General features: G+C 39.0%; 1 protein-coding gene across 2 annotated transcripts; it reads left to right on the plus strand.

Moving 5' to 3' along the window:
* Positions 1-24,011: 24,011 nt before the first annotated feature.
* LOC308690191 (uncharacterized protein) lies at positions 24,012-34,974 on the plus strand. 2 transcript variants are annotated; one of them, XM_081364527.1, is made up of 3 exons: positions 24,012-24,074; positions 27,599-27,748; positions 32,628-34,974. In XM_081364527.1, the coding sequence occupies exons 2-3, from the start codon at positions 27,664-27,666 to the stop codon at positions 34,298-34,300; spliced, it is 1,758 nt and encodes a 585-aa protein (XP_081220653.1). In that variant the 5' UTR covers positions 24,012-24,074; positions 27,599-27,663; the 3' UTR covers positions 34,301-34,974. The 2 variants fall into 2 exon arrangements, with proteins under 2 accessions (XP_081220653.1, XP_081220654.1); XM_081364528.1 differs by lacking the exon at positions 24,012-24,074 and adding an exon at positions 26,750-26,815.
* The last annotated feature ends 37,115 nt before the right edge of the window (positions 34,975-72,089 follow it).

The raw sequence follows: 72,089 nt of genomic DNA on the forward strand, positions 1-72,089 counted from the left end.
TCTGAAGCCCAGGTACATGCACTGCTCTCAGCGAGCGTAAGTTGTGCTGAGCCCATAGTAGGAGGCGTTTCGCCAGCCTGTACAGGGATATGGATTTCAGACCGCCCTGGCGATTTATGTAGGACACCACAGCCATGTTGTCCGAACGGACTATGACGTGTTCGTCCTTGATGCGGGGACAAAAACGTGTCATCGCGTTGTGCACTGCCAGCATTTCTAGGCAGTTTATGTGTAGGAGCTTTTCTCGTTCCGACCACAGGCCGAAGAACGGTCTGCCCTCGAGCAGAGCTCCCCATCCCGAGGTGGATGCATCTGTCGACACCATCCTCACTCTCGAGGAAGTCCCCAGGCTTACACCTGATTGGTACCAGTCGTCCGCCGTCCAAGGCGCCAGGGCTGAAACACAGCTCTGATCGACCTTGAGGCGTAATCGACCGGTCGCCCACGCTCTGCGCGGTACCCGCGTTTTCAACCAGAACTGCAGCGGGCGCATGCGGAGCAAGCCCAGCCGGAGAACTGACGATGCTGAAGCCATGAGACCCAGCATCTTTTGAAACTTCCTGAGCGGGGTGACAGCGCCGCGGCGGAAAGACCTCGCCGCGCGCTGAATGATCAACACGCGCTGTGGTGACAGCCGCGCTGTCATAGACTGTGAGTCCAGAACGACGCCCAGAAACAAAATCGTTTGACTGGGGTTCAATGAACTCTTTGTCCAGTTGACTGTGATACCAAGATTCTCGAGGTGATCGAGTAAAATGGTTCTGTGCTCCACGAGCTGTGATCGTGATTGAGCTAGGATCAACCAGTCGTCCAAATAGTTCAGCACTCGCATGCCTCTGAGTCTGAGAGGAGCGAGCGCTGCGTCCATGCATTTCGTAAATGTACGGGGTGCTAGGGACAAGCCGAATGGCAGGACTGTATACTGGTATGTCTGACCCTCGAAGGCGAATCTCAAGTATCGCCTGTGGTGTGACGCTATTTGTATTTGAAAATACGCGTCCTTCAGATCTATTGACATGAACCAGTCTTCTCGGCGAACATGCGCGAGAATTTTGCTGGTTGTGAGCATTTTGAAACTGCGTTTCACCAATACTCTGTTCAACCGTCTTAGATCCAGTATGGGTCTGATACCGCCGTCCTTTTTGGGGACTAGAAAGTATCTGCTGTATAGCCCCCCTTCGCTTAGAGCTGGGGGAACGCGCTCTATCGCCCCTTTGCTTATCAGTTTTGATATTTCGGCTCGAAGTAGGTGAGCTACTTCCAACGAGACCGTAGTTTCGACGCGCGCTATGAAGCGGGGAGGGCGTCGACAAAACTGTAGCGAGAAGCCTCTCTTTATAATGCCTAGCACCCAGTCCGAAACCCCTGGGAGCGCTGCCCATGCTTCTGCATGGCTGGCTAGGGGCTGGATACGGAGCGCACTCTGATCGCCGTGCGACAGAGGTGCTTCGGGGGATACAAACATAGGCGTTATGCCTGTGGCATTTGAGGCGGGGCGCGCGCTTAATACAGCGGGCGAGACGCTCGTCCTCGACCTTACCACAGTGCTTAGCTGAGTGAGGGAGGACTGAGAAAGTCTCATAGGACCCATGTGAGCGAGTAGATGTGGGCTGGGAGCGGGCACATTTACTGCTTTGGGCGCGGCGTCTGCCTGAGCAGAGCGCGCGCTCACAGTTCTCGTTTTTACAGAGAGCCTGTGATGTGTTAGACATAGTGTTCGTGGGCACTGGGAAGTGGGCACTCTCACTATGCTGGAAGCGCAACCGACCTGAGTCGATTTTATGTGCGCGGGCCCTACGTGTAGGGCTGTGCTTATGTGTAGTGATGGGCACTGAGGAGTGGGCATCGAGACTACATTTATAGCACCATCGGCCGTGGCCGGGACACCAGAAAATACACTCTTTTCGAGATTTATCTGGGTAGCCGTGAGAACGGCTTTTGTGTGCAGGCAAGCGGGCGGCAGTGCAGGCTTGCTCTCTGCAGAAAACACTGGAACAGTCGCAAACCTTGGGACTGAAACAGCGGGGCGCTTGGGTGGGAGGCCGGCCGCAACGGGACTCACACACCTGCGCTTTCCCAGGCTTGCTAGGACTTCTTCGGCACTTCCGGTTTTACCACAACACTCGATCGCGGCCCGCGCGAAGAGGGGCGCCGGGCGCTGGACCGAGAGCGGGGCCTCGAGCTGCGCTGTTGTGGCTGCTGCGAAGAGGCGGCCGAAGGCGGGGGCTGAGGCTGAGAGCTCCGCGGGGTCCGTTTGTCACGAACCGCTGCAGAACCGGAGCGCTTCGGTAGGAAGTGCTTGAAGGCTTGAGACGCTTTCTGGGCCTCGGTAAATCTCTCCACGAACTCGGAGAGAGAAGAACCAAAAAGGCCGGTGGAAGACAGCGGGGCATCGAGAAACGCAGTGCGCTCGGAATCGGCCATCTCCGTGAGCGTCAGCCATAAGTGCCTCTCAGCGACAGTGGCGGAAGCCATACACCGTCCCATGGCTTTGTGCGGCGGCTTTAGTAGCTCGGAGCGTGAGATCTGAAGCGCTCCTTAAATCCGCGATGCAGATAGCGTCAGGTCCCATCTCGTCCAGCTTACGGAGGAGATCACCCTGGTAAATCTGCAGCGTAGCCATGGTGTGTAGCGATGACGCGGCCTGCCCAGCGGCGGAGAAGATTCGCGCGAGCAGCGTCGACGTCATGCGGCAGGCTCTGGAAGGCAACACCGGTTTAGTCCGCCGTCCAGCAGAGGGCGGGCAAGGGTGGGTCGCTATCGCCTGTTCCACCGGCGGAAGAGAGAGGTAGCCTCGGTCACTGGCATTATCCAGAGAGGAAAATGCGGGTGACACAGATGAGCGCGTCCGCGCAGAGTAGGGCGCGTTCCAAGCCTTCGCAACTTCTTCGTGTAACTCAGGAAGAAAAGGAGCGGGCTTAGATTCCGGAGAAGTGCGCTCACCAGGGAGGAAACTACCATCCAGCCGGGTTCGAGAGGGGGGCTCCGGTGCAGACCACTCGAGGCCGAGGCTCGCCGCGGCCAGTGCGAGTACCCGCATGAGCTCAGTCTCAATGTTGGCTCTCGTTGAGGGCTTGCGGGCAGGAGGCGCGAGATCCTCAAAGCTCGCCCAATCCTCGCTGCCTGAAGCTAGCAGAGAGCAGGAATCCTTCTCCCCCGACGCGGCCTCTGAACCGACTTCCTCTGATGAAGCGGCGGCAGACTGCGGGCGCTGAGCATCAGGAAGTGATTCGAGAGAGGCCGGTGAAGCTGGCGGGCGAACCGGCGAGCTTGGTCGGGCTGGAGCGGGTTCCGGGACCCGCTGCGAGCGGCGCTTTTTACGGCGCGGCATTGCGGCGGTGAATGCAGGCTTGGAAAAGGATGCCAGGCGAGTCCTCAGAGTCACCATCGGCAAAAGCTCGCAGTGAGGGCATCCGGCGTCAGCGAGCGCGAGCGCTGCATGGTCCTCACCCAGGCAGGAAACACAGATGACGTGCTTGTCTCCCTCGGTGAGTGGGGCTCGGCACGAGCCGCAGGAAGGCATCTTGAAAAAGACGCAGCTCTTTTAGGGGTGAGTGTTGCGAAGAACACACACACACACACACACACAGAAAAGCAATAATATGAAAAGGATATAGGCGTCGGAAAGCGCAGCAGGTACGGCTGTAGAAGGCGGCGTTGGCCAGCGGCTTCGAGGGCTCGTCCCGCTGATGTGCTTGCTTCAACGACGCTGCTTCCGTGATCCAGCGATGCGTGCGCTTCGCTGAAGAGATTAAAATCAAGTGAGTCAGCCTTCTCGAGCTCGTTTTATAGAGGTAAGCCACGCCCGTTTCGGCGGGAAGTGGCGAGGAGGGCGCGAAGCGCCCTCATTGGCCTGATGTCATCCCAGGCCTCGCTCGATAGGCTTAAGCAGTTGCCGCAGAGCAGCCAATGAGCGAGCAAGCCGTCTCGCCATAGCTGTCTGCTGCTGCCGCAACGCGTTTTACATATATGAAAATTAAAGGATAATTTTTTGCTTCAGTGTTTCGTGAAAAGAGACTTTTCCCGTAGCGTTTTGATAAAACGCAGTACGAGAGGACTCTCGTAAGAGAACCACATGACCAGCTTTTGTAATAATTGTACAGGAGATCCTCAAATGTCTTCATTGTTAAAATGTCTCTTGAATGCACACAGTCACAATCACCAATGTGTATGATTTCTAGGACCTGAAGGAATATTCTGAACAGAGGGCAGTTTAACTGGAGTTTAATGCTATCCTTTAGTTTATGTAAACTTTTGAACATAACAGTGCCTCTTTATTATATGCCCACAGCATATTAAACATGCTTTTAATTTCCCACAGCATTTACGTAGGCTCAGATAACCCCACTGCTTAAGAAACCCAATCTAAATCCAGCACATCTGGAAAATTACAGACCAGTATCTCTTCTTCCATTTGTCACGAAAACACTTAAACGAGTTGTTTTTAACCAGATCTCTTCCTTCCTTACACAGCACAACCTCTTGGACAACAATCAGTCTGGTTTCAAAAGTGGACACTCAACTGATACTGCTCTGCTCTCAGTAATTGAAGCTCTGAGACTGGCAAGAGCAGCTTCCAAATCCTCAGTTCTCATCCTACTGGATCTGTCTGCTGCCTTTGACACAGTTGACCACCAGATCCTCCTGTCAATCCTAAAGATGAAGGGCATCTCGGGAACCGCACTCCAATGGTTCAAGTCTCACCACTAAGGTAGGTCCTTTAGGGTGTCGTGGAGGGGTGTGGTGTCTAAGACCCAACATCTAGCTACTGGAGTGCCTCAGGGCTCAGTGCTTGGACCACTTCTCTTCTCCATCTACATGACATCACTAGGATCTGTGATTCAGAAACATGTTTTTTTCTTATCACTGCTACGCTTATGACACTCAACTCTACCTCTCATTCCAGCCTGACGATCCAGTGGTAGCTGATTGTATCTCAGCCTGCCTGACATACATTTCTGGCTGGATGAAGGACCACCACCTTCAACTAAACCTTGCAAAGACAGAGCTACTTGTGGTCCTGGCCAACCCAACACTTCATCACAACTTGGGGGAATGTGGGGTTAATAATTAATAATTAATAATAATAAATACAACTGAAAATGGAAATACATAAAATTTGCTCACCTGTAAAAATCCTCATACATTAAAAGATGGTTCTTTATTGGCATAGATGAAAAAGAAACAATTTTGCTGCTAAATCCATCTATTACCAGGACATGTGTTGCTCCAAACATTGCCAGTTTTTCATTCTGGTCAATGTGCAATTTATGGCCCATGCATTCAGCTGTATAAGGGACTGGATTCAGGTTACGTGCACCCTGATCACACAGTTAAGAATGGGTTAATGTTGGTATACCATCCATATTACATTAAGGACATGGGGCCTCATTTATAAAATGGTGCATAAAAGCACATATTTGAACGTAGAGTGTGCATACGCTAAAATCCACGGCAACGTTTTTATAAAAATGGGTCTTTGATGTGGAAAAGTGCTTAGCAAGGTATGCTTAGAAAAGGTCTGAGCAAACGTTTTCTGTGCGTACACTTGTTCTATGAATTACTTCTACCAACGCACATTTGTGAAATAATCGTAAGATCAAATTTAGGATGATTTCTACACGTTATAAATGAGGACCCAGGACCTGACACTAGAAGCAGAGGTGTCTCAGCCTAAACGGATTTATTGTCCGATAATAAATCGCTAAAAAAATCTACCAAATAAATAAGTAGCCTACATTAACTATTTTAGTCATTTTGTGATAAAAGACCACAAAGCAGTTGATAATAAACTGGTGGTACAAGAAAACTCACTGTAGCCTATTTAAACACACGCACACACAGAGAGAGAGAAAGCCACTTACATGACATCACGCTTCATGGTATGTATGTTGTATGGTCCTCAAAAGTCGACCCACTGTGCCCTCACCCCGCTCTTATCCCATTTGCTGACAGGTACCCTGTCATAAGTTTTCTGCCAAATGTTGGCCCAGTCTTAAGACACAAATAAAAGTAGGCCTATGTTTAATAAAAATATGTCCGCTGCAGTAATTAGCTACCAAAACAATAAAAAAAAAATTAGTAGTAATAGTAATTGTCCTTACCTCACTTATGGCATAACTACTGCCAGCTCTAAATGGGAGTCCGACACTTGTCCTCTTCTTACAGTGTTGTGCAGCGCACAGAATCTTCGGACACTCATTGCAGAAAAACCCCGTCCAGCACCATGTTGAACTAGATTGTTTTACTTCCTTTAAATTACTTTTAGAATGGAAATATTGTGCATTTTAGGGCATTCATCATATGGTATTATGAGATTTTAATTACTACATTTCTAATGATTAAACTAATAGAGAAAAAAATAACAAACAAGTAATTTTCTCTTTTTTGTGTGTGTTCAGAAACAAAATGGTGTTTCCTATTTTTTTCTGCTTTCAATAGTAAAATGAAAAACGAATGAATGCAATGTACACGGACCATGTAGCCAACCTTGACTTCTTTTGAAAAAAAAAATGTTTATTGTACGTTAGCAAGTTTAATTTTTATTCATATATTCCATTAAAGCTAATTGCTGAGAAATAATTTAGGTTAACTCATTTAATCAAAAGCCTATACAAATAGGCTACATTTAACAAAATCATTGAAGTAGTTGGCATAATACCACAGCTTTTTAACTAACTTTAAATTTGCTGCCTCTTAAGTTACGACAAATGTTTTAAATTATTAATCTAACCCCTGCCTAATTAAACTGAGAGGCTATAGGCTACTACAGAACAATAATAATAAAAACTATTTACATCAGATACATCAGAAGATAGACATCAGAACTCATTTATTAACAACTTAGCAAACAACTAATTGGCAACTTCACAGAAAAAAAAAAAAAATTAATGACAGATCGAAAGACTAGTACCAGTGACAACCATTAATCACAAAAACCACGAACACTTAATGTTGTTTTAAATGTTAGATGCAGATTAAAATAAAGAAGAAAAAAATAGAACATATCATAAAAAGTGCAGAAAACATACATAGACTAGGCTAAATTACAATACAACAATAGACTATGCAATATAACAATAGACTTTACCAGAAACAGGCCTATGCATTGTTGAGCTAGTCATAACTTTTTTGTAACATATTAACTACTCAACTCAATTATTAGCTACTGCCGTCCTGAACGCACTTCCACACCTTCGGCACCTTCGCCAGCCTACCAACCTTCAGCAGCCTCACAAGCCTCCCCACCTTCACCATTCATCGCAATGAATGCAAGATCATCTTTCCATAATTCTTCATTCTGCTCATTCCTAGTAGTTGGGTGGATTATGCAAGTGATGAGGGAGTCATCGTTGATGGAATACATTGAGGAACATTTCCTTAATGGGTCTGAATTTGAAATGACCAAGTCGTTGGGTGAATAGTGTAAAAGCAATTTTTATCTCACTTGGAAAAACAGCATCACAGGTGTAAGACAACACTCAAAAGGCAAAATTGTAATATAGAAGAAAAGGCTTTATTCTTTGAGGAATCTTTTCGCAACCGCAGCCACCCAGATGTGAAACAGAAAGCCTACTGACATAATAAAACTGAGACATTTTATACAGGTTTCTGACATTCTTGACTCCTCCTTTCCCAGTCTCTGTAAATTTCCTTAAAGACATCTAGTATGGACTGGTTCTACCCCCCCCCCCCCTGGGCAGGTCATGCTGTTCTTTGTCCCTGAGAAGCCAAAAGGCCTTCATTTACAATCTAAATGACCTCCTGCTTTCCTCAGGAGGGGGCCTGGGACCCTACTATATGACATCCTGTATTCTTCGACTAAGATTCTTTCTCGTGCCTAGGTGTTTGTTATCTCCCCGGGCTATCTGGTTTATTACATCTGCTCTTTCCTACCCCCAATTCAGCTGTTAGAAATGCTTTTACACACACTCAAATGAAATCAACAAGTTTTAAATGAATGGACACAAGAACAATGAATTTTTCATTAACATCTCCCCCCTGTTTATCATTCTCTGATAACCAATAAAATAATAAAAATTCATTTCTGTTTTCTAATCAAACCCATTATACTATTAAATCTTTAAGAATAGAATTAATTCAAGTCTTAATTCAAGAACAGTTATACCCTTCATGTATATCAATACTAAGCCCTAATTTGATTCAATCAAATAAAATCGCAAAACTTTTCTTCAACCATTAATTGGTCAACATTTTCTCCAGATATGTTGATCATCTCGTTGCCTCATGGACGTTCCATCTTCACCAATATGACACTTTGCATGCCGTAGAGAGGATTTTTTCCAACGTTGGCAGGGGAGATTTGTTTCTAGCACATATCATTGATCCCCTACTTTATTCTTTGCGCTGGCGTGTGAGGTTGTTGATGTTGGTTGGTATAGTTTAGGTCAGATGCTTGGACCCAGGTCTAACATCCTTCAGTCATTTTCAAATCCTTACAAGATTTTCCCTTAGATCACGATCGCACCCCCACTGGAATGAGTCATTTACTGTCTACTGTCACCTGCGAATGGAGGCCTTAAGTGATTTTGTTAGTGAGCGCGTGTCTTGTCGTTCCTTTGGTGTGACCTGTGAAATTTTCAACCTGAAACATATCACCGGATAATTTCTTGCTCATTGAATAGCACTCAGGGTCCTTGTTCCCCTGAAAAAAAACATTCAACCCATGTTGTTCATGTTAACAAAACAATACAGAATCAGTTCTGTTTGGTTCAATCCATCCTGACATCCTGCAAAATGAAAATTTTAAGTTAGGCATTACACAGGGTTTGGCACTGTTTCTTCACTTTGCTCATGCCATGCGCAAAAGTCTGCATCTTCTGTAAAGAAAAACAAATGTTGAGGTTATTGTCACATAGTTTTCTTTTGTCTGCTGTGCTGCCACATCTGCTCCGGCGTTTCCTGTCAAAACAATTCTTGTTATTAGCACACTTAAAATACAAACAATGCACACAATTAAACCCAATGTCCTCCCAACATTTATCTTCCCACCTGTGCGATGGCTTTCAGCAAATGTGAACCCCTTAGTAAACCAGATCTAGCTGGTTAATACAAATAAAGTTCTTCAAATAAACCCCTCCTGGACTTTTACTGTCCTCATATACCGATGAGGTCAAAGCTAGATAACCTCTCAGCCTGCTGTGAAGACAATGGGTTTAGCCCTTCCCCCCTGGATTTACTGTTTTTCCCACCTGTGAGGCCGAAATGTCTTTGTTTGTGGCCTGAATACAAATTATCCATACTAAAAAGTTCAAAGACTCATCTGACCACTTGTTTTACTGTGCGTTCTCCTGTTCCCGCCATGAGCATATTCATCCTCCTCTTGATGCACGACACCCATCTTGTGCATAAATTTAACATAATAAAATTCTCTTACTTTTATCAGACGCTTTTATCCATAGTGACTTCCATTTCAAAGTACACATTTACATTCTTATCAGTTCTTGCTTTCCCTCGGAAATTGAACCCATGACTTTGGCGTTACAAGCGCTAACGCTCTACTGTTTGAGCTATAGAAAACTGCAATATTTGTTCATATTTATTTGGTAACATTTGTTTGGATAAAGTTTGCTAACCCAAACGTTGTCCTTCAGCCAAGTTTCCCATCTTTCTCTGCCTCTGAAATAAAAATATTACTTAAGGCCACAATTTCATCTTCTTATCAAATTGTTTTTTTTAAGGCAACGGCCCCTAGTCTCACAGCGTTTCTTGATTTTTCAGGCCTATTGTTTGGTCTCTTAATCAACTGTCATCTACGAACATTCTCCCGGTCATCAATTGGTCAGGTCAGGTCGTGTACACTTTGTCAGCGTCAGTACACTTCGTCAACGTCAGTCGAATAACAATCTTCCCCTTTTTACAATACATAACTGTTAAGGGCTCTCTGGATAATCTGATATTTACTTAGCCTACTGTACGTGTTTGTTGCTGTCAAATTTATAACTTTTTCTCAACACATGACTGACGGCTATCTACGACTTCACAATTCTAATTTATCAATACTTAAACCTGTCCAGAAAGTAATTCAAATCTACTGCACATCATGAATGACCAAAATAATAATTAACAGACAGAGCTCGATGATCAATCAACTTAAAGCTCATCCTGTTCTGTGTTGCCTTCTCATCAGATTGACTCACAATCCTTAGCTTACTTTGTCATTTGCCTTAACCCATCTATAATGCTAAAACACTCTTTCCAGAGGTTAATGACACATGTATACACACTATTCAGACAGAATAGTTGTCCTAAACTAACACATACTGTACAAACATGAATTAACACTCACACTCATCCCTGACTATGAACTGCTCATATTTCTTATTCATATCTTTTCTCTAAAAAGATTTAAATTTTAAATGACATTTTAACCTTACATTTTCCTGTATCTTTTATCTAATGTTTTTATGGCCTCTTAACCAGTTTCAAAGCATGTCTGTTCATTATTCATCTGATTTTAGAAAAGTCAGCTGGATTGTTTTGGTGCATAATTATTACTTTGCTTCAGCTTTCTTTGGCTGACTGATAACAGAAGAACAGACAGAGTACCATCCTCTTCCTCCACTCAAGCAGTCTCTTTCTCTCTCATTATAAGCAAATAATCTTTTCAACAGCCTCCTAGGACTGTAACTAAAATAATCATAGTCATAGTCAATCCTTAATAGTTCACAAATGTCAAAATACAAATGTTTGACTCAAATTAGAACCGTTACAATAATCTAAAATACATTATGCTATGATCTTTTTTCTAAGGTTATTTTTAGTTTAAATACTCAATTCACCTAACCTTTGTTTTCCAGAAAATTCTCTTGAGTCATCTTTAGCCACCACCATGTCTTATAGTGGTCCTTTGTCATGTCTAAATGATCTACAGGAGTCAGAACTGACACATTAGTTCAGCATCGACACAAATCTCTGTGTTTTCCTTGCTCATCAGGCAACTAACATTACAACTTTTTTTTTTTTTTTTTTTTTTTTTTTTTTTTTTAAGCTGTCTCCACAACAGATAACCACTAGTTCAATGGTCTCTGCTGGCTCCTGAATGCCCATTCAGATCAGCTCTTAACCTATAATTGTCTTTTCTTCAGGGTGTTGTCCCCTGGCATAGTTGCAGACACTTGTCAGAAAAACAAGCCATTCAATCAACGCGGTTTCTGGTGAGTGGTATATAGAGGAACTCACATTTTCTGGGTCAGACGGCCGTAACTTCTTACAGCTCATCTCGCCTCTCAATGGTTTGCTGATGCTGCTGGCCTCACAGTCACCGCTCAACTCTAATACCTTTCTCACATAAAAAAAAAACACCTCCATCAGGAAATGCCCAGTGTTTTTGCGTGACCCTTCTGTCTTAGGTTGTCCTTTTGGCCTAAAAGATCGTACCCGTCGTTGAAGTAATCACTCGTACACACTGGTAACCGCTTTTTCCCATCACAGAATCTGTGACCGTTTTCTTCAACATAATCTGTTGTTTTCTGGAGCTTAGGAAAAGGCGCATTCAAGAGTCATCAGAGCCATTCTGACCTAATAGTGTTCACAGGGAGACAGGTTAATAACAACAGTATTTAATCACTTAAATTCATTAATCATCTTAAAGGTAGCAACCTGCTTAGATTATGGTCAGTGAATTTAGATCACAATCGTACATTCAGTGTACTGTTACTTCTGTAGCCGGAGCCATCAGCCCTGTTTTATGGTGGAGGCTAAAATCAGACAAAGAAGCGGTCCTAAAATAAACTAGTCAAAAATGTCACTTCTATCATTTAAGGTCTGCATTATTATTTTAAAGACTTCTTTAAAATCATTCAGTTTTACTTTTAAAACATTTACAAATTGTCCTCTAAATTTGTCAAATCTGAACTGCCTGTAGCATGATTTGTTTTAGCTCTTCCGCATCTATGAATCTGTTCAACTGAAACACTGTGCTTTACACAGCCTCAGACAACAGTTTTCAGCTGACATTGAATGAGAGAGAGACTCTTGAGGCATCAGGACTGGTACACTGCATTCTCATAAACCTTTAACTTCAGACTTTATCTGCCATCTTTTCTTTAACTGTAGCCCATCTTAAGGCATCTTTTCCATAAATTACATGTATTGTAATTTAGACATTACAAATATCCACTCCGAATGAGTCTCTGTTGCACTGAAACTGTGGCAGTTTCAGTTACAGCACATGCCAGATTTAGATAAGCAAACCTGTTTTGGCCAAATCACAATCTTATCTTTTAAAATCAACATTAACAAGCCTTTGTTTAATCAAATGCCTTTTACACATTTTACATTTAGCAACTGTTAATCCTGTAACACTGCTTCTGTTTATTTTATCTTAAAGAAATAATACGAATTATTCTAGTTCTTAATAACAATTTCATTTCAATTTTACTTCAATGTTTTCTCTAGGAGTTTATCAATCTGCTTCTATGATTCACTTTTGAGGCTGCTCCCTGCTTGTGATACATTTTTTTGATTATCATTATAAATCATTCATTAGATTTGTCTCTCCATATCATCTAAAACCTTATCAAAGCATTTCATTCAAAAACACAATCATCCTTTTAGTGACCGGTACTTTTAAAATATTTTGCAACTCATTTAGTCTTATCCGTAATTTTATGTCAACCGGTACTTTTTATAGTTCTTTCCTTTCAAAAGGAATTCCTTACACTTAAATCTTTCAATCTTCTTACAACTTTCAAAAGTTCCAACTATCAACTTTATTTCTCCCTCATTTACTTTTACAGTCATACAGTGTGCATACAGTCACTGAATGACCCAGCTGACTGCAATAAAACACTCTCTGTTATTCTGCCTTTTATCTTTCTAACAGCTTCACCCTATTTTGCACTTCTGAAACATTGTGTTGTATTCAGGAAATGCAAACAGAGCCACTGATAAGTTCTCTGCATTCTCCCCCACTGTCCCAGCTGCAAATTCAATTACAATAGCCGAATTATAATCTTCATCATATTAACATTGATCTACTTTCTAACCCATATTAACACAGACTTTTCTTTAAATTTGTGTCATTTTGGCACTTTCTTTCTTTGGAGCCAGTTAAGTTATTGTTTATCTTTCTAATTACAATCAAACCTTTACTAAACATCATCTGCAAATCTCTTCAGAGCGTGAGCAGAACTGCTTACAGCATTTGCTCTTTTTTATCTCACTATTTATCAGGACTGTTCAGTTACTCTTCATACAGTATTAAAACTTTAACGTGTCATTAATTTCATCAACACTGGTTTTTAAAAGCTTATTCTTCTATCAAATGGTTAGTTTGCAGATTCAACTTAAATCACAAAATTGTATTATAATTATTCAGTCCTACTTATCTCTACTGTTTCACAGAAAACACAAGATTCTCTAAATCTTCTCAGTCTCTAAATTACACAGACAGCTATCTTAGCCGCTTGCACCTTCAACTCTTGTTACAAAAATATGGCAATCTATTCTTCAATACTCTGTTCTCTTTTCATAACATTAATACAATAAAGCACATTCACATCACTATTATTGGCAGAACATTAATTTTCATAAGCGACACGGAAAATCTAAATATTCTAAATGGGTTTCACAAAGTTTCTGATTAACTTTAGTCACACATGTCTGGGGAAATTATCTCCAACCCATAATTTCCTTTATAAAACAATATATTTCCTTAAATGGCTTAATATCAACAAAATATCCAATCTCTGGACATTTTCTAATTTGATATTATCATCAACAACACTGATTACAAAACAAGTATACATTTAACATCCAGAAGCTGGTTTGAACAAGCAAGCGCTGTTGCTGTACTCCCAGCATAGCTGGACCCTTTAGGTTCAAAAGACAATCGTTTTACTTAATGAAACATTCCTTATCCTTATATCATGCCAATCCCTGTTAATCATACTCAACGCCCCATTTCCATCTAAAACTCACTTTTCGTAAAATTTCAACTTAATTTGACTTAATCAGGCGTTCATAAATAGTTCCATGAACTCTATCGTTCCCTACATATCAGTTCCTTCTGCATCGACTCTGTTCTCTTTTATCTGCTTCTTTCCCATCCAACAATTCACTGTCCGTTCACAGTTTTACACTCATGAACAAACTTCAACAACCCTTTCTGACTAGTAACGGATAAGTTAGCATTTCAGAAAACCCTGTAGGCTACCTTTGTACAATCTCATATGCTCATCATTCACAACACTGCTCAAATCATCAGTCATAACTTTGCTCAAAGTTTCATCAGCCACACATAAAGATTTCCAACCGTTTTTTTTTTTTGTTTGTTTTTTTTTTTTTTTTTTTTCATTGCAGGTAGCAGAAAGTAAATCAGCGTATGCATTCGTGTGTGCGTCCTTTACACACGTTTAACACACACATAACAACCATTCTGTTTTCCCTCGTTCTTTTCTATTGATTCTTTTACGACATTGAGTCTTATCTTACTCAAGGTTCCCGCCTCGGGGAAATACATTTACATTTACCACCATCATTATTTCTCCTTTGACAGAAAATTGGTGTATAAAAATTATCTGTTTTACTGTTTGATGATCCCATTTTGGCTGAGTTCCTCTTTTCTGGATTTCACAATTCGACACGTGTCTTACAGAATCTGTCAAACGTCTTCGACAGACCCGATCTTTCCCTTACCCCAAGATCGGTCGGGTGGTTTGTAATTACGTTTCACTCAAAAACTTTCTATAAGCACTTTCCAGCGCTCGATTAATTCTGATTTGACGTGGCTCATCCGTCCACCTAAATCGATTAATAATTTTTTTTTTTTTTTTTTTTTTGTTACTAGCACTTTTGAGTGAAACTAATTAATCAATAACTGTGATTCCCCTGAATCTGTGATTCCCCTGAATCACCTGTGGGCTTTCCGTCCACCAACGAGCTAAGTGAGGTAGAAGCTGATCCGAATTCCTCAGATCAATTATTTCCCTTACCCCCAAAAAAATTGTGATTCCCCTGAATCACCTTTCGCCCGTACCAAAAAGCAAAACTCAGCCAATATGGTTCACGTTCACTCACAATTATCAAATTACACTCAACTTCAATAAAACAATTTGCCGTGTCTTACCCAGAGATGCTTTTCTGTTTTTTTTTCTCGCAATCGTCGCGGATTTTTTAATCCTGGTGGGAGTTTTCTTTCACTGGCCCTGAGTGCGGGGTTTTGCCTCTCTCTCTCGTAATCTGTTGAGTTTCTATCTCAAACCGTCGAGGTATGAGACGGCCGCCTGTTGCTGCCGAGGTCGTGCACTTTCCCGTCAAATCCGTTCTCAGGACCAGGAGAAGAAGCGTCCGCACAGGATCCCTCTTCTTGACACCAGCTGTAAAAGCAATTTTTATCTCACTTGGAAAAACAGCATCACAGGTGTAAGACAACACTCAAAAGGCAAAATTGTAATATAGAAGAAAAGGCTTTATTCTTTGAGGAATCTTTTCGCAACCGCAGCCACCCAGATGTGAAACAGAAAGCCTACTGACATAATAAAACTGAGACATTTTATACAGGTTTCTGACATTCTTGACTCCTCCTTTCCCAGTCTCTGTAAATTTCCTTAAAGACATCTAGTATGGACTGGTTCTACCCCCCCCCCCCCCTGGGCAGGTCATGCTGTTCTTTGTCCCTGAGAAGCCAAAAGGCCTTCATTTACAATCTAAATGACCTCCTGCTTTCCTCAGGAGGGGGCCTGGGACCCTACTATATGACATCCTGTATTCTTCGACTAAGATTCTTTCTCGTGCCTAGGTGTTTGTTATCTCCCCGGGCTATCTGGTTTATTACATCTGCTCTTTCCTACCCCCAATTCAGCTGTTAGAAATGCTTTTACACACACTCAAATGAAATCAACAAGTTTTAAATGAATGGACACAAGAACAATGAATTTTTCATTAACAATAGTTTATGCCGTACCTGTCCAAGTAAGTTGTCAGGCATAAGTCGGTCAGAGTGAGAGTTATGTCCCTGGTCTGTTGTAAGAACAATAATTTCTCCATAGGTTAAGGTGTACAAAGATGACCACTGGAGTAGTTTGCAGACTTCACATCTGTGCGTAATGGACTTGGGAAGAATATTATTCTGCAGGCTGCAGCACTTGGGACAGCGATGGGTGACTTTAGTTTGAACACCGGAGACGAAACCGCGCAAAGTTGCTGAGGAAGCGCTGTCGTCAGGATCATCTTCTCTATCAGGTACGTCCAGTGCCGGGAATTCTGTAGCTTTGGTAGATGGAGTTGTTGTCAAACGAATGTCTCCATTTATCTCTCTCGTCGACAAGTTGGAAAACGAGTACGATTTGGAGTTGTGAACTTGCAAAATTAGGCTGTCCCACTGGGTAAGCTTTATTTCTCCAGTCCCGTCGCTGACCTATATTTCTTTAGGTTTGCACTCCTCCTGCTTGACCAGCACGGTTTTACTAAGCGCTGCATGGGACAAAACTTTGGCTTCCAGCTCGCCTACCTGTAAGTATTAAAAAAATAGCTTTATAACATAGGTCTCTTTGCCAATAGCCTACATATTCATTTAAAGGTTACCTATTATGCAAAATTCACTTTTGCATGGTGTTTGGACATAAATGTGTGTTGGCAAGTGTGTACACAACCACCCTATAGTGATAAAAATCCACTCACTCCTTTTCTTTAAATCCCCATAAATTATAAGCAGTGTCTCCCAACGACATGGGGCTATGATGTGACGTCACAACAGCCACAGGCCCTGCCCATGAATGTGCCCATGAATGTTGACAGACACTGCCGTTTTAACATAGAACCGCCCTGATCGAGTTCACAGTGAGTTGTACACATATGCTTTCATCTTTTGTGTGATGTACAATAAACTTTATTAAATTCATCAGTATATTTTTGGCCATCATTCGGATGGGGTCCGCTACAGCAGGCTTGTATTAGTAGTGGATACAAGCAGATGACAAAAACGTTATTACCGTAATTAAAATAAACTATACCTGTTCCATCTCCATACAGCATATATTCTCTGACTCTGTTGGTATTATTGTCCGACTCCGGGTCGAAATGAACACCGTTACTGAGAGTTTCTGTTTTCTGGGCCTGCTCGAGGATGCGCTCCACCATTGCCAGTTTGGAGCCCCAGCGAGTTGCGCAGTCCTGCCGATGGATGGATGAATGAATGAATGAATGAATAGGCCTAAATAAACGAATAAATAAATAAGCCTATTAATGTATATTATTCCATTCTATTATTGATGAAAATGCACTAGTGTAAACGTAGGTAATCACACAGTCTGCTCGGGAACCGATGCTCTCGAGCCAAATATGGTTCTTTCAGTGAGTATATGGCTCGACGGCAGAAAACAATTTTTTTTTTACTTTTTTTTTTCAATAATAAAAGGTAGTGTCGATTCAATTTAAAATCCACATACCGTCTACCATTTGATGAAACTATCATAGTTTGTTAAATGAAGCCCAGGCCTATGGGCTTATTATGTGAAGTCTAAGCTGACAACAACACGCGAAATGGTGACTTTATTATTTTAACATTTTTGATCATTTTGCAGCAATAGTATAATAGTACAGTATTGGTAAAAAATTGCATACACATTACTATTTTTTTTTTAAATAAGTCCCTTATGGGCATTAAGCCTGCATTTATTTGATCAAAAATACATACAAATAAAAAAAAAATGTTTTTTACAATTTAAAAAATGATTTTTTTTTTTATTATACTTTTTAATATAATTTATTTCTGTGATGCAAAGCATATATAAATATACCCCTTTTTTATATTTGAGACCCTGCCCCTGAGGAACTCTGCACGTTTTATGCTTACCGTTATGAGACTATGTTCTGGGAGTCCCAACTCCACTGTGTGAAAAGGCCCCGACAATATTACGGCATAGTCCGAGGGCGTGCTCTGTTTTTTGCCTCTGGTCATGCAATGCATTTGTGACAGCCAAGTTTAGATTGTGACCGAAGCAGTTAAGCCACGGCCAATGCAGGGACCTGATTGCGGCAGAAATGTTGGCAGCGTTGTCAGTGGTTATGACTGAAAGTTTTTTCTCGTCAAGTTGCCAGTCCTGAAGTGCAGCTCTGAGCGCAGCAGCAAGGTTGTCTGCCGTATGACTCTCAGGAAAATACGTTGTTTGGAGGCATTTGGATTCAAGTTTCCACTCAGGTGTAATGGTGTGGACAGTCAGGGACATATATGGTGTCGTTAACTGACGACCACATGTCAGTTGTTAAGGAATAACTGTCTGCCTCTGACAGCAGCACTTGAACCTTGTCTCTAACTTTATTATATAAATGTGGGATGGCTGTTTGTTAGGGTTAGGGTTAGAAATGAGAAATGTTTCCGTCCAGGCAGCTCGTACTGGGCATTTAGGACCTTTACCATGTCCTTAACAAGTACAACAGTAACAAAAAGGTCTTACTGTTTTGCATTTATTTTTCAATGTCCTTCGATGCACTTTCCAGTCATTTCAGAAAGATCACAGTGCTTGCTGCCTTTACATTCTCTAAAACAAAAATTAATGTCAGTCAAAAGGCATTTTATTATCACAGAAAACTTGAAAAAAGCTCTTATCCAAATTATCCCGGGAGTGGCACGGACAAAATGGCGGTCGAGGTAACGTAAAAAAATAAAAAGGTAAAAATGTAAAGTAAGTATAGTGAGTAGTATGCTCATAGTAAATTAATAACATCTACTGTTACTATTGCACAGTTAAACGAAAGCAGAGCGGAAAATTTGTGAAGTATGTTCTGACAGAAGACCAAGCTAACGTTAGCAAAGTAAGTTAAACTTCACCGAATCAAACCCGTAGCTAATACAGCAAATCATATATAATAAAGTAAAGTTAGCATATTCAGAAGCAATTTTTAAAAATGGACTTATCTTTTCCCTTCCTAAGGCCAGCGTCACGATGACAGTGTGGCGCACTTTCTTCCTAGTTTCTTCCCTCATAGTATATATATATATATATATATATATATATATATATATATATATATATATATATAAAATGAACACCAGGTTTGTTGTGCCTTGTAGGCACAAACTATGTGCTGTGCTGCAATATATAAACACAGTATATATATTTATATATGTATGTATGTATGTTATGTATGTGTGTGTGTGTGTGTGTGTGTGTGTGTGTATTCTGTACATTTTAAAAAGCAATTTTAACCTGAAAAATCTGAAATGTATTCCCCAAATCGTGCAGCCCTTTAGTTTCTCTTGATATCAGTATGTTCACAGCGTTTTTTTTTTTTTTTCAGGGACCAGATGCTCCACTGAGGAGTCCTGCTGACTTCAACATTCACATAAGTCTCCGTACATGAACATGGTAGAGTGAAAAATAAAACACCATGGAAATGAAAGGTATGTACAATGTTTCAGGAATGGCACAAAGGTGTTTAAGTCTGGTTAAGTCTCTGTCTTTAGTTCAGTGTGTTCAATAATGTACTTTTTTGTCATTTGTTGTGTATATTTGGATTATGTCATGTTGTAAATAAATCCAAACAATCAAAAAGCCATTCTTTTTTAAATCTCCTCATTCCTTGTGCAAGGTTGCTCAGAATGATAGGGCCTGTTAGCACCTGATAGGGCCATTATGGGAGGGTCTTTGTCTTTCTCAGGTGTGAAAGAAATCAAATATTCATGATGTTCACGCCTCTTCGCACAAAGCTTTCTCACACAAAACAAATCTTGCAAAAGTCTTGCAAATTTTAAATCAATATATTGTCTTATCAGGTATACAGTATGCAGGATGATTTTCACATAGTTTTGGAGCAAATATTCTACGTCATACAATTTTCAAAAGTCTTGTGAAGAAATAATCAATATGGGTTTCATGGCCTTATTTCAGTGACAATTATTATTATTTTTTTTCACAAACCACGCATAAATGTCTATCTCAAAACTACAAACTTTTACATACATGCTGCTGACATATTATTGTAGCAGAGTTTGTGCTAAATACAGTGTAATCAGACTTTAGCCATGAAAATGTCCCAAGTAACAGAAATAAGTAGGGCTGGACCCGAATATTCGTTCGGTGGGTTGGTATTCAATTTGAAAATTTGACATTCGAATATTAGTTTTTTTGTTGTTGTTTTTTTTTTTGAGAATGAGAACCCGCGAAACGGTTCTCATTCGCGCTTGAATAAGGCCGGCGACACACTGGCTGCGTGGCGTGAGCATCTCAGCTGCGTGGCGTGTCCGTTTTTATTTCGGCTCCCATGTTAAATGGTTGGAGTTTGCACACTGTCTGCGTGAGACACGCGTCTCAGGCGCGGCTCGAGCCACGCGGAATGCATTCTAGAAATAGAACCGACGCCTAAAAGTGTTCCAGAAACGGGAGTATTCTCTGGCTAGAGCGCAGAACAGCGGAGTGCATGCCTGAGCTTGTGTTTTGAGTTAAGCTGCGTTGCTTTGACATTGTGGAAAATAGAATAATAGAAACAAAATGTATTAGCATTTTTACCCATTATTATCAATCTAAATTAATCTCGTTTTTAATTTAACTTAATTTCGTTTTTATTTATTTAAATTTCGTTTTTCTTTATTTAAATCTACCCTTTACTGTGTCAGTAATTTGTTAGTCAGACAAATATTAGACTAAGCTACCATAAAAGTATTGCTTAATTTAACAGACCTGTGTGTGTGCGTTTTATATCACTAGTGCAGTGTCCGTTCTCGGAGCATATAAGCCCTGCCCGCGTGAGGTGCGCCGCTTCCCGCTCGCGCTGTTCTGTAGTTTACTAAAAGTTTATTAATTCTGAATGTCGCGTCTCGCGTGTCTTATCTATATTGCACCAAATGCGACACTGCACTCCCTTGTGAAGTCGATTGGATGAACGGTTCTCAAAATAATCAAAATGCAAACAGACAGACAGACACATAGAGATTCCTGCCTTTATTAGAGAGAAGAATATCTTCAGCCCCCTCTCTCCAAAGCTTCGAATATTCGATGTTCATTACTACCGAAGCTTCGAAGCTCAAAAAATGGTATTCGGTCCAGCCCTAGAAACAAGCACAAATGTCAGAGCATGTCAGAACACCTCCAGGGCCAGAAAACACCTCAGACCCCAGAGGTTAACATGAACTAAGAATAAACAATAGTTCTACAACATTAATTAATCTTAGTTAATATTCATTTCAACCCTGCTATAATACATTATTATTTATTTGCACACTTATTTCGTATTGTATTTTTTGACTGGTCTTTTTTTCCCCCTTTTTTCTTTAAAGGAGGATGGGGCTTCCAGAAGCTATTCCACCTGATGAAAGTTGGTACAATGCCAAGCATTTGAAGACAGCAACACAGGGTTTTAAAGGAGTTCTTTACATTGCTCCTCTTCAAGTCCAACTGAAATCAAAATTGACCCTATTTACTTTGTTAGCGCATATTACTAGTCTTGTGGTGAACAATTAATCCGTGCAAGTTAATACACAGAAAAAAATTGTTTGCCGTCGTAATCTTTAATCAAAGTCTGAAAAGTTACTTCCGGTCTGGAATGGCGTCCCTTCTCTGATGACGTAGGTTTGAGGACTTGGGTTGGGAAATGCTTAACCACTCCCCTCAAATCGTTAGTCTGTAATGAGCGAGAGATGGAGAGGAGGAGCGCTAGAGTAAAACCCTGCCCTCTGTTCAATATTCAGTTTCACTGGGAAATACGTCACAGCACTGGAGAAAAGTTGTTTGCAACTTCCGGTTCACATGGACTTTCAAATGGAACTTGACACCACTGCTCTGCCACCCGAATCTGAAACATTTAATGAAATGCCAAAAGAGAAATGCCAGAGATGTGGAATCAGTTGTCCATTACTCATTCTGACAGCACAGATAAAGACCTGTGTGACCAATGACGATGCTGAACAGACCAGTGATGAAGCTGTACAGAACAAACATTATATATTAAAAATAGTTATTTTAATTTAATACAGAATTTGCAAGTTTAGTAAGGTATAAAATAAATATATATGTTCACTAGAGATGCTTTATATATATATATATATATATATATATATATATATATATATATATATATATATATATATATATATATATATATATATATACTCAATATGATCACATTCCGTAGAGATTAATCTGGGTACGCACAGATCAGCCACAGCATTGAAACCACCTGCATAATATTGTGTAGAGCCCCCTTGTGCTGCTAAAACAGTGCCAACCAGCATCTCAGAACAGAGATGCTCTGATATCTCTGCAGGCTGAAGAGAGAGACCGCTGTACTGTGCTTAAATTCTGCAGCAAAGGCTGGTACGGGTGATTGGAAATCACTTCTCCTTTAGAGTAAGAGACACTGGCTTCGACTCTGAAGAACAAAGCTGGTGTGTGTGCAAGCTGTCTTGCCTTATAAACCCATATGTCCGGGGTATTGCCTGGCATGCAAATTTAGAAAGGGGAAAAAAAACAAGTCATATTATTTAATGGACCTGAGCTAACATAAACTAACAATGAACATGGTCAAAAAGAGTCAAGTTCACCTAAAGTTTCAAGTATGGCTTAACCAAAGTGATTTGTGTTTTGTCCAGGCCATTGAGGATCCATAAAATGAATTTGCAGACACGATCATGGGGATTTACACAATCCGAAGAGGAGATTCTACAGGAACAGAAGATATAGGAGTTGTGATCTAGGCCCTAGGGGATTAAGGGATTTGAGCAACCTTGACTACGTGATCTTGGTGTTCATCGTGCTGTTCTGTCCCATTTATGCACTTGATCTAAGCTTTCCTGACAACCTCAAGAACAGTTTATCCAGAAAATCTAAATGAACTTGGATGGACATAAGCTGAATGTAAAGATCCAGTAGCTTAAAATTAAGCTGTTTGCATGAGATGTGCTCTTTTTAGGGGACACATACTTAGGTGCAAATTGAGGATTGATAAGGATATTGAGTTGTTTACATTCTGCCACACACAAACTGGAAAAAATAAGTAAACCGATACATGTATTTCTAGTTAGTAGTTTTAGTCTTTTTTTTAGTTAGACATTAGGCCATATGTGTAAATGATTTTTTAGTTTATTTTACAGTCAATTTTATTTTGACTCTTATTAATAGTCAAGATTTTGACTTTGGATTTCCAAAAACAAATTTCCAGACTGGGGAAATTAGGGTTTAAAATGTTTATTTTAACTGTCACAACTAGTTTGTTTGGATAAATAATTTTCACAGTAAATATCTAGTGCACACCTGTTTTTACGAATTTTAAATAAACACATCTCAATCAAGATTGGTTTCTTGTCTCTATGTGGTACAAAATAAGGATTTCTACCTAATCATTTATTTTCCAATTAAATGTTTTAATTTAAGTTAGACAAGCAAACAAAAATTCATTTTATAAAGGTATCAATTTAATTTAAGATGTATTTGATCAAAATGAGTTGAATTACATTTTATTGCATGGATTTGTGTTTTATTAGTTGGGGCTACACATATTTATTGGATGGAAACCCTGCTCTCAATTAAATTGACACACACACACACACACACACACACACACACACACACACACACACACACACACACACACACACACACACACACACACACAATTCATCTTATTTATAATACAATAATAACTATTTTAGATGTAACAATTCTTTGTTTTTAAAGTAGTCCGTGGCATGCCTTAAAGATTCAAAGGTTTACAACCCTTGTATATTGTGTAAAAGTAAAATAATACATTTTGTTGTGGCTCTTTTGAAAAATTCAACAATTTATAAAATAGCTTGTTATTGAAAAAAAGATCCCAACCCAAATGGTTTGCACTCAAACATGAATCTTTTAGACAGAATTTCATGTTAGATGTGTTGCAAGAGTAGGCTATGCTTTCTCTGGTATTTTCAGCACATCCTTGAACAACATGTATTTAAAAAAAAGAAAAAAAGGACTTCCTCTGACAATTGTCGTTTCCTTAAATTTTCACTTTCTTCTCACTTAAATTTCTATGCACTCTAGGTTTCTATGAACTATACAGGACTTTTATTTTGGTTTGGTGATGTGACGTCATAGATCTGAGCCGCGCTCCTGCGTCTGGGATTCGGCTTAAGAAAGGTTTGTGATATTAAGAATTTAAAGTTTTTTTAATCGATACAAACTATTCATTTAATTTTATAGTTTTGTAAAATGAATTATTTTTTTGTGAATCTAACATGGCAATGCTTTATCTAATATTTATGAACGCTATTTGTATAAAGCTCACAACAGAAAAGCTGCGTTTACACTGCAAGTCTTGATGCACAGATCTGATCTTTTGACCATTTTTTTTTGTCCCGCCTGTTTACATTGACATTAGACTAGATTGCTATCCTATATCTGTGTTTACATTAATCCCTGCCCAAAATTATTCTGTTGGTGATCGCTTTACTATGCGACATTGTTGACCCTCCGGTTGTGAATGGCCCTTATAACATTATTTTATAATTCACTTTCGGGTGGTCATGATTATTTGCCAGCATGGATAAGTTGAAAGCTGTCATTGATGTTTGCGGCGCAAAATGTGACTGAACGGATATAGACAGATAACGGCATGTCCTTTTTGTTATTGTATTAGCGCGGTGTATTTAATTTATTTGAATGAATTCAAAGTAGAGAGAGAGAGAGAGAGAGAGAGAGAGAAAGAGAAAGAACCAGCGAAGTTGACTCATTGCTGAGAGATATAGCCTACAATAATGTGACCAGATTACTTTTTAAAACGTACATTTTTTTTGTAACGTTTGTGCTTAAAAATGAATCTTACTATACTTAATTGGGCTTATTTTAAGTATAAATTATGTGTATTGCAAATGTATTTGTTGCGAGTGTAATCACAGGGCTAGAATTTTACTTTTTTGCTTGGTAGCACTGATTCTCCCAACTTTTAGGATTTCCCAAATTCCACAAAAATTAGGACCGCCACAACTCAAATGTTTAATATATGTATTTAGGGCTCGACATTAAGCCTTGGCATGAATAAGTAAATCGGTCATTCGCTTGACCGAGTAAAAAAGTTGCTTGTCTGGAAAAAATAGAATATTTGTGTTGTAGATATAATTTATTCTGAAGCAATATTCTCATCAGTGTTCTATCATCTTTGACACATTTAAATCTGCATGTATGTGATATTTACTTCTTTTTTGGTTTACCTTTTATAAAGGGCAAATTTTCCTAATTGTATTAAATGTATGCTTCATCTTTCATTTTAAATTCTTAAATTTGATCAATAAATTCAATTAGAATAATAAGACACCTATATGGCTGTTACCAATCAAATGAAAACATTTAGGCTACACCGAAAAATTACAACTGTCTAAAAATTGTTTTAAATATATTTTGAAATAACAAATGTTGAAAAGTATGACCCTTTGGCTACGTTCAGACTATCAGTCCAAATCCGATTTTTGTGCATCTTATTGAAATCTGATCAGAATTAGCTAATGTGAGCAGATTTTTTTACAAATCTGTTTCAAGCTACATCCCTATGTGGTTTGAAATCCTATTTAAATCACATTTCGGAAAATCTGTTTCAGTCTGACCGCTGTGATCAGATTTCGGGTGGTTTATGTGACTTTCTCACAGCATGTAAAATGAAAATGTCAGACGTTATAGGAAACATGCTGAAAGGTGCTGCCGAAACAATGCTGTGTTGTTACAAAGTGCCGGACGAGCAGGAACTGACAATAAACGGAGACATATTTTAAAACTGGCGGAGACAACAGCGCGGAAAAAAAGCTGTACATACAAGCCTCTGGTTCTGCCGCTGCCTCAGAAGACGCATAGTCCAGAGCGGCAGCTACACATAATTTAAATAAGACAACATCTCTATTGCAAACCCCTCCATGTTGCGGTTGTTTTTTTAACGTATGCCTACCAATGCAACATCATTGCCATAAACCAATGCAGCTATTCCAGAAAACAAAAGAGTTGCATGGACACACCCATCGGTTCTGAACAGTTGCGATACAAAGTATGGACATCAATCATTTTAGATTGGATTCCAATCAGATACACAAATAATCGGATTTGGACTGGCAGTGTGAACGTAGCCATAAACATGAAACTAAACCGCCAGTAGATGGCGGCAAGTGACTGTCTTAACGAGTGAGGCATTAAGTCATTCGTTCAAGCGACTGATTCATTCAAGAATGATGCAGTGGAATGGGTCATTAATTCTTTGACTCAACCGATTTGTTCAAAACGGTTAATCATTCAGTAATGGAAACACGGTTGTGTTGCTGTGAGTTGCGCTAGGTTTCTGCTGTGATCTTTGGAACTTTTGCTGCTGAAACAGAATAAAAACAGTCAATATTGTGTCAAAAATGTAAGTGACTTAAAGCTCCAATATGTAATAATTTTGTAAAAAATTTCCGAAAATAACTTGCACAGTGTGATATATTTCCTCCAGTTGTGTACTTACAATATCTCAAAAGTCTCCAAAGATTTTTTTATTTCAGAGAAATTCCGATTTTAAATAACTGTACGTCCCGGAAAAGAAATGTCGCCTCTCAGTGACGCAATGTCCGCACTATCATTTTTTTCCACATGGAATATCACATGGTCAAATGCATAAGTGGTGGTTATAGCGTTATAGCCATAGACTGTATGGTTATAGCTGTTATGGATCACGATTACTCTTTGGCGAGTATTGAAGTGCCAACAAAACGAAAGTGTCCATATTCGGATACACGCAGACTGTGTAACAAACGGAGGAATAAAACCCGGATAAATATCGGCCAGGTGTTTTCGAGATGGAGAGAGCTGCGCGACAATCTTGGACTTGACAGAGACTCTGCTCTCGCGAGTGTATTGATAGACAGGTAAGCAAATACATTTTTTTTTTTTATTGTACAAGTAATGTAACAGTTACAGTAAAGATGATTTTAATAGATAAGAATTAATGACAAATAGCTGTAAGTTGTAACGGGATAATATAGCATAACATTTCACGTTCCTTGCCGTTCATTAATTATGATGACATAAAATAATACGATCAGACATACAGGTAATCCAAAACGAATAAATTACCTCATCCGTGATCATGATTCATTAATTCCATTTAGATACATCACTAGATGGTGAAAACGCATTAAAAACGGCATCTCCTATCGTCACCTCCTTCATAGCGTCATCAAGCTTCGCCTTTGTTATTGTTGGAAACTGCGCCCTCTTGTAGTGAAAATTGTTTACATATTGGAGCTTTAATTTGAACTGTTGTATGAAATCAATGTTACATTTTCAATCGTCATGGTTTTCAGGAAAACAGCACTTATGGTCGAGTCATGTTGCTTAATTTAAATATAATAGGCTAATAAAATATAGGCTATAAAATAGCAAAAAGGCTATAAAAACTCTGTAAACTTGTTACAACCTTATTACGGTCAGTACGGTAATATACTGTACATTATAATCCACCATCAATCGCCTCGTACACTAAATGAAATAAAATCTGTATTATTTTTGCATTTTTGTGATTCCCTATTTATTTTTTGTTATTGACGTTTTAATCAGGGTACTTGTCCGTTCGGGCAAGTTAAATTCTCTTTCACTTGCCACTTCAAAAATTTTCTTTCTTTTAATTATTCTCATCTTAAACATGACAGAGTGTTCGGACATACAGAAAAACTCCTGGTGAAGCAACTGAGATCCATGTGACACTATTATAAAGATGACGTTTATTAAAGAGGAGAGTGAAGACGTGAGGATTGAAGAAACATTCATAATGAAACAAGAAGATACTGAGGAACAAACAGGTTGGTTTTATTCTTAAAGCTGAACTCTAATTTCATCCTTATTAAAATGTCCAGCTCTACAGAAATTAATAATATTTTTGAAGAATGTCATATGAGTGTCCTGTCTGTGGGTTGTATTTGATATGGAGTATGTGGACAGTCATGACCAGCTAAATACTAATGCTGCCTTCAGCAGGGTCTCTGCCAAAGGCTGCGATTATTTTTTTTTTTTTATGCGCAGTTTGTCATTGATGTACGGCTCTGTAAATGCTGCTCCATCTGAAAGCACTGTGAGTTTGAGTTACTTATAACATGCATTTGAAAAAACAACACGGGTCAAACATCTTTCCAAAACATGAGAAGCATTTATGAACCTCTTGTCCAACAACAGACAACATTTAATAACACGCATTTACTCCAAACTCACTTCATAACGACAATTGAGCATCCTTCTGTGAGATGATGTGCCTTCTTACACAGAATAAGGCAGTCATTTATTTATAAGTCATGTTTAATCAAAGCGTTTCAATCTTCTGTTTATTCAGCTACAGCGATAGGGATTTCCTGGAATGATGCGCATTATTGTACTTCTGTTGTAGGGCATATTTAAAGTTTTTGCGTGAGAGTGCCCTCTGGCGTTCAAATGGGGCAGTATTTAATACCAATCAGCTGCACTCCACTGACAAGCTGCGCACAAAATAATCGCAAATCACGTGCGGTTTTGTTGCGATTAATCGTTCAGCCCTAATATACATTGCACATCACCACATTGTTCAATGTTTCTCAAACGACTCGATGGATGAATCATTCTCTCTAAATACCTCCTTTCTGTGAGCCTACTCTGATTGTCCAGATTGCCCAGTCTGTTGTAATTGGTCTACCGCTTACAAGCGCCTGTCGGAAGCTACACGTCCATTACCATAACTGAACGTCAGCTCTGTCCAGAGGCTTCCTCAGTCTTCAGTGATTATACGCACTCTAAAAACCGTAACGATGGCGTCTATTTTACTATATCAATCTGAGCGCAAGCCCAATGATGAAACATTGGAAGAACTAGTTATTCAACCCGAACCTCCATCGCAAAGACGACTAGAGCAGGACGTTTCTCAGTGATAAGCTACTCAGTTTGAGGTACATTATGAGATCTTGGAACTGTAATTCCTCATTATCAGCACTAACAAGAGTATATGTTCATGTTTGTATGTTTAAATTTTTTTGCGGTGCACATGCAGGAACTGTATCAATAACAGTGTAGGGCTGTAACAATCTCTATCTGCACGTGGTTTAAAAAACAATTATATATATATATATATATATATATATATATATATATATATATATATATGTGTGTAACATTGTAATATATTTAATCCAGACATCAATAGCTGTATTAGTATCAGTGATACTGGCCTTTATGTTGTCTCTACATTCATTCGTAGATTAACTGTGAAATTATTACATTTTATACCATGGTCTGGGTGAATACTCGATTCTGATTGGCTGCAGGGTGTCCATTAAAAAGTGATAATGTACACCTAGGAAAGGCGTCCCGTCAATTTGCCTGATGACAGTTCTAAATGATTGCGCTGGCTCAAACTAACTGATCAACTGCTGCGGTCGGGTCGCTGTGGCCACGTTGCTTGGCAATGCCTGTATACGGGAGATATTAAATAGTGCGCTCGACCCTCACGATTTTTACTCTAAAACACATTAAAGTATTATTCATTGATTAAATATTTCTTTCTTTCGTAAGTGACCATGGTATAAGCGGGTTAATGCCCTTCGAGGTGTCCATTGTCAGGTATTAATGGACTTCGGAGGAGGCAACCGTCCTCCGGAGGAGGCAACGCCTCGCCGTCGTCCATTAATACCTGATAATGGACACCTCGTCGGGCATTAACCCTTACATAATATATATAAACTAATATAAACCTTTGATGTAATATAAAAATGTGATTATTCGAGTAATTTTTTTTAATCGATTGACAGCACACACACACATATATATGTATATGTATACAGTCGTGCTCAGAATTAATCATACCCCTGGTAAATATGATCAAAAATGGCTGTAAAAGATAAATCTGCATCATTTATCCTTTTGATCTTTCATTCAAAAAATTGGCAAAATCCTAACCTTTCATTGAAGTAAAAGAATTGAAAGTGGGGGGAAATCACATTATGAAATAAATGTTTTTCTCTAAAACACGTTGGCCACAATTATTTTTTTAATAAAATAAAAAAGAGTACTCCGAACCATCCCTTTAATGGTGTTTATTAGTGATGAGAGAAACTAAGCTTTTCGAAACTTTGAATCAACTGAACCAGTTGCTTCGCAAAATGCTTCACTGTTTCGAAGTGCTCGAAATGCCACGCGCTGGTAAAGCCTGCTGGTCAGAACTAGGGGTGTGCTCAAAATATCGATTCTTAGATACATACCGATATAATAAAAAAAGATACAGTATCGATATTCTAGCCCTTAGTATCGATACTCCGACAATCCATTAGCGAGTTTAAAAAAAACCCATGGAAAATGTCGAAGATTTTATTACAAGCTTTTGTTACAATCACTTGCCATTACGTTAACGAGGAGTGGGAACTGATGTCGCACGTTTTACAAACGCGAGCCATGCACGAGAGCCATACGGGGTCAAACATTGCAGAGTTATTGAAAGTGGCGCTGGAGGAGTGGGACCTCATATCCAAAGACCCAGCTATTGTGACTGACAACACCGCAAATATGAGCGTCGCAGCGGAGCTTGCCGGTATGTTGCATTTCAGGTGCTTCGCTCACACTTTAAACCTTGCCTCGCAGCGTGCACTGAAGCTTCCTGCTGTCGCTCGTTTATTGGGACGTGTTAGACGGATATCCACCTTATTTAAGATTTAATAAGAAGTTAAGAATAAGAATAATAATAATAATAAGATTTTGTGCTTGTGTGAGCTCAGACTGTACCCTTGGAAAGTTAAATGTTGACTTGTGGTAATTTCCAGATTAATATAGCCCCTTTCACACAGCGCTTTGAACCCGGGAAATTGCCAGAGCGCCTTCTGTGTGAACGCAAACTCGACCCGGGATTGATGCCGGGATCGATGCCGTGTTGGGGACCTAGTAACATTGCCGTGTTCAGTCCCGGAACGTGCGCTGTGTGAACAAAAGCCGTAATAATGCCGTGTCGTAGTGATGCCGCTGAAGCCGGGATCGTTCGCCAGCTGTGAAACGGTGCGTAATGCGCAAGTTTATGATCGAATCAGAGAAAAAAATGCACAAGCATGGTTTCTCGAGAGAGAAATCGCAGCTCATAAGTAAACTTAAGACGCTGCTGAGACATTACATGTCACATCGATGTCACGTGTCTTTACGGGATTTTTACGGGTTGTGTGTGAACTCACTCTGATTCCGGAAAATCACTGGCAGTGTGAATGAACCAAAATCAAACGAACCCGGGTCACTTTATCCGTGTATTTTCCGGAATCTCTGTGTGAAAGGGGCTTTTGTGTACAATTAATCAGAGCACTTAAAGTTGCAAATATTTAAGCAAAATGCACTTTGTTATAATGCACTTTTGTCTTTAATAAATTGAAGAAAAATGCAGAGTTTTGTTTGTTGAGTAAATGTGTTCAGCATTAACTAATTGGCTCTGGCCCATGTATTTTTATTGAATCGTATCGAATCGTGTCACATTATATCAAATCGTATCGAGACAGCTCTGTATCGAGGTACGTATCGAATCGTGACCTGTGTATCAAGGTATGTATCGTATCGCCAGGTTCTCCAAGGTATACAGCCCTAGTCAGAACGGTGTAAATGCCAACTAAAACATCCCAAAACATGCATAAAAACACCCTTCACAAAACAATTGCAAATGTTTTTGAAGGTTTAATGTATTATTAGATGCAATAAACAAATCATGTAAAACCATTTAAAGCTGCAGTCCGTAGCTTTTTTGGGTTAAAAATTATCCAAAATAATTTTTTGAGCAAGCACATAACCAGCCAGTGTTCAAAACTATCTGCTTGCCTATGTTCGATTCAAATTTGATAAGCTTATAATAATGTTTTTAATTCCAGTGGTACTGGTGGATTTCCGCGGGAAATTCAAGCATGTTTTTGCGTCATTACGTCATATCTGTACACATAAAGAAGGTGTCTCGGTTAGTAAGTAGTGGTGTAGTCTACATGATATATGCCGTATAATTCAATTTCTTTAGTTGAATTTAACAATAAAAAGATTAGAAAAACTAGAGACCATTTTATTCCTACAAGTAGCATGTTAAGCTGCGTTTACACCAAAATTACCAAGAACAATTTGTCCCAGGAACTTTTTTACCCCAGACTTGTTGCTTTCTGCGTTTCCACCGCGGTCTAAAGTTCTGTGAAGATTAGGCAAATTAGTCCGGGGATGTAGGACTGCACGCACCGCAACAGATTTTTAAAAATGGTGGCACAGAGGTCTTCAATCCTGCTCCTGGAGGGCCACTGTCCTGCAAAGTTTAGTTCCAACCCTAATCAAACACACCTGAATCAGCTCATCAAGCTCTTCAGAATCGCTTGACTATTCAAAGGCAGGTGTGCTGAAGCAGGTTGGAACTAAACTCTGCAGGACAGTGGCCCTCCAGGAGCAGGATTGTAGACCTCTGATCTAGCATATGTGTTGTTGGTTTTGATTCTTTATGCTGGTTTTTATTATTTAATGATTTTACGTTGGTTTTGATGTCTGTTGCTTTGTGCTTTTAAACTGGGGTTAACTTTTCTTTGTATTTTGTCTTTTTTCACTTTAGACCTGATGGCACTGAAAGAGGAGATGATTATTTAATGATTTTATGTTGGTTTTGATGTCTGTTACTTTCCCTTTAAACTGGGGTTAACTTTAATCTGTATTTGTCTTTTTTCACTGTAGGCCTGATGGCACTGAAAGAGGAGAGTCAGGAATTGAATGAAGTGGAAGAAAAAAAACAGTATGAGGAACATCATGATTTCATAATTGAAGATAAGTCTCAGTGCTCACAGAATGAAAAGACTGCCTCGCAAGAGAGAGTGCGAAAGACAGGAACTAAAAGTGATTTCTCCTGCTTTCACTGTGGGAAAAGTTTCACTCAAAAAGGAAACCTTAATGTCCACATGAGAATTCACACCAGAGAGAAGCCTTTCACATGCCTTCAGTGCGGAAAGAATTTCACACTTAAAGGAAACCTTAAAACCCACATGAGAAGCCACAGTGGAGAGAGTCCTTACACCTGCAAACTGTGTGGTAACAACTTTTCACGAAAAGAAAGTCTTAAGACTCACATGAGAAGTCACACTGGAGAGAAGCCATACACATGCCTTCAGTGTGGAAAGAGTTTTACACGTAAAGGAACCCTTAATACCCACATGAGAAGCCACACTGGAGAGAGCCCTTTTATCTGTAAACTGTGTGGAAGGAGCTTCACACGAAAAGAAAGTCTTAAGTCTCACATGAGAAGTCACACCAAAGAGAAGCCTTACACATGTGATCAGTGTGGAAAAAGTTTTACACGTAAAGGAACCCTTAATTCTCACAAAAGAAGTCACACCGGAGAGAGCCCTAACACCTGCAAACTGAATGGCAAGAGCTTCTCACATAAAGAAAGTCTAAAGACTCCTGTCAGAATTTACACCAGAGAGAATCGGTTCATATGCGGCCAGTGTGGAAAGAGTTTTAGATGTAAAGAAAATCTTGATCAGCACATGAAGATTCACACAAGAGATTACCGTTTTCCATGTCATCAGTGTGGAAGGAGTTTCACAAACAGGAATCACCTTAAGAATCATGTAATAACTCACACTGGAAAGAAGCCTTTCATGTGCCATCACTGTGGAAAGAGTTTCACTCTTAAGGGAAACTTCAAGGTTCACATGAGAATTCACACTGGAGAGAAGCCTTTCACATGTGATCAGTGTGGAAAAAATTTCAGACATAAAGTTACCTTTAATTACCACATGAGGATTCACTCAAGAGAGAACTCTTTTCTCTGTCATCAGTGCGGAAATAGTTTCACAAACAGTACAGAACTTGAGAATCATGTAATAACTCACATTAGAGAGAAGGCTTTCATGTGCCATCACTGTGGAAAGACTTGCATAAACAAAGCAAACCTTGATATTCACATAAGGGTTCACACTGGAGAGAAGCCTTTTATCTGCCTTCAATGTGGAAAGAGTTTCACACGTAAAGGAAACCTTGAAGTTCACACGAGAGTTCACACTGGAGAGAAGCCTTTTACGTGTCTTCAGTGCAAGAAGAGTTTCACATATCAAAGAGACCTGAATCGTCATTTGCAAACTCATTCTGGAAAGAAATTGCAGTGTTCTGCGTGTGGCAAGAGATTTCATAAAAGTAGCAATTTCAATAATCACCTGCTCATTCACTCTGGAGAAAGGAGATTTAATTGTGATCAGTGCAATAAAAAATTTCTTTTGCCATCACACTTAAAGATACACCTGAAAAGTCATGCATATGTGAGACCCTATTTATGTTCCTTGTGTGGAAGGAGATTTAAATGGCTTGGCAGTTTAAAATGGCACCAGAAAATATGTATAGTACGAAATTAATTTCAATTTTATTGTGCCCTCGTTTTTTTATTTGATTCAGTTAAATACCGCGGAAACAAATATCAGAAATAAAGAGACAAACTGAATGAAACAAGATAATGAACATTGCACTGCATTATCTGATTCAACTTTAGTGAGTGAATCCACAGGTAAATATTAGAGGGATGGAAAAAATAAATCAATAATGCATAGTAGGCCTATCGCAATATTTTGTGAGGATATTGTCAATACACAGGTGCCAAGTATTGATCTTTTCAGTGCCTGAATTTCAGCTTAGGATTTGAATTATTGTGCATAATTATACCATAAGCTATGCGCTTATAATGCAATTGTTTTTTTGTTTTTTTATAAATATTTCTCTCACTAATTTCACAAACGGTACAAATAAATCAGCACACTAGCATCCCTCTTTTTCTCTCTTGGTCACACACAGTGAGCTGAAGTGAATTTTCACATTTTGGGAAAATTATAGTGTAGCTACTGACAAATTATCAGAAACGGAATTATAAATTTAGGATCAGAATCATTCCTTGCTGTCCTGCAGAGTTTAGCTCCAACCCTAATCAAACACACCTGAGCAAGCTAATCGATTCCTTAAGGCGGGCGTACACGGTGCGATTTTTGCTGTTTTATGCGCTCGCAGATGATCGCGTGGAAATCGGTGATGCTTGCATGGTCGTGGCTCACAGCGTGTGAGAGGAATTACGAGCCGAGCATGTTACGAGCACCTCCCGATAATTTTTAAACGTTTAAAAACGTTTCATTTTCATGAACGTATACTATAGGCTGTCCCTATTGCCAAATCGTGGACAACCACGTCACAGGCTAGATCGATGGGGCTGTATCTCAGTGGCAGCAACCATACAGCGTACACTGTCATGCATACACACACACATTTCTCTCTCTATCTATGTTGTTTATGTTGAAAGGAATGGCTACTGTTCTCTGCTTTTCAACAAATAATTTGCACACACATTTCTGTCATTTTTCTATTTGAAGTTATAGTTGCTTGCAACATTGAAAGCTCTGGTCTCTGTTTAGCGCGAAAGCTCACGTGATTGCCCGCCGGCTTGGGATAAAATTCGTGCAGGACAGTCGTGCTGTGTTCCAGCTGCTTTGACGTGATTATCAAGTTAACTGACTCCTAACGTATGCAATATCTCACGACCTCCCAAGTATCCGAACTCACACCGTGTACGCCCATCTTAAGGCTACAGGCAGTTGAGGGTTTTTTTCAGGGTTTTTCAGAGCCAAACTCAGCAGGACAGCGGCTCTCTAGGACCGAACTTGCCTACTCAAGTCTCTGTAGGTGTCACGGTTAGCCAAGGATGATGAAGCAAGGATCTCAATTTCAGCAGTCTTTATTTAACAAAAAATAACAACAATCAACAGGAGAACCACTAAGCATACCAAACTTAACACAGGCGAGAGCTAACTCTGACTTAACACAGACTTGAATAGACAGATGAAACAGAAAGATAATTAACAAGGCATAAGTAAAGAATCAAAAACCTTTGCAACAAATGATGAACGGGAATAAAGGAAATACAATATAAAGCCAGGGACACACTTGATGATTAGCTGAAAAATTCTAAGACTGAACTGAAGACACTTGCAGACTGTTTCCAATGACTGGAGCAGATTTTAAACACGACTGTGAACACTGAATAAACTCAACTGTCTCTGACTCTGACTCTGATACTTACGACTGATCATGCCCAAAAGTGCAAATTACATTCATAATCGGCCTTACAGTCATTAAGTGTGTCCCCGGCTTTAGTGTCCCAAACAGAACATAATCATTACAGCAGGAAAAAGAAATTAGTTCACCTCCCGAGTCCTTCGGTCTGAGACGCTTTTGTTCAGTTGTCATGTGACCACTACTCATAATTAATAATTATACAAATATATGCAATAAACATTTGGAAATTTTTAACTTATGTATCTAATACAGCAGTGGTTCTCACCTGGTTTTGCCATGGATGCACATTTTCCCATGGTCATTGTGGTGAACAGCAATTTCAGGGCCTAGTTTATGGCCGGGCCCCTCTCTGTCCGTAGAAGTAGACAGAGGTTTGATACATTTTGATTGGGTCTTGGTGGACTAACACCACATCAGATAAAGATGCTAGGACAACAGTCAGACACCTTTTGGAGGGCAAGAAGAAGACCTCTAGTACCAAGCCTGGGAAGGACAGGACTTCTCATTGGTCCACATGCAGTTTCTGCCCTTCACCCATCTAGAGACTAATTCCTAAGACCTGTGACTGCCATCAAAATTCCTCAGGACCTCTGGATGCAGCAGCAGTGGGTGAAACAGAGACACATTGATCCATCCAAATCCATTCAGAGCCATGCTTGGAAACCTTAACCCCCTGGGGTCGGCGGTCACGTTGGCGATACTAGTTCGCTTTTTTCCTTATCAGTGCAAAAGATACTCAAAATACTCTGTTGATTTTGATCTTACATATAAGTGTTATACATCATTCAAAACTGTTAAATGGTCTTCTTTTATTTGTGTACACTCATAATAAAAACAGAATGTTGTGTTTTTCGTAAATAAAGAAAATAAACAATGCGCATTCTGCCGTCTCTCTTAATGTGAAGTTCATTCTGAAACAGCGAATGTTTGGTCACACAGCTTGTCAAGTCACACAGACTTGAGTCCACGTATAGTCCACGTGAAGGAACGCAGACCTGTAAACACCCATTACCTCAAAAACAAAGAATCATACCCCTTTTCCACCAAGGCAGAGCTGGTGCTGGTTCGGAGCCAGAGCCTAGTTTCAAATAGGTTCTTTGTTTTTCCACCGCCAAAGCACCAGCTCCGAACCAGTAAAACTGGTTCTTAAGTAGCACCAAATCATTGCAGGGTCTAGAACGGAGCCAAGAAAGAACTGCTTGCGTCAGGGGCTGGGGGCGGGGTTACCGTGACCAACAAGACGAATAGAAACTTGTGACCACCATTTTTAAATAGCAGCTAGTCGAGCTAATAGCAGCTCGATTATAATATCCGTCTATGTAAGTTATGGCGAGCTGCACGAACGCGTTGGATTCCGATGTATTTTTGCAAACCCATAAGCATCCATAGTATTGCAATGTCTGTTATTGTTGATGGCTTGTTCGAGATGCATCGGAGCGGCGAGGACCGATCGGAGCTGCGGGAGTGTTTGGAGAGCATACGACTCCTTGTGCTTTTAGATCGCTATCGCAGTGCTTTGATGTCATGCGGCGATCGATCTGCGAGAAGCCGATGCATCTCGAACAAGCCTGGAGTGTTTGTGTTTGGCGCTACCGCACTAGCGGTTGCTGGGCAACACGAGACGTATACAGTGACGTAAGATCTGGCTCTGTTGTGGCTCTCTAGCCGGTGGAAAGGCAAACCGGTTCTTAGTAAGCTCGTCAGTCGAACCAACTCTGAACCGGCTCTGGCTCTGAACCAGCACCTGGTTCTTTTTGGTGGAAAAGGGGTATCAGAGACTTCAGTAGCCTACTCCTCTGCTTTTCATCAAGTTTGGAAGGCATCAGGCACGTGCACAGGTAGGGTTCAACCTGTGCAGAGCACATGCCCTTTTTGCCCTTACACTCCGAAGTGCCCTTTTTTGGGTGGTGTTTTTTTTTTTTTTTTTTTTTTTTTTTTATCAATGCTATTGGTCACCATTTACGTCTGTCTGTCTGTTTTACAAATATTTAGCCAATGAAAAACTTGTGTGAATCGCATTCGATCCTCAAGCTGTCAGTAAGCTGATAACTCCGCCCCCTCTATATTCACTGAATCAACGGAAGTTCCACAAGCAGCCGCACAGTAGACCGCAGCTGAACGAAGTTTTGCGAAGGGTAAATAAATATCTTGTTGTTTGAATAAATAGGCTACTACTAAACACTATGCCTATAAAGGCTAATATTTTATTTATTTGATGTCTGACTCACTGAGACATGTGGGACGTCGCCTGAGACTGAGAGGTATGGCTAGCATTTGACATCTAGTCATAGCCAATACATAGACACTTTAATAGCCTGTGCATACAGTAGCCTTTCATCTTTTATAAAATGCGATTTTGGCCAAATGTATTTTACAGAAGGAAAAACTGAGCGCCCATATAGGTACAACAAACTAGTTGGTTATAACCTGTTGATGAAAATGTAATGTGATGCCGCCGGCGCCGTTTTAATGACGGACAAAAAATGCAAATTTTCACACATTCGCTGGTCAAAAACTAGATACTGATAAGTAATACAACAACATATAATTTGTTTTTACCATCGGAAAAATAACAGGTGCGCCCCCGCGCTGTTTCGTACTGGAACTTACACAAAGCGACGAGTGATCCTCGTCACCTAGGTAACATATATTTCTAAGAAGTAAGACATTTCTTCTTTGATTTATGATTGCTGATATACACCTAATTTATTAACATTTAGACTAATCATGTTATGGCTAATTCAAGGCTGTTAATATGCACGTATTATCTAGCTAATTTTTTAATCTATAGTATTCTATACTCTCCGCTCGTCCTCACATGGTTTTACTACAGTAATATTGTAGTAGTGACTTGCATTTTTTTTTTACAGAAGATGACTGAAATCTTTATATTTTATCATGCAGAGTGTAATTCATGATTTAATTCATTCCACATTTATTTGATCCAAAATACAGCAAAAACAGTAATATTGTGAAATATTTTTACAATTTAAAATAACTTTCAGCATCATTACTCCAGTTCAGTACTCTTCAGTGTTACGTGATCCTTCAGAAATGCTTTTCACTGCAACTGTACTTTTCACACTATTTATTTATTTATTTATTTATTTATTTCATTGCTGGCTTATTTTAGGGAAAGTGTAGTGAATAAGAGACCTTCAAGAGACCAACATCCCTGGCTCACAGAAGGTTGCTGTTAGGTTTAAAGAAGCCCTTAAAACCATGTTTATCTATATTATCTATATTATTATTATTTTGATTGTTATTAATCGTGAATAAATCTAAAGCTTTTGAGACTATTATTTTGTGTTATTGAAAATGGGAGGGGGGTGCCCTTTTTTTAGTTTCAGCACATGCCCCTCAAAAAGTCTGTGCACGGCCCTGGAAGGCATGTTGTGTTTGTGCTGTGCTGTTTACCTTGGATTTACCTCAGAAGAATTAGAAGAACGCGATTTGAATATGAGAAAGATTTTTGATTTTTAAGGTAAGACATGTCCACTCATAATAGTAAGCATGGTATTGTTATATGAACTTTACATTGTAGCAACTAGTCAAACTGGTGCCAGACTAAAATGTACGTTATGAAATGAGATTGGAGTAAAACATGAAGCCTAATGCTAAATTGATATACATGTACGACACGAGGATGTTTTTATGTTCGATAATAAAACACAGCATGATATAAAAGTAGGCTAGTATGAGTGTTTACTCTAATATGGTGAATATTATAATGTATAGACCTATGTTTACTGTTAAATACCGTGGTTGTGGATATCTGCTAAAACGTAGATATGTATAATGCGCTGTGCGTTTAAAAGTAAAACGTGCCAAACATTAGGCTTCATGTTTTTACTCCAATCTCATTTCATAATGTCATAACGAATGGCAAAATTTGAAGTAACATATGAAGTAACATTTTTCTATAGTGTAGTGTTACTGAGGTGTTCATTTTTAATGATTTATGATTTGTATTTTGTAAATTCTAAATCATAATTTTAACCAGAAAAATCTAAAATGTATTCCCAAAATCGTACAGCCTATAGTTTATCTTGATATCAGCATGTTCACAGTTTTTTTTACAGGAACCAGATACCACTGATGAGTCCTTCTGACTTAAACATGCACATGAGTCTCTGTACATGAACATGGTAAAATGAAAAATCAAACACCTTGGAAATGACAGGTATGTACTATGTTTCAGGAATGGCACAAAGGTGTGTGACTATTCAAGCCTCTGTTTTTAGATCAGTGCGTTTAATAACATGCTTTTTTGTCCTTTGTTGTGTATCTTTGGATTATTTTGTGTTGTAAATATATCCAAACAATCAAAAAGCCAATATTTTTTAAATCTCTCATTCTCTGTGCAAGGTTCCTCATAATGATAGGGCCTGATAGTACATGATAGGGCTATGATGGGAGGGTCTTTGTCTTTCTCAGGTGTGAAACACAATATTCATGATGATTCACGCCTCCTCGCATAAAGCTTTCTTACACAAAATATGTCTTACAAAGTTTAAATCAATATATTGTTTTATCTGAATGAGTACATAGGATGATTTTCACATAGTTTTGGAGCAAATATTCTAGGCTACGTGATACAATTTTCAAAAGTTTTGTGAAGAAATAATCAGTATGGGTTTCATGACCTTATTTCAGTGACAATTATTTTTTGTTTTTTTTTCACTAACCACGCATAAACGTCATTATCTCAAAACTACAAACTTTTACATACATGCTGCTGACATATTATTGTAGCAGAGTTTATTCTAAATACAGTGTAATCAGACTTTAGCCATGAAAATGTCACAAGTAACAGAAATAAGCACAAATGTCAGAGCATGTCAGAACACCTCCAGGACCCAGAAAACACCTCAGACCCCAGAGGGTTAAAACTGATGCAAACTACACACATTCATTTCATACTTATTGAAAGAAATAAGTATTTTCAGTGACAGCTATTTGTAGTGCAACATCTTACACAAAATCACCTGTTAATGTACACATGAATAAATGCATGATAGTTTAAACCTTTTCCATCTTGTTTGGACTATTTGTTTGGAAAATATGGCCAAAGGTATTCTGGTGGTGGTTTGGAAAGTGAGAAATGCATCTGAAAACCTTTAAAGACTTCTAACTGTGTGCTTTATGCAAATGAGTTCCACAAAGAAAAGAAGGATGGGCCACACTGTGTGCCCCCTCTTGATGCCAGTAGCCAATCACAGCACTGGAATGGAGAAGCGCCATATCGCAATCTCCTCATTGGAAATGGATAAATGTACCCTTTCAACAGACACTCCTTGTTCTGAGTCTCTGGCCTGCAAAGGTGAGACAGAAACAGATCAACCAAGGTCTCCCATTGGGTGAGACCTAACAGATACACCCTTCTGGGTCTTAGTCCTATAAGGGAGTAGACTTCAGCAGATACACCGCAAAATCCAAAAATATATTGTGTCAATTCTATGAGGATGCAAGCGCTGTGATTGGTCTGCTAGAACCTCTCCTTCAGGTTTCACATGCTCCCTCTGCATGTGTAATTGCGCGTGAACGCGGACAATGACACAGAAGTATAAATGAAAACCAAAGCGTTGCCTATGGCGTTAGAGGCTCCGGCGTAGGTCGTAGGAAAAGACTTGTCAAGAAGCTTATTTTATTAATAATTTCATTTATATAACTTTTGGTTCATCTTTGTTTTTATTGTTCGGGCAACAAGTTTGTTTTTTGGACATTTGTTTTCTTTTTAAATTGCTGTTGGTCATTTGATTGACTGTTTAAAACTTTTGCGCTTTTTGGGTAAAACTGCTGTGTATTTTGGCCATGATCAATGCATTGTCACTTTAATTCAGCGTAAGCGGCGCAGCAAAAATAGACTGGGCGCCGAAACTATCGCGGCACTGCTGCTCCTGCTACACGCTGCCGCGCCGCCTCTGCGTGCGGTGTGAATGCTCTAATTTGTTAACATGGGCGGCGAAAAAAATATGCGCTGCTTACGCTCTGCTAATGCGTGCAGTGTGAAACCAGCGTTAGTCTCTAGCCCAGAGAGTCAGAAAGCGATACAAGTTTAGGAGAGCAAACCTTCACTTCAAGTTACATTCTCTCCGTGTTCTGAGTTGTTAAGGACTTTCTGTACCTACTTCAGGGCCTCATTTGCGTGTTCAAGATTTTGGGACCCTTTTTTAGGACCCTAGGAGATCAGCATCCCACAGAACTTTGTGTTCAAGGCTGTTGAAATGGAATCCAGCTCCTTTCCCAACTGTATTGTCACCCAGAACAACCAGTGGAAGACGTCAACGCCATAAATATCACTTAACCAAACCTCTTTCCAGAGACCTTGGCAATGTTGTAAATTACCAGTAAATTACTTTCTAATTTACAATAGAGGCAATATAGCTGATGATATTTAATAAACAAATAATTATTTCATTTGTTTGATGCACAATAAGTTTCTTCACCTTATTAGTTTGGAGAAACAAGTTTATCTTTCCATAAGATAACGTAACTCTTCCGTAGCCACTTAATCACTTGTATTTACGGTGTATGCACTTTATTAATTTATCATTCATGGTATTAATTAGGGCCCAAGCCCTGAAAGGGCGAAAGCCCTATTGTTTCCGGAAGGATTTATTTACATTTACATTTATTCATTTAGCTGACGCTTTTATCCAAGGTGACTTACAATTGCTATATATGTCAGAGGTCGCACGCCTCTGGAGCAACTAGGGGTTAAGTGTCTTGCTCAGGGACACATTGGTGTCTCACAGTGGATTCAAACCCGGGTCTCTCACACCAAAGTCATGTGTCTTATCCACTGCGCCACCACCACCCCTTATTTATTTATTTATTTTTATTTTTTGCCTTTTTGCCACTTTTGGGGCCCTTAACATGCTCAAAAACTCTTGAAATTTTGCACACACGTCAGAACCTGCGGCCATCAGGGCCGGACTGAAGCTGGTACCCGGGCGTGGCAGGGGGGCTCGACAGCGCACCCTGGAAATAATATGAAACTCAGTACACATATAGATCTCATCGGGCCGAACAACTTTCGTGCTCTAAGTTTTACAAAAGCCCAACAGGAAGTCGGTTATTATACGTTGTTTGGAAAACGCATACAATGGAATGTGAAATACTCCTCCTAGGGAATTCATCCGATCGCCACCAAACTCGGTGTGAATGAAGTCAAGACATTGAGGATGAATTCTTACGAACGGATTTTTGATATCTCGAACGGTTTGGCCGTGACGAGGAAACGAATTTATGGCGAATAATGGGACACAGAAAGTGTGTTATAACTTCTGCATACGTTAACTGATCTTGATGAAACTTCCGCAGTGTGTTCGTTGTAAGAGGCCGATCACATGGATGTGACTATTGTGAGTCAAAGTTATAGCGCCACCAACTGGCTGCAGGAAGTTTGTCACTTTCAAAATGCTTTGAAATCACTCTCTTATTTTTACCCGATTTGCTTCAAACTTTATGTGTATAATGTAAACACACGGCAGATGTAGACCTGTGGAAGGATTATTGATATCTTAGATACTGTTGCCGTGGCAACGCATCAAACTTTAATATTCTTTTCGGATGCTTTTGAGACTCTTAACATGCTTCAAATTGGATGAAACTCGACAGACACATCACACTTATTAGCGAGTAGACATGTGAAAAGTTTCAGAAACGGGCGTGGCAGGGGGGCTCAACAGCGCCCCCTTGAACAGGGTCTGAAAACTTGGTCCATAGATCAAACACGCTTGCATGAATTAATATGAAACTCAGTACACGTATAGATCTCATCGGGCCGAACAACTTTCACTCGGTCAAGTTATACGCCAGCCCAACAGGAAGTCGGCTATTATGGGTTGTTTGAAAAACGCATGCTGTGGAATTTGATGTACTCCTCCTAGAGAATTCATCCAATCGCCTCCAAACTCGGTCAGCATGAAGTCAAGACATTGAAGATGCTAAATTGACCGTTCGCAAAAGCCACGCCCCCTAGTTATTGTTACTACGCCCGTCAAACAATTGAGAACCAGACATAGTCATGGCTGGGTTGAGCTCCATACCTATTGGTATAAGTGATTGGTTTTGGAGTAATGCAGCAGACATATCCTCCGGGGCACGACAGAAAGGGCTGCAATCTAGTTTAGGTTACAAAGATTCAGTTTCTGTTCTATCAGAGGTATGACAGGTTAGCTATGCTAGCTAAGCTAAGGATGACGACCAACCTAAACAAGTAACGTTATTAGCCTACAGTTTCCCCACCTCTCACGTTTAACCTTTCATCATCGCATATGTTCTACGTGTCTTTAAACATTATACTGCACCCGCTTTGGACGCGCGAATGGATTCAAAATGTTCAAGCGTCGAACTAGACGTGATACACGCGAACTTGATGCTCTATTCGCGTTTGGTGTGAACGCAGCATAATGAACAGGCTCCGATGTCAAGATTGCAATGCTGTTATGTGTGTGTGTGTGTTTGTGTGTGTGTGTGTGTGTGTGTGTGTGTGTGTCAGAGAGAGAGAGGCACAGGCGCGATCGAACAGTGGAAACATAAAAATAAATACTCCGTCATTTTATTCATACAGGACATCATTAAAACTGCAAAGTGTTGTAAGAGTAACTTACTTAAACTACTTATTGATAACTGATATGCTAAGTTTGCTCGCTAGCTTTACTTACAACAGACATATGTATGCTTATTACAGTTTTTCTCGATTGTTTACACACATTTTCTGGTACTTGAGACACAATGACCACAACATGTAACTCATTCACCAACCCCCTGAGCCAATTCTGCTAAACTACAAGCACAATTCCTGCTTTACACTCAAATTGCAGTTCTAAAACACACTTTTTTCAAAACACTACACACAATTCTCTGCTTTTGGCACAATTTTCATGCAGAAAATCTCTTGTTTTCACAAGGAACACACTGCCATTCAAATATGCACACTGACTCTTCACATGGGCAAACACCCGTCACACAGTTTTACAATTAGCAATCAGAGCTTTAGCATAAAAGGGCAACAGGTGAGCTCTTCAATGGGGCAATGAATGCCAACATTTTTTTTTATTACTGTAACTGTATACAGTAAATTCTTCTGTTGTTTTGTATGTAGACCACTGTATGTCCTACTTTGTGTTGGTTGGGATGTACACTGTGTACATTGTTTTTGTGGGAAAAATAAAATATATTCGTTACCGTGTATTTGTGTGTTCTGAGTATAAAAACAATATTCTCAGATATTTTACAACACATTTATGTATGTACTGTCTGTAGAAAGTGTAACACTGAACAAAAAAAGGCCTAAATCATTATGATGAATGGAGAAGAAGTGTTTTCCATTCATCATAGTGTTTTACATTGAGCACATCAGTGTTCAACTGGTTCTTATAAATGTCTATTCATATGATGGTTTGTGTGTGTCATTTGAAAACAAAATACCATTTTGAGAAGAAATAACATTGTTTTGAATGTAAAGTTTCATTTTGCAGGAGAATTGAGGGGTTTTGCCCATTGTGTGTGTGTTTTTGGATTTGTGTGTAGAGTTCTGAGAATATGAGGCATGCTTTCAGAAAATGTGTGTAAACAATCGAGAAAAACTGTAATTCCACTTCCTGTCATTCCAATTCAAATTCAATTCAATGTCCTGTGGGGCGGAGTAAATTCAATTCAAATTCCAATTCATGAATTGAATGGAGGCCAATTCTGAAATTCAGAATTTTGCACAAGCCTGGTATACAGTCAATTCTTCTGTTGTTTTGTGTGTAGACCACTGTATGTGCAGCTTTGTGTTGGTTGGGATGTACACTGTGTACATTGTTTTTGTGGGAAAAATAAAATATATTTGTTACCGTGTATTTGTGTGTTCTGAGTATAAAAACAATATTCTCAAATATTTTACAACACACTTATGTATGTACTGTCTGTAGTAAGTGTAACACTGAACAAAAAAAAGGCCTAAGTCATTATGATGAATGGAGAAGAAGTGTTTTCCATTCATCTTAGTGTTTTACATTGAGCACATCAGTGTTCAACTGGTTCTTATAAATGTCTATTCATATGATGGTTTGTGTGTGTCATTTGAAAACAAAATACCATTTTGAGAAGAAATAACATTGTTTTGAATGTAAAGTTTCATTTTGCAGGAGAATTGAGGGGTTTTGCCCATTGTGTGTGTGTTTTTGGATTTGTGTGTAGAGTTCTGAGAATATGAGGCATGCTTTCAGAAAATGTGTGTAAACAATCGAGAAAAACTGTAATCTTCGAGGCATTTAGCTGTGAGTGAGGTCTCCCACACTGCTTAATCCATTGTCGGCATCTTTCCGCTTGGGTCTTGGGTTTTGGAAAGGCAAAAAAAAACGACCCCTCCTTCTAAACTTTTGGGGTACCTGGTGTCAGACTTGCAGGTGCCATAGGCGCATCGTTTCACCATCTTGCTGAAATCACAATGTTTGACGGAGGTCCTTCTCCTTAGTTACAGTTGCTGAGCTAGGATTGGACGAGGACCGCTCGAGGGCGGGGTTTTGCGAACGGTCAATTGAGGATGGATTTTTGATATCTCCAATGGTTTGGCTGTGGCGGGGACACGAATTTATGGTGAGAAAAGAGAAACACGAAGTGGTATAACTTCTGCACACATTAACTGATCTTGATGAAACTTCAGCAGTGTGTTCGTGGTAAGAGGCCGATCAGATGGATGTAACTATTGTGAGTCAAAGTTATAGCGCCACCAACTGGTAGTAGGAAGTGTCACTTTCAAAATGTTTTTGTCAAAAGTGTGGGGGGGGGGTTACTTTTACCCACAGTTACAAAAATCAGTATACTGTTCTCATCGAGCCGGACAACTTTCTAATTTACAGTCATTAGCTCCGACCAACAGGAAGTCAGATATTTTGGTTTGAATGTAGATTTTTTGGATATTTCAGACTCTTAAGTTTTTAGCTACTCCTCCTAAGTGGTTTATTTTATTCACATCAAACTTTTTCAACATGATGAAAATACATTAAAGATGCTAAATTGTAAACAGATAATAAATATCTCAAACAGTTTTGCTATGGCGAGGGATACATCTGTCCGTCTCTTAACACTACAAAGATAGTTTACCTTTAAAATAAACCACATAACATGTAGACTACAGTGAATGTGTATTAGTGCGCATTTCGCGCCAATCCTGTTTAAACTATAACGTCACGCAGTTTTATAACAATAGCGAGATGGAGAACAAGAATTATTACAGAAACACTGAGTGCTCCTGACAGAGCTTTCTTTTTCTTCTTGAATTTTGCCACAAACCATTTTCATATTTCAAAGTTACAGCTACGAACTGCGTCTGGTTCTCTTACGAGAGTAACGTTACTCTCGTGTTGCTATTGAAGCTGTTATGTATTATAAGTTGCTGAATATACTGTAATACACTCAGTGATTATTAATGTGCCTGATAAGAGTTGATTCTGAACAATACAAAAGAGTTTCTTAACTCTGCAACATAACCTAGTCTAGTTATTTTTATACGGTTTTATTAGTGCCAAGCGTCCCGACGGTGACAGTTAATTAAACCTGTTTTTCTCAAAATTCCGTTCCAGAAAATCATAGCGATCGGCCGACTTCAGATAAACATAACTTTTGCTACCAACAAGCTATGATAAAAAAATAAAAACATATTTGGAAAGGGCTTGATACCAGCTTCCATATGATATCAAAACCTGTAATAGGTAAAATTTCACTTATTTTTACTTATCACTTATTTATTAAAATGTAATTTATTTTTGTGATGCAAAGGTGAATTTTCATCAGCAAGTACTCTAGTCTTTGGTATCTTATGATCCTTCAGAAATCATTCTAATATGATGATTTGATACTCTGTTATTATCAATGATAGAAACAGTTGTGCTGTTTAATATATTTTTTTGGAATACTTTTTTCAGGATTCATTGATGAGTAAAACGTTAACAGCATTTATTCATAAAAACAGCATTTATTCAAAATAAAAACATTTCTAACAATATAAATGGTTACCATCACCTTTTATCAATTTAACGCATCCTTGTTGAATTAAAGTACTAATTTCTTAAAAAAAAATAGTTATTGTTCCCAAACTTTTGAACGGTAGTGTATATTGTTACAAAAGATTTATATTCTAAATAAATACAGTTTTTTTAACTTTTTATTCATCAAATAATCCTGAAAAAAGTATCTCAGGTTATAAAAAAAATATTAAGCAGCACAACTGTTTCCAACATTGATCATAAATCAGCATATTAGAATGATTTCTGAAGACACCAAAGACTGGAGTTCTTGCTGATGAAAATTCAGCTTTGCATCACAAAAATAAATTACATTTTAAAGTATATTAAAAAAGAGAACCATTATTTTAAATTGTAATAATATTTCATAATATTACTGTTTTTTTTTGTTTTTTTTTTAACTGCAGGCTTGATGAGCATAAGAGACTTCTTTCAAAAACATTCAAAATAGTAACGTTTCCAAACTTTTGACTGGTACTGTATGTGTATATATATATATTAGTAGTTGTGTTAGTTATTCTTGTTTATCTTTTCTTAATTAAATTGATCCCTGTGCTGATAATACAAAAGAGGTTATATAAGTTAACAATCTCACCAATCTTTCCGATAAATCAGCTGACTCCCTCCAGTTTACATTTGGTCTAAATCAGGGGTGCCCAAATCAAACACACCTGAAGCAACCAATTAAGGTCTTCAGGATCACTTGAAAATTAAAGGCAAGTGTGTTTGATTAGGGTTGGAGATGAACTGTGCAGGACAGTCAATCGGCAGGAGTAGGATTGGGCACCCCTGGTCTAAATGATTGAACTGCCCCCTGTTGGGAGTGTTCTCATACTGCCAAGGTAAATTGTCTTGACTGGTGCCCCAAACTAGAGAGGGGGGAAGTGGTCATCTGATGTACTCATAACCTCACCTTAAGCGAGTATATACTTATGTGTATGTGCGCTTTGCCCAGCAGGAATGTCTACTTTATCACCTCCCACTTCTCTTGGCCGCATACTGTCCGGGTACCACAACAGGTAGTCGGCAAGCATATTCTGTCGTCCTGGTCTGTGCCGCATCTTGGTCTTATAAGGTTGGAGGCTTAGGTATCACCTCATTACTCAGGAGTTGTGGTCTTTCATTGTCTGGATCCATGTTAGTGCTCGGTGGTCTGTCTTCAAATCAAACTCCCTCCCCAGGAGATAATATCTTAAACTTTCAAGGGACCACTTAATGGCGAGACACTCCTCCACAGTTAAGTACCTGGCCTCCCTTGGCAATTAGCTTCCTGCTGATGTAGACCACTGGATTTTCTGCTCCAGCTGCTGTGGCTGAGGCATCTACCTGGACCAGGAATCTTCCTTGCAGTACAATACTTTGTCTGTATTGTAAATTAGAAAGTCATATACTGGTAATTTACAACAATGCCAAGGTCTCTGGAAAGAGGTTTGGTTAAATGATATTTATGAAAACATGTGAACCCTTGTTACAAGTATACTTCATGTTAATTTTACAATTTTTCTCGATTGCTAACACACTATAACTGATTCAGTTGGCCCAATTTCCCAAACCATTAATTTGTTCTAGAAACAAAGACGTTTCTCAAAAAGTTGAACACATTTCGGGCCCTATTTTAACGATCTAAGCGCATGGTCTAAAGCGCACAGCGCAAGTTCACTTAGGGCGTGTCTGAATCCACTTTTGCTAGTTTAATGATGGGAAAAATGGTCGGCACACAAGGAGCATGGTCTAAAAGGATTGTCCCTATTCTCATAATGAGTAATGGGTGTGTTTTGGGATTTACCTGCGTTAAACCTATCAGAGTCTAATCTCCCATTCCCTTTAAATGCCATTTGCGCTCGCGCCATGGCAGATTCGCTATTTACATGACATAATTTGATAGTGGAAAGACAGAACGTGTCTCCAGAGCGCAAACGGAACTGCTCGTGCCCGAGGTAAAAGTGCACAAGCAGACCATCTACGGTACTTGCCGGATTCCACCATATCTTTATGTACACAATAATAATCTTTTATATTGTAATCCTTTATTTTATATATTTTAAATATATTTTAAATATTTGGCATGTTTGTGTGCTGCTGTGCATCCCTGTGTGTTTAATAAGCAGAGTGTACGCGTTCATTAAATAACAAAAAAAAATTACGTCATATGGCGCAGTCTATTTCTGTTGCCTCAAAATAGCAATGTGCCAACAATGCACCAGAACACACCTCGTTTTCAGACCAGCATGCCCATGGGCGCAAATGCATTTGCTATTTAAACAACGTGGCACAGGACGTGAAAATGATAACTGCGTCGGACTAAAACTAGCAATAAACAATTCCGTCGTGCTTGGCGCTGCATTGTGCCGTGTAAGATAGGGCCCTTCACCTGTTTTCACACACATTCCATATTTACTCTGTTTTCTCCAAAACTCTATTCAAAATGCACAAATTTTGCACAGGTTTAACCATGTTATCATTCAGAAAACACAAACATAATAAAATTACCTCAAGTGAACTCAAATAGCACACATTAAGTATAAACATTAAGTAGCAAAACTGATGACACAGCAATCAGCCTCTGAAGCGGATTTAGAGGCTGGAGCAGACTCATGTTCTGGGGCCATCACTGGACTCTGGTCTGGGGCTGGAGCCGACACTGGACTCTGGTCTAGAGCTGACACTTGACTCTGGTCTGGGGCTGGAGCCTGCACTGGATTCTGGTCTGGGGCTGGAGCCATCACTGGACTCTGGTCTGGGGCTGGAGCCGACACTGGACTCTGGTCTAGAGCTGACACTGGACTCTGGTCTGGGGCTGGAGCCTGCACTGGATTCTGGTCTGGGGCTGGAGCCGACACTGGACTCTGGTCTGGGGCTGGATCCGACACTGGACTGTGACACAAATCATTTGTAACTCTAATGAGAGCTGTCTCAGTACTATGATGTTCATAATCCTGATTGGAAATCCTTGCAGATACCATTTCTTTCTAAAAAGGAACATAGTTGTGAAGATACTGCCTTTTCTATTAATTTTGACAGAAAAGGTAGATTCGAGATTGGCCTGTTATTGACTAATTCTCTAGGATCAAGTTGTGTTTTTTAAATACTAGTTGTTAAAAAAAACACAAGTTATTAAACCTCCACAAGTTGTGTAGGTTTAATAATAGCCAGCTTAAAAGTTTTCGGTACATATCCTAGTGACTTAGTGATCCTAGATGAATTAATGATATTAAAAAGAGGATCTATGACCTCTGGAATCATCTCTTTCAATAGCTTAGTTGGTATAGGGTCTAACATACATGTTGATTTAGATGATTTAACGAGTTTAGTAAATTTTTCCTCTCCTATAGCAACGAATGAATGAAACGTTTCCTCAGGAAGACTACAATACACTGTGTAATGCGATACTGTATTAGACGGTTGCATAGTTATAATTTTCTCTCTAATATTATCAATCTTGTAAGTAAAGAAGTTCATAAAGTCAATACTGCTGTGCTGCTTCCACACCATGTTAAAGATGAACTGAACTGGAATTTTGGGTAAAGGTGATATAACAGATGTATTTTATTTATTCTCATTGGTACAATTTTTAAAGTGGCACAATTTGTTAAAAAGGATAAAATGGCATGTTGAAAATGTTGTTGTTGTTACACGGGTGCCGCCATGTTGGATTTCAACATTCGGCAACGTCACTGGAATGGTAAGCTACTCCGTTGCTAACCAACACTAGCAGAGCAGCCATTGCATGCAGCCCCTGGATTTCGAGTCCGTAGTGAGTATTTTTTAGCGACAGACTATTTAGAGAGTTGTACTTTCAATACAACCGGTTCACTGGTGAGGGTTGGGCTAAACCTGAGGCCATTCCGTCAATGTTAAACTTTTCAGGCTGTAGTACAGGGGCAGACCGATAGACCAATGGCAAGTATTAACACCACCGATGCTATGTTACTGCAGAGACAGGGCGCTGAAACGTGCACGTCAAGGCAGAGGACAGAGAAGTATGTTAACTGTTATGATAGCAAGTTATAGCAAGCTATAAGCAAAGGGCTGGATGTAACGTTGTCACATACACAAAACATGTAGCCTACATATTCACTTACACACACATATAACGTGTAACGTTAGGCTTTATAGCGTTCAACAAAACTGAGACACTCATGAATTGAAATTGAGTAACAAAATCAAGCTAGATACCAAACGATCCAACCTAGGGAAAGAGCTAGCAGCTAACGTAAACACGTTGGAAGCACTTTTGTCAAACTCCACAAGCTAGCCACCACTCCGACCATATAAACTGTATAAATCATGACTCGTCTCGATAATAATGCGTTTACTAGCTGCTAATTAAATCACAGCAGGTCTGTAAACAGATTCCAATGTCCTACCCACCCTGAAGCTAGCTGATGTCATCGTCTCAGGGCACATTGTTGATACAGAGGGAGTTCACTTTTTTTTTACGTTTCTTCATTCGGATCCATTTGCGATCCATTCCATTCTGAATAAACAAACAACGCAGATTACATGCTTCATCCTTGTTGCATTATTCATTAAGATAATAATTAATAAATGCACGCACAATTATCCGTTAACTTGATAAATGTTGCAGATATGTTTTATGCACAAACAAATGCCTTTCAACGTGCACAATTCAGAAGTAAATGAATGTGCAGCAATACAAATAGAGTCTGTAAGCCTACTATACGTGTTGTAGCCATTAAATAAGCTCATTCAGTTTCATTAAAATATTATTATTTTTTTTTTATTATTATTATTTTTATCTATGTTGAATATAAAACAGTTAAAAGCATGAGTAAGATAGAATGCGCAATATATCGAGAGATGGAGCGGGTCAGACATGATTTTGACCACTTAATTAAGATTTGCATTGTAGAAAGCCTTTCTTTAAAGTGAATTTCGTTTTGTATAAATTGTATCTTAATTTTAATATTTTTTTTCATCAACCAATTGCCTGTATTTAATAAGCAAATATAGCAGACATTATAATCATGAGTCCGCGCAGTCACTTGCATTGCACGTAAACTGGAGCGCATCTCATCCTAACTTAACCGAAACTCAGTGAATGCCTTACAGACATGAGAAATATAGAAAGCTTGAAATGTCTTTAAACGAAACAATTCAAAATGAAAAGAAATAGGCTACTCTCTGATTATGTAATGATGTGCATTTCTCTCTATAGGCGCGTTCACTACGGATATGGCGATCGTCAACTTAATCTTTGCAGCTGACACTGTTTATTAATAAAAATCAATGCATGCACGTCACCGGATTTACAAATGCACATCTTGCTTGTTGCACGCACACATATTGTGTAGGCTACATATTACGAAATAACGAGATATTATGTTCAAATAATTAGGCTAATTATTAATTATCATTATTAATAATAAATCTATAAGAATATTTGATTGAATGCTGAATGTTGCTTGTTCAATTGAATAAAATTAATACTTTAATTGTGATAATTAAAATAATTGATTATTAAATATAAAAGTGGCCTATGTTTGCTCATTTATTAATACTATTTGTATATAATATATCTAGCACCCCCTCAGCACCTGCGTTAAAAAATTCTCTGGCGCCGCCCCTGGTTATAACGGCCCACGTATTAAAAAAATGGTCAGGTTTAAATCGGGCTTGGGTTCATAATTACAGTTAATGTGTGGGGCCGGGCGTGTGGTGGTAGTCAGATACCCATGCCATTAAAATGACTCATTTTCGTCTGTGTATAGGACCTGCAGCTGCAGCTGCCTATATACCTTCGCAGGTTCTACCATGCCAGTGACGTCATCGGAATTGCCAGCGTTCTTATACTAACAAACGCAATTTTTGTGTTGCTTAAAAAAAGAGCTATATTGATATTTTTAATTCCAATTTTTTGTGTAATTTACTTTTAATTGTCATAAACAACACGTTATCAACGTTGATTATTTCAGTTCAGTTCATCTTTAAGGAGATTGTACTTGGTCCACCATGGGGACTTTCCTTTGCACGGACAGCATCGCCAGCTCCAGTCTAAAATTAAAGTGTATGCATTACATACAGTGCATCCGGAAAGTATTCACAGCGCTTCACTTTTTCCACATTTGTTTTGTCACAGCCTTATTCCAAAATGGATTCAATTAATTATTTTTTTCTCAACATTCTACAAACAAAACTCCATATTGACAACGTGAAAGAAGTTTGTTTGAAATTTTTGCTAATTTATTTATTTTTTAAATGGAAGAGAAAAAAAATAGCACTATTTCACATTATTTAGCTGAAACATCTGTTACCATCATTCATGAAAGATAAGTGGCATTCTTAATCTTCTTATGAGTCTTCTAGCACCAATAAACTGTGCACATGCTGTGTCGTTGCTGTATGTAGGGTTAAATTTTACGCCATTCTTTTTTAATAATTCAACTTGATTCTTGAATTTGGTAAATGGTAGTTCCTCTTTAGCAATAAAATACGCTGTGTTAAAATACGCTCAGCCTTATCTGCTGACTGGATGTTGACTTCTTGTCTGCGAAATGCAGTTGGAAGTGGCGAATAAGTTTAATTCACGTATCTGTCTCGGCACATTTTATGCTTCCGGCTCATGTGGTGCTTCACCAATGTATCGTGTTTTAACTGTGCGGTTGCCTCAGCAAACTTGGGTTTTCCCCACATGTTGACCACATCTGGAACAGAAGAAACAGTTCACGGTGTTGCTGATTTTGCAAAATCGAAGCCACGTAAACTCACTCACCCATTCCTGTCGGAAATACTCTTGTCTCGGCTTTTTCACAACGGGCGACTCGTCACCTGATTTTTCCTTCTTGGCAAATTGTTGTTGTAGATGGCCTGGCTTTGCTGAGAAAAATGCGTCAGTGGTTTGTTTTGCCTTTTTTGATTGAGCTGTGACCTTAACGCGATTACAGCGAGGAACATCAGTGACGCAAATCATCATTCACTTGTGAATCGCCTTGGATTTGTGTGTATTTTTGAGACTTTCCTGGCAGCGCTCCTCCTACACGGATCAGTTGTACTCTTTAGCCAATCAGATTTAAGCTTATCAATCAACCAATCATAATCAGGTGAGGGCGTGCCTTCCTGCATGTAACATCATCAGTTTTTGACCACAGTAAGTTCATGGCTGAGCAGAGGTATTGTGCAGTTGATTGCTTCACACACAGAAATGAACCAATCAACAGCACATACCTCTGCTCAACCATGAACTTGCGTGAATGGCGATTTGCACATTCAGATTCAAGGATACAATTTAAACATTCAAAGGTTTTTGTGTACAACTGTATATCTAGGAATTGTGTTTTGCATCTGTGAAATGTATTTTATGAATATAAAGTTTTATTTTTCGCATGTGAATTGCATTTTGTGAATATATTTATTTTTCACACACGTGAATTGTTTTTTTTGTGCAAGTGAATTTGGTTTCATTCATGTGAAATTGGCTATGCATGTGTGAATCATGTTCTTTTGCGTGAATTATTAATGAGACTGATCTGGCTCCAAATATGTCCGGCTGGTGCAACCGGCCCCTGGTGTTGAATTTCAGTGGATTAACATGCTAATGTGAACTGCACCCCCTCTGGCTGGATAGTTAAAGGGGTGGTTGAATATGATTTCACTTTTTTAACTGTAGTTAGTGTGTAATGTTGCTGTTTGAGCATAAACAACATCTGCAAAGTTACAACGCTCAAAGTTCAAAGCAAAGGGAGATATTTTCTTTTTAAAAAATTGCTTTTTAAGGACTACAACAAACGGCTGGTAGGGACTACACCACATTCCTCCCCGGTTAGTGACATCAGCAACCCTAAAATTTACATAAACCCCGCCCCCAGGAACGCGATTAATAGATTATCATGACAGAATATGCTAATCAATGACTTGAAGACTACACATAAGCTACATAAATTCATCAACTTACCTTTCAGAAATGTTGTCTACATGTTGTCACTTCTTCTTTAGTCTCTCCATCTTTGTCTGACGGTTTGAACATTAAAGCTAAAAGTTTTAGAAATTTTCATTGCATGTCTGTGTGAGGTAATAGAAGCTGCAGAGAACCAGAGCCATAGAGAGAAAGAGTTGCGACACTCCCATAGACCTCCGTTGTAAAAAACGGCGGCGCTTTTAACCGCCTACTTCCGGGATTTGAAGATCGGATTAGTTCCAAACACTGTCATTTGGGCATTGGACCCCATTCACTTACATTGCTAGCGCGACTAGCTAACTAGCAATGAATCGGTGGTAGCAATGAATCGCTACCACCTTTATAGCAACTTTTATTTAATTTAATTTTTTGGGATATACTAACTTTTCATTATGTGACGTGTTGGCTGTACTTAATTTGTATCAGAGCCCATCTCAAATACTCATTTACTGTGAGGAAACTTTGTATTGTAATATCCACACTAGTTTAATGATTGTTCTTCAAAAGTATTATTCAAGGTATTATTCAATAGTCTTAAAACAAATAGTAGACTACTTGACAGGCTACTCTACAGCAGTGAATCAAGGATGAGCCTAAAACATGGTCATGCATCCAAAATGGTAAGAATATTTTTTTAACAAGACTTTTTAACAAAATAAACACTTTTTTTTTCAGCCTCATGTCAACCAAGGCTGCTGCTGGTGGCGGCAGCTGGCGATGGTGACGGCGGCTGGCGATGGTGGCAGCAGCTGACAATGTTAACAGTGACGGTGGCTGCTGCTGGTGGTGAACGGCGGCTGGCGATGGTGGCTGCTGTTAGCGGTTGCTGCTGGTTGCTGCTGCTGCTCGTGGGGATGACAGCTGGCGGCAGCTGTTGAAGTAAGTGGAGGCTGCTGCTGGTGGTGACTGGTGCTGGCGACGGCTGCAGGTGATGACTGCTGAAGGAAGAGGAGGTTGGGGGCTGCTTACGGTGGACTGGGAATGGAGATGCCAATTACATCCATGGCAACGAGTAAGGTGCTTGGGAGTCGCCTAGCTGTTATGACCTTCGGTGCAGAAGTCTGTTGGGTCTTCTTTGCCTTCTTACTCTGACTCTTGCTGCCAAGATACCCTTTATTTTTTCCTTCCTCTCAGCCTGATGTATGTGGAGATGATTTTTTTCTTCAGGTCATGGCATGAGGGAAGGTTGCTGTCCAGTAACATGGTCTCCTGTTCCAGCTGTGTCACTGCATTTGAGGACTCCATGAGGGAATCACTCGTCTTCACATGGAACAGCTGCTCCACGTTCTGAACAAGAGTGAAAACCTCATCAGATGGACGGAAAAGTGCACCCCTTTTAAATTCCTTCAATTCCAGCAGAACAGCGCTTTCATTTTCACCATTGATGACATTTTGTACTAGTGCACACTGACATTTGTCACAAAGTGAGAAGCTGATGACTCTTTTCACAATGTATCCTGCCAGGTGGTATAGCACACAGATCTCTGTTTTGGTGATGTCAGGTGGTGTTGTCAGGTCTACCAGCTGCTCCACTCTCAGAACTTCAGGAGGACTGCAGCTGCTGTTCTGCGTATCCAGGAAGTCTGCCAAGTGGTCCGATCCATCCTCCAGTTAGCTGGCAGTATGTACTGGTGATAGGAACTGGCCCACGGTGACAGCCCGCAGTGCATATTGGAACTCTACAGGTGTTGGGACAGTTCCTCAGACGAATGGACGAAAAAGTGTTTTCCAGGCAGTCCTGGGTGAAGCGGCTTGTGAGCACAAATTTGTGCCCTTGACTCAACAAGTCATGCTGGACCTCCAGGATTGTTGTTGTGGCCATCACCAGTCCTGTCTGAACTGGTTTCCAGCTGCCCTTGGGACCGATCTTCAGGCCCTGAAACCTTATCATACTCCTTATCATACTCCTCCATCTTAAAATGACTTAGGGCAGTAACAGCATTGCGTGATGACATGAGGTCAAACCAGTGGTCCACCTTCTCCAAAAACCATGAAGTGGTAAGGTAGGACTCTGGTCTGTGCCCCTCTGCCACCATATACCTCAGAGCAGCACTAGTTGACTTGCTAAAGACATGCATGAACTGACCTTCATCTTTTCAAAATGGCTAGGCTCCAGGATACCTCTAGACAACTTGGGTGCCAGCTTTAGGGCCATGCCCTCTTGGTATGATACCAGATCTTTCAGAGGGCCAACAGACACCTGACTGGACGTCAGCTTCTTCTTGTCCACCACATCTTGTGGTATGGTGATGACGTGACCATTGACTAAGGCACTCTTCAAGTTCTTTACCACGTGTGGCACGTCAGGCATGAAAGAGAGGCGCTGGTGTGGCTCCACAGGATGTACTATCCACGGCTTGGCATAGGTCACCCCAAAAGACTTCCACATTGCCCTATTGGGGCTCCCCATGTCAGTGGTGATGTTTACCAAATGAAGCCCTATCGACGCCGCTGCTTCCAAGATGGTGAGTATTATGGGCCAGTACACTGCGCCATCAGTAGAATTACCGCTGTAATGGTAAGCCACAACCTGTTTCTATCGTGTGGTTGCACCAGCCAGCATGAACACTAAAGGCCCGTTCACACCAAGCACGATAACTATAAAGATAACGACAAAGATAACTATATATGCGTCCACACCAACGAACGATAACGGTCTTTTTATTCTAAGCACGCGCGCGCGCCCCATTTTAAATGCGCGAGACCTTTAAATTAGAATGGATTCTGATTGACTGTCAGTGTTTTATCGTTTGACAGCTGAAAAAAAATCGTTCTGAAAGTGATCCCAACGATATCGTTCCTCATATCTTTATCGTTATAGTTGTGGTGTGAACTCTGTTATTCTTTAATATGGAGAACGATTTTTAGAATTATATCTTTATCGTTATCTTTATAGTTATCGTCCTTGGTGTGAACAGGCCTTAAGGCATGAGTGGCCTGGCCTTTGTGGCCAGGTAATGTTGTGTTCCCAAACAGCCTCCCTGTTCCCAGATGCAGCTTGACGCTAGGGGTGATGGACATTTCATCCAAGGTGAGCACACATTTCTTCTCCATTTTGTTCATGCCATCTGCCTTCAGCCTCAGCATATCAAACACCTCCCCCAACACTCCTGGCTCCAGTTTAACATGCTGCATCCTCCTCTGAATGGTCCTGATGTCAGGCAGAGGCATATTCATGGCTGGAGGGTTTTATATCCTGTAGTGCCACAGCAGAACCTAATTCTAATTGCTTTTTTCACGGTTTCTTTGTTTTAAACTTTTGATTAATCAAAAAAAAATTTCGTAATGCCAAATTAATCCTTTTCTGTTTTACCAGAGACCTCTCTGCTCTCCTTTTGAGTAATCTCTCCATTCTCAGTTGCCTCATTAGATCCTCCATGTGAGCCCGGTCATAACTGGCCCTTGGCAGTCTGGACCCTGGAGCACCTGACCCTGGCAAACTGGCCTCTTCATTGCTGACCTCTGACTGACTGGCCCCTGTAAGTATGCTGACATCTGTTTCTCTCTCTCTGTCTGTTATGTCTCTTTCATTCCCTTGGATCTCCACCTCAATTTCTCCCTCAATCTCTGTAACAATAACAAGGTATTATTGCTGTTATATGTATGCTGCCTTCAGATTTGCAACTATTGTCATTTAAGGGTACACTACACTCCTATAGTGACATTCATCTAAGTGAATCTATTGCCAATGTTAAAGTATGAAGAAATCTCTAGATTATCTACATGTGGTGTATGAATCTTCTGGAAAATCCCTGAACTGTTTTGAAGCTGTATGTACTAATCTGAAGGTTGCATTATGAGTGTAGTCTATCCTTGAATTATATAACATGGGAAACATTGTTAGCTGCGTATATCATACCGATGTTTGATGTGCCATAATAGGTGTGGTCATTATTCCTGACATTAACAGCTGGAGGCATACTCCTTGATGTGGCTTTCCTCCTTTTCAGCTTAGGCCGATGTATAAATACTGTTGGCACAGCATCTGGCCTCAACCTCAAATTTCCTCCTGATTTGTTGGCAATAAATTGGTCATCTTCAAAGTGTACCTGTAGGTAGGCTTATAAAATCAGTTTCCACTGCACACTTCAAATGTTATTGAAGAGTCATAATTCTCTACACTTGGAATGCCCTTTAAATTGTCATGTCACCTCTGTGAACATTACTTACATGACAGAGTTTCCTGCTGTTGTTGTTGTCTTCTGTCAGACACAGGTTTTGTCTTTTAACCATTGCCATCCACCTCTTCCTTCGCTCTATGTCCTTAGGGAAGCCATATATATGGAACCCCTTATTGGATCGATTAGAGCATCCAAATGCTGCACATCCAACCATGGTATGACCACTGATCTATTAAAATGTCAGTTGTAACCAATAGCTGTCAGAACTCCGACATCATTGAAAATCACAGAGAGCGGGTGACAACTTCTCCCCAACCACTAATGTCCCTCTGACTTGGATTAGGTAAGAGGTCAGAAGAGAGAGTATAGAGGGATACATTCTGTCAAATTTTGAGTGATTTATGACCCTCTAAGCCACGCCCCCTTTTTGACCGTGGGAATTTCCCACGCTAGCTCCTCCCACTTATGGGCTGTACGTACACCGTGGGAAAATCGGACTTGCGGCATGCCTCCTTATGGGTTGAACATCTGAAGCGTGGGAAAATTTCCCACGCTCAGTAGTTCTAAACAGTGTATATTAAAACTTTTTTAAGAAATAAAGACATAGTCAGAGTGTGAGATCAGTGTTGTTGTTTTTTTATTAAAGAAGACATATGTACATTTAAAACAACAGAGGTATAAGTTAAAATTACATTTTTCTCTAAAAAGAGTTATTAAAAATTTAGTTAAAGCATTAAAACATTAAAACAACTTTTCTTTTTTCCATTTACAAAAAAAAAAGATCGTTTTAAAAATGTTGACTTGTAAGCATTTAACTTTCACATAGTATTTTGTAAAACTTTTACATAAAACACAAACATTGTTAAAAACCCTTGCATTTTTACATACCCGATTGTTAAAGGACTCAGAGTTTAAAGATACATAAGTATTTTCCTTGTGGTGGAGCAAAATGGAAAACGTCCACTCACTCCAGAGATCAGTCAGGACTGAAAGTTTCTGAAGGTAGCAGAGAGACACAGTCAGACTCCGCCTCTACCCCAACCACAACATATGTCACCGTGGGAAAAATACCCCCACCCCTTAGAGCTCAGCTTCATCTCCCAAATAGAAAAAGCGACAGGTCACTTCAGAGCCCAAGCTGGAAATGACCAAAGAATCAGGGTGCAACGGCTCGAAGAGACCACACCCCTAACACACCCCTCTCAAAACTGAGTGGCCAATTTCAATTTAAGGGTGTGTGTAAAAAATGACATCACGTGGGAATCCCCCTCGCACAGCGTCACAGTCACATGAGATGTTTAAAAAGGAGCGCAAACACGAGATACTTGTGGTATTATTCAAGTAGAACACTATGGCTACGTCAGGCCCCAAAACTCCTGAAACACTGATGAAGCTATGGAGGATTCGACCTTAGCGCCGCGAAAAAAAAAACATAGTTACCAGGACCTATTTAACGCGATTTCTTCACGAGCCGGCGGATCGTGTGGAATATACGTTTCACTTGTCTGAAGGACGCGCGTGTACATATGTTTATGACAAAATCAACAGAGAAGTCAGACTAGTTAACGTGGATAACGACGAACGAATTCAACGGAGGACCCTGATTGGATTTTATTTTATACAGAGTATGGAGAGATTTAAAAGATGATGGAAGTGAACCGGTTTTCATAGCAGAGTGGGCTGGATTAACCACGGGTACAAGATAGCCTACCGACTTCTTACGGATTATATATATATATATATATATAAAAAAAAACAGAGGATTACGTACATACTTTGCAGTGATTTTGGAATGGATGTACCCGAATGTTCGTGACCTATTTCTGAGGATGAGCATTTAAAATAGCCTACTACGATTTAAAATTCATGTTTCAATGGAAGGTTTACCTGTGTTGGAACAGATTTTTTCTAAAATCACGTAGCTTTTTTAAATGGAGCGACGCATTTGGATCTGTTGATGGATACGCATCAATAGGATTACCGGCTGCAACGAATGGATACCCACAGAAAACATCGACTGGCTGAATACATTTTGTGATTATTTAATCCTTTCTATGTAAAGTACTTTGAATTGCCAGTGTATAAAATGTGCTATATTAATAAACTTGCTATGTCTTGCTTTGCCTTTGTCACACGAGAAATCATATTTAATTTACAACTCTGTGTTCTCATGTATACAGGCTAGAATTGGCTCACACCACACCACACCACTTTTGGACTGAGCCTTTCAACGTGGGGGAAATTCCCACGGTCCACATTTAAAGGTGTAGCCTACTTTTCACAATCACATACAAAAAAAAAAAAAAAAAGACATTAAAACAATGTTTATCATTAAAATACAAAGGGTGGTAAACACACATTTGTAAAATGATAAAAAAAGTTTGATTTGCAAACATGTTCTAGAATTAAAACATCACAACATGTATTAAAATTATATCAAGCAAATAGTTCTGTTTTCTAACATACATTTAAAGAAAAGTTGTACACGATTACATAGTGTTAAAGGCATTAAAACGCTGTATATATGTCAATCAGCGAGTTGTTTTTAATTAAACAAAAAGTTTTGTTTTCCATATTCAAAACTTTTTAAAAACACTGTATAAAGTTAAAATGCAATGGTTTAGTATTCGTACATTTTACAACGTTATCTGAAAAAGTTAGAGTGTGGTCCTTCACATACAGATTTAAAAGCCGTTCAAAACAACATCAACTAAAATACAATACGCTACTAAAGTTTACTTTTAAGTTCCGTATGATACATCAGTCATCGACGGTAGAAACATGAATGAGTATTCATCTCATTCATCTCAGCCGAGTCTCCGCCCACCTAACACTAGATTTATTTATAATTACACTAAATAACATTTATAAAAAAAATAATAGTTGTTTAAAAATAATAAAAAACTCATGGTTTAGTTCATTTTGGACTTTTAGTGAAGTTAACAAATATTCACTAACTTACAGATTTATTCAATCTTCTATAAGATAATCCACATCTCCCAATGGAGAAATCTGATCATTGTTTAAGAATGCGTTTTGGAGTAAAAAATAATGAGTTCAAAACTATGTGGTTTAAACTTTAAAACCGTAAAACGTAAGCGATAGGCAAACAGTTTTTTTTTTTTTTCACAGACATGTAACATTTTCACATACAACTTTTTAAAATGATACAAACCTTTAAAATTCAAAGGTGTAGTATTTCAAATGTTAGGCCTATTAAATGTAAAACAAGTTAGAATGTTTTCCTTCACATACAGATTTTAAAACCTATTAAAAAACAAAACAAAAAAAGTCAACGTTAAATCATTTAAAATAAGTTATAGAATGTCTTTCACGAATGACTTTTAAAGATACCAGAAAAATGGTAAATTATGTTTTTAAACAATGTTTCAAACGTGAGCAACATATCAAACTACAACAGTTAAAAAATACATAAAGTGAATAGTTTTTAAGCAAAACTTTTTAACAATACGGTTTGCTACTAAGTTTTGTTAAGTTTTTAGCTAAAATATCTCTTAGCCTACACGGTTCCGTAGGCATCCTTGCGCTCCGAAAGCACAACACGAATGAGAAATAGACTGGCCTGTGAAGCGAGTCTCCGCCCATCTCTCCCCAACGCAAACGCATGAGAATTCACGTGCGCAGAGGTAGCTACAGATTTAAATGGTGGCGAATGATTAAACATAATAACTCTAGGTGCACGAGCCGTCAGTCGTCAACATGCGTGGGGTTTTATTCGTATACAAGTAGCCTACACAAATAAACATCCAACTCTGTTCCCAAAGTGAAAGAGGCAAATAATAGGAAGAGACCAAAAGTCGGTAGAGCGTTATATCTCTTCTGCACAGCTCACGCATCTCATACGGACATACCCTCTATGTACATGAGCAGTTGTCATACCTCAAATTGCCGTAAATCCTCCAAGTGACCGCTACAGTGTGTATGCATTAAACATATCATGCAACAGTAGTTAAAATATGTCTCAAACTATTTTTTAAAACATTAATACAACTCTTGTTTTACCTAAACTGGTATTAAAACACTACACAAAATTGTAGATTTAGTTTACCCTTACAGTTTTTCTCAGTTAGTCATAGTTATTTCTTTTCTATTCTCTATTTTTACAGACCTAAAATCAAGATGCTTCAAAGTAGGCTATGGATTGGAAGTAAATTACCAAAGACACAAATGACTTTGAACATTTATACATCAGTGTGTTGCAAATCAGAATTCTATCTTCTTTAAATAAAGATTCATCTTTATTCATGCTTTAATTTCTTTAAAACAGTCTGATGACATGCAATATTTCTCCGGTTAATTGATTAGTAATGTTGCGAGAGGTTTCCTCATACGAGTAAAAAACGCTTTAGATGTGTTTGTGACAAAACATTGTATTCACTTAGACTTTTTGAATCTATGACTGATACAGAGGTCTCACCCACAAATGCAAAACTATGCATTGGGATAATCCAGACATAGCTTTACTAAAAGAAAATATTATGGAAGTCATTTTCAAACTGTGCGTAGGCTATGCTTCAACATGTAATTATACCATATTTTATATATTAATATCATGGTTCCATGTTGTTTTAATGTTTGTTTGTTTGTTTGTTTGTTTGTTTGTTTGTTAACTAATACCTTTATCTTTTAACTAACACTTCAACATCCACCACAAAATTAAAGAGATGTATGAGCTAAGGATGTTCTCTGACCCCAAATAAACGGATAATGTTCACAATCTACAATATACAGTTAGATATTCTCCTACTTAGTATGTGTGTAAATAGTTGTGCTTAATTCTTTGGGTGTATTTTTACACACCCATGGACTAACTTTAAAACATAATCTTTATACAGGAATCACACATGTCCTTACAATCCATGTAAGATTCAAAAGACCAAATCACTAAGAAAAGAGCAATACATCTACAAAAGTTTCCAAATGATGGTTTTCTTACTCCACTAGATTTACTCATCTTGTTCAGATAGCACAATGCTGTTTCACATGTTGTATGTTGGACTGTATGTTTTAGGTGAAGACGCTTTTCTGAGAGCTGAAATAAATGACAATTAAGAATTTAAGTGATAGTCTTTCTGTCTGACTAAATTGATACTTCATTTAGTGCAACTTTCCCTCTGTCTACGAATTACACAGTGCATACTGTTTTACACTTAAACTATTACAACAGAATCACATCTGACTATTGCACTGAGAAATGTATAGGACCTATACATATTGACATTTTACATATTACGCTGTTTACATCTTGTTTTTGTACAGTTTTTGCAAAAAGTATGTAGTCACAGAGCGTGGTCAAACATGTTCATATAGGAATGTATGAAAAACATGAACAAATATTGCATAAAGAGAATTAAATGACGGTCCTTCTAGTATGAGAGTGTTTAAGACTAAACAAATCATATTTATTTTAGAACATCTTTCTGCTATGTCTGCGAAACATTGACGTGAAAGATGAGTATTACACTTCAAACTCGTCTAACTATTACACTTATTTTGTTATTATTATTACACAGTTATTTTGTGTGTGTCACTAAACAACATGGTTAAGCTAATGAATTACAGTTGATATGTGGTATTTGTTACGTGAAAGGAGGGAAAGGAATATTTAACATATAAAAATAAAAATATTTTAACCTAAAGTCAATTTCAATTGTTAGATAAATCATCTAACAATCAACAGTTATATGTGAAACAATTAGAGTTGGTGTAAATTAGCAGCATTAGAGCAGGATTCTTGTTTATATTGAACATTGTTATTGTAGAACATTGTTGAACATTGTAGAACATTGTACGGTAGCACATGTTTAACAGCGCTATTGTTCTCGGCCTCATCAAAGTTCACACAGTTTTCACCGGAGCATACCGGCTCAAACAAGACCAAGTAGCACCTAACATTTTGGACACCTTTGTTTTTAGGCATCTTTGCATTTCTTCTGAAACACCCTGTTTTGAAACTGTTTAACAATTTTTAACATCACTAGCGTAACACTTATCGTATTGTCGAGTATGATTGTAATGTTTTGTTCTGAGATGAATGAGATGAATACTCATTCATGTTTCTACCGTCGATGACTGATGTATCATACGGAACTTAAAAGTAAACTTTAGTAGCGTATTGTATTTTAGTTGATGTTGTTTTGAACGGCTTTTAAATCTGTATGTGAAGGACCACACTCTAACTTTTTCAGATAACGTTGTAAAATGTACGAATACTAAACCATTGCATTTTAACTTTATACAGTGTTTTTAAAAAGTTTTGAATATGGAAAACAAAACTTTTTGTTTAATTAAAAACAACTCGCTGATTGACATATATACAGCGTTTTAATGCCTTTAACACTATGTAATCGTGTACAACTTTTCTTTAAATGTATGTTAGAAAACAGAACTATTTGCTTGATATAATTTTAATACATGTTGTGATGTTTTAATTCTAGAACATGTTTGCAAATCAAACTTTTTTTATCATTTTACAAATGTGTGTTTACCACCCTTTGTATTTTAATGATAAACATTGTTTTAATGTCTTTTTTTTTTTTTTTTTGTATGTGATTGTGAAAAGTAGGCTACACCTTTAAATGTGGACCGTGGGAATTTCCCCCACGTTGAAAGGCTCAGTCCAAAAGTGGTGTGGTGTGGTGTGAGCCAATTCTAGCCTGTATACATGAGAACACAGAGTTGTAAATTAAATATGATTTCTCGTGTGACAAAGGCAAAGCAAGACATAGCAAGTTTATTAATATAGCACATTTTATACACTGGCAATTCAAAGTACTTTACATAGAAAGGATTAAATAATCACAAAATGTATTCAGCCAGTCGATGTTTTCTGTGGGTATCCATTCGTTGCAGCCGGTAATCCTATTGATGCGTATCCATCAACAGATCCAAATGCGTCGCTCCATTTAAAAAAGCTACGTGATTTTAGAAAAAATCTGTTCCAACACAGGTAAACCTTCCATTGAAACATGAATTTTAAATCGTAGTAGGCTATTTTAAATGCTCATCCCCAGAAATAGGTCACGAACATTCGGGTACATCCATTCCAAAATCACTGCAAAGTATGTACGTAATCCTCTGTTTTTTTTTTTATATATATATATATAATCCGTAAGAAGTCGGTAGGCTATCTTGTACCCGTGGTTAATCCAGCCCACTCTGCTATGAAAACCGGTTCACTTCCATCATCTTTTAAATCTCTCCATACTCTGTATAAAATAAAATCCAATCAGGGTCCTCCGTTGAATTCGTTCGTCGTTATCCACGTTAACTAGTCTGACTTCTCTGTTGATTTTGTCATAAACATATGTACACGCGCGTCCTTCAGACAAGTGAAACGTATATTCCACACGATCCGCCGGCTCGTGAAGAAATCGCGTTAAATAGGTCCTGGTAACTATGTTTTTTTTTTCGCGGCGCTAAGGTCGAATCCTCCATAGCTTCATCAGTGTTTCAGGAGTTTTGGGGCCTGACGTAGCCATAGTGTTCTACTTGAATAATACCACAAGTATCTCGTGTTTGCGCTCCTTTTTAAACATCTCATGTGACTGTGACGCTGTGCGAGGGGGATTCCCACGTGATGTCATTTTTTACACACACCCTTAAATTGAAATTGGCCACTCAGTTTTGAGAGGGGTGTGTTAGGGGTGTGGTCTCTTCGAGCCGTTGCACCCTGATTCTTTGGTCATTTCCAGCTTGGGCTCTGAAGTGACCTGTCGCTTTTTCTATTTGGGAGATGAAGCTGAGCTCTAAGGGGTGGGGGTATTTTTCCCACGGTGACATATGTTGTGGTTGGGGTAGAGGCGGAGTCTGACTGTGTCTCTCTGCTACCTTCAGAAACTTTCAGTCCTGACTGATCTCTGGAGTGAGTGGACGTTTTCCATTTTGCTCCACCACAAGGAAAATACTTATGTATCTTTAAACTCTGAGTCCTTTAACAATCGGGTATGTAAAAATGCAAGGGTTTTTAACAATGTTTGTGTTTTATGTAAAAGTTTTACAAAATACTATGTGAAAGTTAAATGCTTACAAGTCAACATTTTTAAAACGATCTTTTTTTTTTGTAAATGGAAAAAAGAAAAGTTGTTTTAATGTTTTAATGCTTTAACTAAATTTTTAATAACTCTTTTTAGAGAAAAATGTAATTTTAACTTATACCTCTGTTGTTTTAAATGTACATATGTCTTCTTTAATAAAAAAACAACAACACTGATCTCACACTCTGACTATGTCTTTATTTCTTAAAAAAGTTTTAATATACACTGTTTAGAACTACTGAGCGTGGGAAATTTTCCCACGCTTCAGATGTTCAACCCATAAGGAGGCATGCCGCAAGTCCGATTTTCCCACGGTGTACGTACAGCCCATAAGTGGGAGGAGCTAGCGTGGGAAATTCCCACGGTCAAAAAGGGGGCGTGGCTTAGAGGGTCATAAATCACTCAAAATTTGACAGAATGTATCCCTCTATACTCTCTCTGTCAGAGTACATGACCAAACCAGGATCCTCCTCTCTCACTCTTCATGATGTTTTGAGTTCGCTTAGGGCTGTTATAATGATTGCTGTTGAGGTAATGACACAATGTACAGTATGTTTGTGATGTTCGAATATGTTGTGATTGGGTTGTCCCAAGTATATAGCGCTACCTGCTATGTCCTCTGTTGAGTCTGCTTTTAACTGTATTCTCTCCCCTTATTGACCACTGTCCCTATTCTTACTGCTTTATAGGGCCCAGGAAACAGATGCGAAAGAGGAGGTCCCTTTCACAAAGGAACCCTTGTTTTTTTTTTAATGGTTAGGCTCTGGGATGCCCTAGAGTTCTGTAAATAGTAAATAGAGTTATTTTTTGTAAATAATTGGACAACTTAAAATATTTGATAAATAAATATCTTTCTCCTGACATAACTGAAACATTTTTTTATTTTTTTATTTCATGTATTATTTTGTTTTGTTGTGTAACACCCTCTCTTCTCTCCTTTTCCATTCTGAGTTTCTCCATTAGGTCCTCTATGGCCCCTGGCAGTCTGGTCGCTGGATCACTCACCTCCCCCTGGCCTCGTCATTTTTATTTTTATTGTTGAAAAACCTGTTTTTGTTGCCCTTGGTTCAATGGCTGTTTCTTTAAATAGTTGTAATATTTATAATATTCATATTTTCAGGCTCCCTTTCCTAAAGTTAAATACTTTTAATAATTTGAAACCCCATGTTTGCATCTGCCTTCAGCCTCTGCCTATCAAACACCTCCCCCAACACTCCTGGCTCCAGTTTAACATGCTGCATCCTCCTCTGAATGGTCCTGATGTCAGGCAGAGGCATTCATGGCTTGGATGGTTTTATATCCTGTAGTGCCACAATAGAACTATAGTTGCATCTCTACCTCCCCCTTTTTTTTTTTTTTTTGTAACTAGTTGTGCCAGCACATCTAATTTATACAGCTTTCTTTACAGTTTTGCTCACACCACTTCCCGTTAGCCTCAGCATATCAAATACCTCCCTTAACCTCCTCTGAATTGTCCTAATGTCAGGCAGTGATTCAAGACTTAAGGGTTTTGCACCCAGTTGTGCCAGACCATCTCATTTGTATGCCTTTCTTTATGGTTTCTTTGCCCCACTTTATCCCACCGTTTGTTTTGTTGTCTTGAGTGAAGCGGCTTGTGAGAACAATGCTGGACCTCTATGATTGTTATGGCCATCACCAGTCCTGTCTGTTCCATGGATCACCTGCCCCTGGTTTTTGTTTTTCTTGTTAATACACGTTAATACATATTTTTCAAAAAAATAATACACTAGCCTACAAAATCGCATCAAGGTAAGATATAAATGAACATTTGAATCTTCGGCAAAGCCGAAAGTACATGACCTGAAACATCCTTAATACCATGTCCTCCAGTAAAATATAAAACATAAAAATGACAATAGCCTTAGCCAATTCTGGCTCCATAGCTGTTTAGGCTACTCAATTATATCAAATGAATTATCAGGATGGCAGCATACTCTCGCACCGTTGCTTGGCGCCTGGAGCGGTAATCGGGAACACCTGGCAGCACAATTAGGAAATCCTACGAAGGCTACATGGTGTGCCGTTCGGAGGACGCATAGGCTGCATCGTTTGAAGTCCGCAGCCTTCGAAGGATGCAGTCTTCACATTGGGACACAGCTTATGGCTCTGCTAAGAACAAGCTGTTGAAGCTCCGCCCTCTGTGACGGGAGCAGCAGTGAATTTGCATTTAAAGGGACATACACAAAAACAGCTCATTTTTGCGAGATAGATATAAAGAATTTTTTTAAACGATTTAATTGAATATATATATCAAATATAATAAAAGATAAGAATTAGGTTTTGTCCTATTAACAAAAGACAATATAGCCTACTACTATTAACAAATGTTAATAGTTTTTTAAAAGTTAAAATTATACTTTATCCATTTGTTTTGTTGTCTCAAATGATTAACCATATAAATTGATCAAAGCTTAAAACAAACAAAAAAAAATAATCAAATGAAAACAAAGCTTGAGCGTTTGAACATTTTTAATACTCAACCATTTCATATCTAACAATTTTTTTCATAGACCATACACAATATGATGGACTGAAAAAACAAAATGATTAATTTAAATAAAATGTGTTTTTACTCTGAAATAGAAAAGGCATCACACACTAGCTGTACCTGCTCCAAATAAATAATAGTAATTAAATAAAAATACTAAATCGAACTAAATAAAATAAATAAATTATATAAAACAAAATCAAACCAAAGAAAATAAATCTTATAAAAGTTCTGCAGACACACATTTAACAATAAATTCTCAAGTGACAAATAAATCAAATAAATCAAAACTCCATAAAAATGTTAATCCTGAGGCACCTTTCGTCATGACACTCGCAAAAAAAAAAAACTTCCATGTCTTCTTTGAGCTGGAAACAAAACATGAAAGGCTCTTTGGCCAGATCTAGCTCATCTCATTTAGCTGCTAGCTAATTTCCATCTGTTGTCCCTGGGGAGATTGGAAGTGTCCTCAACAATACATTGTGTTTTAATCATATGTTAATTAATGGTTTGAAATTATGTTTCTTTCATTTATCTGTTTGAGACAATAAAAACATACCCTGTCCTCATTTTCAGTGTCATGTTCTTTAGGTGGCACCTGCACATTAACGGCAGCATGTTTCCTGTGACAAAGTTTGCCTCGACAGATCTAGAACAAAATAGTGTCATAATCGAGCTTAAGTAAATTCATTGTTGATTAATTTCTGTTGTAAAAAAGCTGTTAATTAATCTATATAGTCATTCTGGAGAAAACAGGGATGTCATCGTCCAGCTCAGTTCAGTTCTCATATAATGGTGTCAATGACAGATCAATAGTATTGTTGAATAATAACTTACAAAATACTTAGAGCCGCTTTGTATAAGCGTATAACGTTATGTTGCATCCAACAAAGATCGAACTTCTTTTTACCTTATTCTCTTCTTCTATCATGATGATTCCATCTTCATTAACTGTTTAACTGTTTACATGAAATCCGCCAACTTCCAGCATCAGACTGCTACCCCGCCCACTTCCGGCATCAGAATGTTAGGCTGTCGTCCTCACACTGCTATGACGTATGGTTCTGCGGTTCTGTAGTTGGTTAGTATTGGTTTTTGCTCAACCTCAAAAAGTGACATTTTTAACATGCTATATGAAAATATCTGTGGGGTATTTTGAGCTAAAACGTCACATACACACTTCTGGGGACATCAAATACTTATTTTACATCTTGTGAAAAGTGCATTATACCACCCCTTTAAACCCCATTAACACTGTAAATGTAATAAGTTACATTCGGCACATTTACGTGTTGTGCCCGCCTAAACGAGCTGACACTTTTCTCACAGACGCCATGTTCTTTGACTCGCAATGCAGGGCATATGAGGATGGAAAACACCGTAAGTAAGTGTTTTATCTCATTTACAATATGTATTTTATAACATTAAAAATTTACTTATACTGATATTTTTATGCTGTGCACGC

Source organism: Scardinius erythrophthalmus (genome assembly GCF_964197995.2).
Source record: "Scardinius erythrophthalmus genome assembly, chromosome: 4".
Lineage (NCBI taxonomy): Eukaryota > Metazoa > Chordata > Actinopteri > Cypriniformes > Leuciscidae > Scardinius > Scardinius erythrophthalmus.

What these genes read in the sequence shown, in the direction of transcription:
- LOC308690191 (XM_081364527.1), top strand. Translation starts at nt 27,664, where the DNA reads ATGACGTTTATTAAAGAGGAGAGTGAAGACGTGAGGATTGAAGAAACA. An exon ending in AGATACTGAGGAACAAACAG is followed by an intron (nt 27,749 to 32,627) that starts GTTGGTTTTATT and finishes TTTTCACTGTAG; the next exon opens with GCCTGATGGCACTGAAAGAG.